The 50,591-nt window shown below is 49.6% G+C and overlaps 3 protein-coding genes and 2 pseudogenes across 4 annotated transcripts in view; 3 read left to right on the top strand and 2 right to left on the bottom strand.

Annotated features, from left to right (window-relative positions):
• Window positions 1–240: 240 nt before the first annotated feature.
• On the top strand, window positions 241–1,683 carry LOC118357226 (DLA class I histocompatibility antigen, A9/A9 alpha chain-like). Its single transcript, XM_035728711.1, has 5 exons — window positions 241–601; window positions 721–831; window positions 1,266–1,298; window positions 1,435–1,482; window positions 1,614–1,683. Exons 1-5 carry the CDS (start codon window positions 256–258, stop codon window positions 1,616–1,618), a joined length of 543 nt encoding a protein of 180 aa, XP_035584604.1. The 5' UTR covers window positions 241–255; the 3' UTR covers window positions 1,619–1,683.
• An 8,441-nt stretch (window positions 1,684–10,124) lies between these two features.
• Window positions 10,125–20,721, bottom strand: LOC113936874 (annotated as a pseudogene).
• A 9,388-nt stretch (window positions 20,722–30,109) lies between these two features.
• LOC113915714 (patr class I histocompatibility antigen, B-2 alpha chain-like) lies at window positions 30,110–33,600 on the top strand. Its single transcript, XM_035728708.1, has 8 exons — window positions 30,110–30,246; window positions 30,538–30,807; window positions 31,011–31,286; window positions 31,890–32,165; window positions 32,285–32,395; window positions 32,829–32,861; window positions 32,999–33,046; window positions 33,178–33,600. Exons 1-8 carry the CDS (start codon window positions 30,174–30,176, stop codon window positions 33,180–33,182), a joined length of 1,092 nt encoding a protein of 363 aa, XP_035584601.1. The 5' UTR covers window positions 30,110–30,173; the 3' UTR covers window positions 33,183–33,600.
• Window positions 33,601–42,322: 8,722 nt separating this feature from the next.
• LOC113927745 lies at window positions 42,323–43,654 on the top strand (annotated as a pseudogene).
• A 290-nt stretch (window positions 43,655–43,944) lies between these two features.
• Window positions 43,945–50,591, bottom strand: part of LOC113927762 (putative HLA class I histocompatibility antigen, alpha chain H) — an 8,894-nt gene continuing 2,247 nt past the window's right edge. The window contains exons 3-7 of one of the 2 annotated variants that reach the window (XR_004820233.1): window positions 48,818–48,942; window positions 47,860–48,023; window positions 47,435–47,517; window positions 46,134–46,260; window positions 43,945–44,625 (exon numbers count right to left, since the gene is read on the bottom strand). The gene's annotated coding sequence lies outside the window, so the exon portion shown is untranslated. Of the gene's footprint in view, window positions 44,626–46,133; window positions 46,261–47,434; window positions 47,518–47,859; window positions 48,024–48,817; window positions 48,943–50,026 lie in introns of those variants that run through there. The other variant, XM_027603913.2, reaches the window with a different exon arrangement.

Raw genomic sequence — 50,591 nt, 5'->3', positions numbered from 1 at the left:
ACCATGACTTTCCCTCTCAAGGCCTTGTTCTCCAATGACAACATCTTCGTAGGTCTGACCCCGGGTTTTCTGACTGATTCACCCTCCACCACAGTCAGGACCCTTAGTGTGCTCACTCACTTAGACCTGCCGCCCCCTACCCTGGACTCTCACCCTGAATCTAGAACTTTCCAGGGTTAGGAGATCCCAAAGGCTAGGTTGGTAACTGGGCGTTGTGATTCTTCCATCCAAACCAATTGCTGGGCCCACTTCAGGATGGTCGTGGACGTTTCAGTGGCCCATAAAGGTAAACCCAAGTGTGGATTTCCTCATTCTTTTTCCTCAGAACCCCCCAAAACAGATGTGACGCACCACCCCATCTCTGACCAAAGAGTCACCCTGAGGTGTTGGGCCCTGGGCTTCTACCCTGCGGAGATCACTCTGACCTGGCAGCGGGATGGGGAGGACCTGACCCAGGACACAGAGCTTGTGGAGACCAGGCCTGCAGGAGATGGGACCTTCCAGAAGTGGGCAGCAGTGGTGGTGCCTTCTGGACGGGAGCAGAGATACACGTGCCATGTGCAGCATGAAGGGCTGTCCGAGCCCCTCACCTTGAGATGGCGTAAGGAGGGTTTGGGGTACAGCCTCTAGTCAGGGAAAGCAGAAGGCCTTCTGGAGAATTTCATTAGGGTCAGGACTCCTGCAGTGTTTTGGGCCCCTCACCTTCCCTTCCCTTTCCAGAACCGCCGCCTCAGCCCACCATCCCCATCACCTGGATCATTGCTGGTGTGGTTCTCCTTGCGGTCACTGTGGCCCTGATTGGAGCTGGGATCTGGAAGATGAAGCGCTCAGGTAGGGAATGGAGTGGGGGGATCTGAGTTTTCTTGTCCCTCTGGGGGGTTTCCTACACAGGAGACTATCCTGCCTTGTTACTGGGAAGTACCATCCACACACATGGACTTGCCCACGCTGGAGCTGACCACTAACGCTCACTCTGTAGCAAACACTTGTGAAAATGAAGGACAGATTGTCATCTGGGTAACTCTGGTGATGGGGACCTGATTCCCAGCAGTCACAGGACAGAGAAAGGGCCCTGCTGAGGTCAGACCTCCAGCCAGTCAGGTGGTCCAGTGACCCCACCCCTCTATCTTCATGTTTCTTGATCGTGTCCTGGGTCTTCAGTCACAACTCTGCAAACTTCATTTAGGACCAGGACTAGGAGCTTCCTCTAGGATCTCATGGCCCAGCCCTGTTCTGGCCTCTGACATGATGTTTTCTTCCCACAGGAGGGAAAGGACCAGGCTACTCTCATGCTGCAGGTAAGTGTGGAGGGAGTGATCCCTGAGACCCTGAGATAGTGTAGACAGAGCCCGACGGGGAGCCCGCCCACCCCGTAGCTCCTCCTTTAGTCTCCTCTCCGGTGGGCTCTGACCGCGGCCTGTTTGTTCTCCCCAGGTGATGACAGTGCCCAGGGCTCTGATGTGTCTCTCACGGCTCCTCAAGGTGAGACCCTGGAGACCCCGAGTGCGGGAGGGTTAGGGCACTAGGGACAGTGTGAGCACGGTGGGGGGTGCTGTCCAGAATGTCCGCACTTATGTGACTGACCTGAATGGGTGCATGATTTTTTTTCACAGTGTGAGACCAGCTGCCTTGCGGGGACTGAGTGATGCAAGATGTGTTCACACCCCCACTTGGTGACATCAACAACCCCTGACTTCTCTTTCCGCAAAAAGTGTCAGATGTGTCTGTGTTCCTATGAGCATAATGTGAGGACATGAGATTTGCCCACCTACCCACCACGACCCCTCCCTATGCTGATTTGCATTCTCTTCTCTGATGTGCTTTCCTGTTCCAGCAGAGGCGGGGCTGGACCATCTCCATCCCTGTCTTTATTTCACGTTGGGCTGAGTACTAATGACATTTCCCTACGAAAATTAGAATCCAGATATATGTTTTCTTTCCTAATTCTTGGCATGTGGGCTGATGAGGTAATAAAAGAGGAAATTTGTAAAGTTGAGACAGCAAATAAATGAAGCCCTGAGAACCTTCCAGAACCCCTGTGTTACTGTGCTGAGTGTGTTCCAGGTGGGGGCAGGAGAAGGCTGTGAGGAGCCGAGTGGGGACAGGGCCTGTGCCCAGTTGGTGCTCAGTGCATCACGGCTGTGCCGTGCTCACCCCTCAGCTGGGTCATCTCTCTGCTCCATGTCCTTGCCTCTTCTGTGGAACCGCGTCTCCCCAGGACCTGTGATCACAGGGACTTGCACGTCACCTGTCACCAGGACCTTGTGCAGCAAGAGCTTACTGTGACTGGGTCAGGCTAAGCACAGGCCTGGATCATGCCATAGCCCCCATTTTGGGGTATTTTTTTTTCAATGTTTCTCTGGAGCATCAGGCCTGTTCTTGCTCTTATGCACGAGTTCTTATCCATTCTCCCCTGGGTGACCCCACGAGTCACACATGAGTTCTGTGGTATGGAGGGATGAACTTTCTGATTCATTCATCTTCCCCTCCCTCTAGAGCTGTTTCCTAGATAATTCTGGAGGTAGAGAGAGGAGGAATCTAAGAGTTTCTCATCCTTATTAAATTTCAGTTAGTTTCTGTCTTCCCTGCTGCTGGTCTTCAGATCCCACACCGAGTAGCAAGCACAAGAAGCAGGATCCCCACATGGCCGTGCATCAGCCTCTCCTGTAGGGCTTATTAAGTAAGTGATTCCTGGGCCCACGCCCAACATTCTAAGATTTTAAGTCCGAGGAGAGGCCTGAGTATTTTGTAACAAGGCCACAGGCAATCCTGGGGCTCCTCTGGACAGGGAAGCATGAGTCATTAATGAGAGCACTCATTGTGGGAAGGGGGCTTACAGCCACACTTATTCGGTTTTTTTGTAGGAAAAAATGCAAGGCATGCCGGGAGAAATGTATTTTCTCTCCTATGGGCACAGGCAGGTGGCAGATGGAGGAGCTCAACATAAAGAAAAACTGATTGCTAAAAGAGTAAACCTTGAATGTTTCACACACACACACACACACACACACAGGTGACTGTGACACGATGCAGGTGTTAGCTAACTCTATGGTGATGATCATTTTGCCATTTATCAGATCAAACGGTTTTGCTCATCAAACATTTAACTCATCAAATATTATGTGTCAATTGTATCTTAATAAAACTGGAAAAAATTTGTAAATCTGTGCTCTCTAAATGTATTCCCTCCTGGATTTCTCACTCCTTGTTTCAACAACAGAGTCCAAGTTGCTTTAATTGAAACTCTATATATTTATAGGGAAATATATATACCTAGGAAGATATGCATACATATAAATTTCAAATAGAATATGTAATATAACATACACTTATATTTAATAAATATTAATAAATATTTAAAATATTTTAGATAAAATGATATGAAATATAAAATATAAATTATATTTCTACATTACAAATATATTTGTAGGGAACTATATGTAGTATGTGTATATATAGTTAGACTATTGGGCGTCATTTTATTTCCCGGAAAGCCACACAAGATGCCCGAGGCTGCAGAGCCAGGAACAGAATCCACCACCCCACCCTAGGTCAAGGCCCAAATAGCAATCACTGCCCCCGTGCTGGGCACAGATCCCGCTGTAAACATCACTGCACCCTGAGGCCAGGACTGCTGTCGCTGCCGCTCCTGGCAGCTGGATGACACGACAGCCACTCACGCCACCTGTGCCAAATGCATGCAGCACTGTCCCAGTTTCCCTGTCACCACGTCCTGGGTCAGAGTCTGGCTTGTGCTCACCTGACTGGTGGAGCCTCAGGCCCTGTCCACCTGCAACAAAGTGTGACATCCCGACTCTGATCTGGATTCCTGGGGAGTGACCAACACCCTTGGACTTGACCTCTTCATTCAGTCTGGTCTCTGCATTTCTAGCCACAGGCCTGCGAAAGGCCACGCATTCAGGTGGTTCCCAAAGTCACCCCTGTTGTAGGCAGACTCCAAGATGGCTCCAGTGTTCCCATCCTCCAGTATTCATGCCCTTGTGTAATACCCACTTTGGGAACGGAAGCTGGACATAGTGACTTGCTGGTGACACATAGAATAGGGTGAAGTCATGCAGTGACTTCACCAGGGGACAAGGTATGAGGGACCTGGAGTCAACTGTCTCAAGGTGCGCCGTCCAAGGCAGCCTCGGACGTACAGAAATCTAAGAGCGGATTTCTGCCGGAACCCCACGACAAGTGACCCTGCGTTCCTTCTCCATCTGAGGGGATTCTTCCAGGATCTCGACCTCCACAGCCACCACCCTCAGCCAGGAGGAGGAGGAGGAAAGGTCACCAGCAGGGACTCATCCTGGCTGCAGTGAACAGAGGAATTCTGGGAAAAGGACGGGAAGGGAAGGGAAGAAACACAGGTCCCCAAATATAACAGCTGGTGAGCTCCCCCATGCCTCCAGGCACCCCCGTGGCTACAAAGATGAGAGAACAGTCTCCTCCAGTCTCTCTGGGTTGCCCCTGGGGCCCAGCTCTCCCTTCCTCCAACACAGAGAGTGTCCAGGGAGCCCACGGTGCTGCCCCCTGGTGTCTATCTCTGCTCATCTCCAGAACAGACCACCATGGCCACCCCGTCCTGGAAGTCCTCTCCTCTCCATAGGCATTAGTTCAGGGTGTGCAGCAGAAACCCAGCTAACAGTGGTGTAAGCGGGACAGCAGCTTGTGTGTGCGTGTCCCATGTGTGAGGCGAGCCGTTGGGGGCTGTAGGGCCGCTCTGCACCACAGGGCTGGTGCCGATGCCCGGGGAAGTTCCCTTATTAGCATGACCCAGGGCACCTAAGACTATGTCCGTGGTCCGTGAGCAGGGCAGGGAGAGCAGAAAAAGAGGAAGCTTCCCACCTCTAAGGGCAACACCTACTACCTCATTCTGCATCACCATAACGGCTGGAATGTAGTCACACAGAGAAGGAAACCTCAGGGGAGGCTGGTGAATGAATCTATTTTTAATCTGAGTGACCATGTGCCCACATGAAATCGTGAAGACAGAAATCCTGCTTTCTCTTTACAACATGAATGTCAAGTTCCTACCATCCTACTTCCCTTCCTCTCACTCCAGCTGCGAGGCCGAGGAGGGAGCTATAGGCAGGGTGGGAGGAGTGCCCTGAGCAGGGGTGAGGCTAGACTTCGCCTCCCCTCTCACCTTGGAGAGCAGGCGTCACCAGGAAGTCAGTCGGAAGAAGGCAAATCAGGGACAGCAGGGTTGGAAGGACATGAGTGGTCACCCCAGTGTCTCTCAGGCCCACACAGGATGTGCTTGCAAACTGTGAATAGAACAGTGAGGAATGAACCCTGCCCACCGCTGCTGGTCTCCCCCTTTCCGCATTCTGCACAGCCCACCTCACAGCCCAGATGCAGACACCACTGATTCCCTACAGCCCAGATGTGACCTCCTTCCTGCCACCTCCAGCAAACACACTCCTGCAGCCAATGTACAAGCAGCTCTGCTGTCACTTCAAACCCCATGGACTCACCTAGAGGGACAGTGAGGAATGGCTACTCCTGACCAGACTCACTGCTGGAGGAGAAGCTGCCAGAGCCACAGAAAGAGGTGACCCTTAATGAGGCGGGTGAACAGTATACAGGAGTCAAAAGAAATGGTGGGCACTTGGGCGCAGCACCTGATTGTTTTATTAGAATCATGGCTCAGCCAGTTGAGTCCCTTAACCTCTGAGTGACCTTGGTTTCCTTGACTATAAGCCGGGGGTGATAGTTTTCCCCATCTCATACGGCTATTATGAAACTTTAAATGATTCATGTACATCCCTCAAACAGTGTTCTGACACTTTTATCAGGCAGAACCCTGGGGAGGAAGAGAGTCCCACCAATGTAGCTCCTGTTTTCTTCTTCCTACTCTGAAGATGCCAGTTGTCCCCATCACTCATCACCCCGAGCCCCTCTCACCTGCTGCTGACGGAGAGCTGCTCTGTCCCTTATAACCGCTGGGGTGGGGGTGGGGCAAGCTTGAACTGGCCAGGCTGGAGGCAAGGATGAGGAATCCTCAGAGCAGCCCGTGCGCGTACACAGAGACACACACACACACACACACACGTGTGTGCGCGCGCGCGAGCGCGCATCTATACAAACACCCAGACATGCTTGAACATGCTCACTCACACATGTATATACAAGCCTCCACACACAGATACCCATACACACTTCTACAGGATGTTGAGCCCCCCCAGACAGACACACACATGAACATAACACAATCCCTTCACATTTGCAAATTCAACTGGGGTCTGAGCTACTCCCATTTCATCTTTTAAAAAATTTAGGATCATGAGGGAGAAGGACCTGAGAATTTGTGTCCCACCAGATAAGGGACCCACTCTCCAGAAAGTCTGGTACTTTCTGGATCCCATGCATGCCTGCTCCGGGAGCCCTCCTACAAGAGCAGAAGCCCAAGGCAGGAAATGCAGGGACCGGACCCCGCTGAGGGGAAATGCTGCAGAGAGCGCCGTCCTGAGGGAAAGCAGGGGATTCAGAGGCGGCTCCAGGATTTACTGAGTGATGCACATGTGGGGAATGCACGGGTATGTCTGTGTGCGTGCACACGTGCGTGTGTGACAGGAGAGACAGGGCACGCAACGTAACACGATGGGAAGACAATTATACAACTACGCGCCCTGCCCCTGCCCCCGGTGGAAGTCATATTCCAATCCCACCACCCATGGTGCACCCATCGAATGCAGAGATTGTGTATGATTGACTGCAAAGGAAACACTATTTGGCATTTCTACAATGTAAAAAAATCCCTTCTACCTTGTCCCAACTCACTGGTGTCGTGCTCTCGCTAGCCGCGTGAACATGACATGCAGTCACGCCGCCAAGCTGTGTGAGAGCTCAGCGTGCTGAGCACATGGTGTCAGCGCTCAGAACGCACCGGAAATCGTTAGCCACATCAAAAAGAAGAGTTGAAGAACATTATAAGTGAGCTTCACACGGGAACGTCTTGGGAACGGTAGAACTTTCTATACTAATACTGACGGGGTGATAGGAGCAGCAAACATGCAAACGGTGTCATCAGAAGGTCACACTGTCCTCTGAGCGGTGAAGCCGAGCGTCATCCGCGGTGACCGAGGCTGTGACCAGACTGGGAGCCATGCCTGTCCCCACGGGCTCTGTCCCTGCTTCTGCAGGCGGCCGCCCTGTGTCTACCAGAGTAAGACACATGTGGGAAAAGTTATCTGTCTGGTGGGGTGCCTGGGTGCCTCAGTCGTTATGCGTCTGCCTTCGGCTCAGGTCATGATCCCAGGGTCCTGGGATCGAGCCCCGCGTCAGGCTTCCTGCTCAGCGGGAAGCCTGCTTCTCCCTCTCCACTCCACCTGCTTGTGTTCCCTCTCTCACTGTCTCTCTCTGTCAAATAAATAAATAAAATCTTTAAAAAGAAAGTTATCAGTCTGGCAATGAATCCATATCCATGTGCTTTCAAGATTGTGTTCTAGTCACTTACTTAAATGCTCGATTGAAGACTTGTAAGAATGAGGGTTTTGTTGATGCGAGGAATTCACTGCATCGGGTGTTGTCATCGGGGCTCAAACAAGCTGGGAAACCGTTACAAGGTGGGACAGACCGTGTCCGTGTTGCCACAAAGTTCCGGTCTCAGACAAAGTTCTAGAGGAATCTCTGGATGTTCTCATTTGGTCCTGCAGGAGTCACTGTGGTCAGTGATTTCAGGATGATACAGCAAAATGTTAACTCAAATAAATCACTTTAAATATTTACTTCAGTACATTTTGTATTCACAGGGTTATCTGTTCACAGGTATTACGCATCCAGTAAATGATCATCTGAGCCGGTTGTCAGAGGGACGGGGATGGGGCTGGGAACATGGGGAAGGGGCAGTGGGGACACAGGCTTCCAGTTCCGGGATGAGTAAGTGACGGGAATACCACCAGTCACAGCACGAGGAACACAGTGGATGATACTGTAAGGGGGCTGCACTGGGCAGCTGGGAGCTACACCTGTGATGAATAGAGCATGATGTGCGACCTTGTCACATCATTACCTTGTACACCTGAAACTAAGGGAACATTGTGTCAACTCTACTCGAAATTCAAATATTTTTTAAAATAATCCTATCACAACTTGAGTTGCATTTTACTTTAAGTGAATTTACATAGCAAATTCTAATCTTGGGAATGAGAATTGATAAATAAAATGTATAATGATGGCATTTACCTTACATGAGTCTGTGGTAAAAAAAATTAAAAATAGAAATAAATAAACATCCGAGAAGATTCAATGCTGTATCTGAATATTTGAATGGAAAGCATGACACTGGGCAGGTCTGGCCTTCCCACAGCGCTAAGGTGGCAAAAGCAGCTGAACGTGATGTCACTCACACCCGTCGGAGTCACTTTATAAGTAATCGTGCAATCAGAGTAGAAAAATGTTTGGGAAATAAATGTTTTTTCAGAGAGTTGGCTTTAATGACTTGTCTATGAACGGAGATGCCAATACTGTCTTTAGCTTTAACAGAGTGGTATATTACTCACTACAGAATCAGGATTAAATTGAGAAAAGAAGAATTAATTAGCATACATAGGAACAAAGGAATCAAAGAGGAAAAGGCAGATGATACTTTTTCAAAAATTAATATGACATAGCATTTTATTTTATTCTATTCTATTTTAAAGATTTCTTTATTTCAGAGAGACAGCACTCCTGGGTGTGCACAAGCCAGGGAGGGGCAGAGAGGGAGAGGGAGAGAGAATGCTAAAGCAGACTCCCGCTGAGCCTGGAGCATGATATGCGGCTCCATCCCAGAACCCTGAGATCATGACCTGAGCCAAAATCAAGAGTGGCAGCTTAACCGACTGAGCCACCCACTTGCCCCATGACATAGCATTTTATAGAAAAATGCCTATATCAAGAGAGAAAAACAATTAGATTATTTAATAAATTATGTGATTGGATTACAACTTGCATAAAATAAACACATAAAGAAGTTTTCAGTTTTAATTTAATTAACCCTGATCATTTACAAAACTATATGGATTTAATAATAAAATCAATCACATGGATCAAATACATTATAATAAATGATTTATTGGACTGAGTGAACTACAGAGACATTATACATAAGAATTTCAGACAATATTACAGGGAGAATATTCTTTTTTTTTTAAGATTTTTTTTATTTGTGAGAGAGAGAATGAGAGGCAGAGAGCACGAGAGGGAAGAGGGTCAGAGGGAGAAGCAGACTCCCCGCCGAGCAGGGAGCCCGATGTGGGACTCGATCCCGGGACTCCAGGATCATGACCTGAGCTGAAGGCAGTCGCCCAACCAACTGAGCCAGCCAGGCGCCCCAGGGGGAATATTCTAAATGCAGTTGTTAAAGTGAGAGGAGATCTAGGATCATGAACAATTTAGTTCACATACATAAAAGACAATTTAATGATGAACCCACCGAAAACTTTTTATGGGGCCCCCTTGTTCACACTGGCCTATCACTGTACTAATGACAACTATACAAAAAGAATCACAAAATAGTTTTGAATCTTAACAACTAGCTGAGACATTTGTATAACGCCTTAAGTAAAAGTAAAATGTGCTACAACTTACATCATTTGGAAGCAGTTTTCTAACACACGGTTTAGTTAGAACACAGAAAGGCTGCCAAGGGACACCTGGGTGGCTCAGTCGGTTAAGCGACTGCCTTCGGCTCAGGTCATGATCCTGGACTCCCGGGATCGAGTCCCGCATCGGGCTCCCCACTCGGGGAGGGGCCTGCTTCTCCCTCTAACCCTCCCCCCTCTCATGTACTCTCTCTCTCTCTCTCTCTCATTCTCACACTCTCAAAATAAATAAATGAATCTTTAAAAAAAAAAAAGAACACAGAAAGGCTATAACTTTTATATACATATATATAACCTTTATTTACACATTGTATTATATATGTGTATATATATAAGGTATATATATGTTATACATATATAACCTTATTTACACACTGTATTATTGTCCTGACGGTCAAATGTTAACACTATCCTCATCTGCACGCGGTTTGCCTGCAGGAGTCGCTGACTGACGGAATGGCTGACGTGACAGAAACCTGCAGAGGACCAGGGGGACACCGGGACGCGTCAGAGGCAAGCGGTCAGGGAGCCTCAGAGCTTGCAGTGCGGACGGACGCTGTGGTCGGCGGAGACGTCTAGAACCAGGAAGAACACCCCGCGGCGGGAGGAACACAGTTTATTTAAATAAAATAAACACATAAGCCCCTGCTGGGGCTTCTCCTGCTCCCGTCCCCGCGCGTGGGAGGCGCGGACGGGCAGCCGCATCTCCGTCTGACCCCAGGAGCGCAGCAGAGCTGGGCTTCTCTCGGTCTGTGCGCTCAGGAAGCCCGGGCCTTGTCCCTCGGGGGCCAGCGCTCGCTGGGCTGCAGATCTGCGCCCCTGTGGGCAGAGGTCAGGAACGTCTCAGTCCCCAGCAGCTCCCAGTGGAGGGAAGGGCCGGTGGCGGGTTTCTCCCCTCTCTCCCAGGCTAAGCGCTCCTGCTGCGGCAGGGGGAGGGTCACAGGCAAAACCCAGGCTTGTCCTCCGCCCCTCCCCCTCCCTTCCATCCTCACCCTGTGCCTGCTGAGGATGAATTCTCCTGGTATGGATGTTTGCAGGGAGAAGCGCAGGCAGCACTGGCTGGAACTCATCGCATAGCCACACATAGCAGCAGGGCAGAGGGGAGGCGACAATTAATCTTGCTCCGTGGGCTTGAGAAAGGAGAAGAAACATGTGCATTCATCGTCTCTCACCCCAGTACACCCGCACTTCGGGTTCCCCTGCAGCCCTCCGGAGCACCAGCAGCTTTAATGTTCTAGCACATGGAGCTGGAGTGGGGCAGGGGGGGGGGCCACCGGGCCTCCGTGCGCTCTTCTCTCGATGGTTCCAGTTAGAGCCAGAGCCATCCTTCCATCCCGGCTCACACCGCACTGCAGCCGAGAAAATGCTACTCTTCTGTTGTTACAGGATTTTTGTTCGCTTAGTGTCTGTGGTTCCTGGTCATGCCTCTGCGAAGAATGAAGAGGAAGAGCAGAGGAAGAGTGGTGGGGAGCAAAGCAAAGTTCATTGAGTGATAGCATAAAGCTCCCGGAGTGGGAGGGGACCCAGAGCGTTGCCGTTTTGGCGTTTAAATCTAGGGTTTTTATAAGCTCTTTCGAGGAACTATCTTCAACATCCTGAGCGCCAGCCCCTGTGGATTGGCTGCTAGGGTGTGCCAGTCAGGGCTTTGATCACGCACCTGTCTACCTATGGGGTTATTGTTCACGGGTTGCTGTTCTTTTGGGCTGACGTCTGGAGACTAACTGCCCCAACTTGTGATAGTGACCAATAGTTTATTTTTTTCCAAGATTTTATTTATTTATTTGACAGAGAGAGACACAGCATGAGAGCGAACACAAGCAGTGGGAGTGGGAGAGGGAGAGGCAGGCTTCCCGCGGAGCAGGGAGCCCGACGCGGGGCTCCATCCCAGGACCCTGGGATCATGAGCTGAGCCGAAGGCAGACGCTTAACGACTGAGCCAGCCAGGCGCCCCAGTGACCAATATTTTATGATTAATTGTTTCGTGTCAGGATGTTTTGCAGAGATCCCCTGTAGAGGCTGCTAGACAGGATGCTATCGTGGTCCCGTCGAAGGTGTAAAACAGGATGCTAGGGCGGGTTTGTCGTAGCTGTCGTGCTCCCCGTTTTCTTGTTGGGGACCCTGGCCCTGACTACCTAAGTGTCCAATTAACCTAGAACACCATTAGGTAGAGGGATTGCAGGGGAGGGTTTGGTTTTTTCCATTTTAAAATTCTTCCCTGTGCTGCTACACAATATGGTACAATCAGAAATGGGAAATGGGCGGGGCACCTAGGTGGCTCAGTCCGTTGAGCACCTGACTTTTGTTTTCTGCTTCTGTCCTAGGATCTAGCCCTGCCTCGGGCTCTGAGTCCGCTTGAGATTCTCTCTCACCTTCTGCCCGTCCCCAGCTTGCACGTGCTCTCTCTTTCTTTGTCTCTCAAAATAACTAAAATCTTAAAAAAAAATAAATGGGAAATGGGAGAAGGAAAGAATTGACGTAGGTTCTCATAAGGCAAAGAGACATGAAAAGAAAATAAGAAACAAACAAGAATTCCCATGTGAGACGGAGTTTAAGCCACGTTTGACTCTGTGACGTCAGCCCGCTCTTCCTCTCACAGCATAACTGTCCCGTGTGAGGAAGGCGACCAGAAGTGCCTGATGACACAGCTAGTGGAGCCCAAGCCTGTGACCCCCCGCCCCAGCGCCCCATCTCCTGCAGCAACTCCAGGGAGGAGCGGGGGTCAGAGGGCGTGCGGTGGGTCCCTCATGACACCACAGTTCCCTGGGCAGCATCAACCCCATGGAGTGGAATCTCTCAGTGATGGAGGACTCACCACCTGAGAAGGAGGGTCACTCCTGTGAGAAGTCTAATTTGAAAATGAAAAGAAAAAAAACTAAACCCCAAACACACGAACCTTCTGATGATGCCCCATTCTGTCTCCCTGAAGCTTCTAGGGAAATGACCCGTTTCTGATCCCTTAGAGTCAAACAATAAGTACAAGTCTTCACACAGCACCCTTCAAACATCTGAACTCTTGTCGTGAGCGAGGTGATTGCATCAGGCTAAAAGCAAACACAAGATGGTGTTTTCAGTACAATGTTGATGTGATTAATCCGGCCCAGCATCACCCGAAGCGTGAGGTTCTCCGGGAGGCCTTTCTGATGAGGCCGAGTAATTTACTGACTCTGATGATCTGCATTTGGGACCTGCTATCCGCCAGGCAGTGGGGATGCAGCCGCAAGCGGGTAAAACAGGCTTGGTGTGTTAATCTATGCAACGTTCGGCCTGAGGAGACAGGCATCTGGAATCTAGAGCAAGGACCCCATCCTGGGAGCAGCTCAGGACATCCTCCCTGAGCAGGGGCCACGTGACCCGAGCCCCCAGGATGGACAGGTAGCTGACAGAGCAGGGATGGTGGGTGGAGGCCAGCAGCTGGGGAGAAGTCCTGGCTCCGGGACAGTGGGGCCGGTTCTCAGGATGGACCGGGTGCAGGGAAGTGGCCGGCAGCGGCGGCAGCGGCAGCATGGAGCTGAAGCGGGCAGGCCTGGGCCCGGACCAACCGGATTCCAGAATGTTCTCCATCACCCCCTGAGCTGCGGGACCAAACACACTCCTTATCCATGGACGCCTCAGCCTCCTCCCCTGACCTGTGGCCGATGCTGCAGGGATGAGCTGACCCCTGTGACGTGCTCAGCACGGTGCCGGGCACGGGGCTGCGGCTGGACCACTGCTTCCTCTCGTGGCTGGAAGGAAACAGGTGGGAGGGAGGGGAGCAGGTGGCCTGGCGTGGGCGTCCACGTGGAGGAGGCCGCTGGGGCGCCGTGTGGACAGGAGACGGGACCGGAGGAGAGTCCGTGCAGGGACGGGTCAGGAGGCCCCGGCAGGGGTGCTGCACTCGTGGCCTCTGTCCGCCCTCTCCCTCCTGAACGACCCCTCTGCCATCTCCAGTGCTTTTCACACTCCTCACCACATCGTCCTCCCGTCACAGGTCAACCTGAGATGACAAGAAATACTGAGCTCACTTAGGACTCTTCATGAGGACAGGTGTGTTGGGGAGAGTTACCCGGAGAAGGAAAGAAGCCGCAGTTCTTTTTGCTGCCACGGTAGAATCACAGGACAGGAAAGGAGAGCAGAGCAGAGCAGGGTTTTATTAAAGTCGCTCCAGGGGAAGCAAGGGCGTCAACAGACACTAAGGCCCCGGTAACTCCAAGGTTTCGGCTCATACCAATGTCTTCTTTTGGGTGCAACCTGGGGTCGCAGCATTGGAGTGACAGGCCTGGATTGTATAATAATTAGCCAACAACCATGTCCTTTCCCAAGATGCATCGACATGCCTGCAGGGGTCGCAAACCACAACATTGCTTCCGTTCTAGGGACAGAGGTCGACAAGGACAAGGCCCTGCATTCTGCAGGCACAACAAACTTGACTTTCTCTGCTGGGGGATGCTGTAACCACAAACTGACGGCCAGATAGCTGGAAGGGGGTGCTCCTCGGTGGGGGCTCTCTGTCAAGACATCAGACATCTGAGGTCCATCCTCCCGTCGCTCATGCCCAGCGAGCTTCCCGCCCACACATCGAACGTGCACATTGAACAAATGTGTGTAACGTGCCTCCGGAGTTCACTTTGCGGTGGAGATAACCTCAGAAGGAGGCAAAATGTAGCCCCTGATCTCCCAAGATGCTCTTCGGACAAGGAGAAGGGGCTCTGAGCTCCGAGAGCAGGTATAAACGAGATGGGGTCTTGGGCTCCTTGTCCCCATGAGGAATGCAGGACCTGGCTTGTCCATAGGCTGGAACCTATCAATGGACCTGGAGCCCAGGCTTCTGCAGGGACAGCCGGTGTATGTGTGAGTGGGGTCTGCAAAGAAACAATAGCTCACCGGGGAGAAGCAGTTCTCTGAAAAGCCAGCTTTACATTGCCTGCTAGTTCCAACCTCAGGAATGCTCTGGAGCGTGGTTTCAGTGAGCTTCTGTGCGCAGCACAAGGAAAGGGCCTTTTGCTATTGCCGGGAGGACCGCATTCCTGTGTGTGGTTTGCAGCATCTCATAGAGCAAAAGGCCACTCGGTGCCGCACAGAAGGAGGAAGAGGCCAGGTCTTAGGAGGCAGGGAATCGTATGCCGTCTTGTCTAAATTTGGGACAGAGCCTTCGTGGCTTATGCTATTACTGACTTTAGACTTATAAAGGAGAAGAGACTCCTTATACATTCCACAGATATGCTTTGGCTGAAAGTGGCAGAAATGCAACTCAGGCTGTCAGAATGGGGGGGGGGTTGTTGTCTTAGTGAACAAACAAAACTAGCAAGGATGCCACTGTCCTCGTGTGACTGGAACCAGGGTGTGGAATGCAGCTAAAACCTCCCCATCTCTTATTTCCTCTTTTCTCTGTACTGGATCATTTTTCAGACCAATCACCCGTACAAGCTCTAGTTTTAGCCCTTTCTAGGTTCGTCCCTCTCAGCTTGCCAACAAAGAAACACAGAGGTCTTCCTTCTCTGCACCAAGGGAGGGAAGAGGCAGCAGGCCAGGGTCCTGGGCTCTCCAGGCAGGGGAGGGGAACCACCCTCCAGGTTCCAAAAGGTGGGGTCTGACCCCTGCACAGGAGCTTCCCCCCTTGGTCATCTTCGGCATGGTGTTCAGACGCTCGGGTTCTGCAGGCCTGGGGATAGGGGAGGGGACATATGCGGGTCCAGGAGGAAATGTGAGGCAGAAGCCTGGGCCCTGAGTCCTGTGTGATGTCATTGTACCACTGCGGTGTCCAGCCTCCAAGCTCCAGGATGGCATCTCCATGGCTCCAGCTGCTGGGACCGCCCCTGTTGGAGGCCCTGGGGCTGCTATTCGCGGAGCAGGGGTTCCACTGACTTCACAGGTAGAGATGGTTTCTAGGTGGCAGAGGCTGTGAAACAGGGGTGGACGGCAAGTGGCTGAGAAACCGTAGCCCAGGGAGTGGGAATCTGAAAACTCCAGAATCAGAAAGCAGGGCTGGCCCTTCAGGGTACACGGGACTTGCTCCCCTTCCTCTCAGTTCCTTGATGCCCCTGCCTCCCCAGCATGAGGGGGTCTTGCTCTGGAGGAGGGGAAGCCCCTTAACCACCTCCCCCTCTCTGTTTTTCCCTTCTTTCCGGAATGTTTGAACTATTCATAGTGTCAGTGTGGAAAATGCCTGAACTTAAGTACAGTTTCCTGACCGATGACAGAGCTCAGCCCTGTGTGATGACCATCAGGTGACAACCAGGACCTCCACCAGGGCCCCAGCCAGAAGTCCCTGCGCCTCTTCCAGTCAGTACCCATCTCCCCCACAACGGTCCCTAAGATGACCCCTTCCCCTGACTCTCGTCCCGGCTTCCTCCACCTGCACTCTTGTTGGCCCCCACCCCCTAATGTCACTACTTCCTCCCTCTGCTCACTCCTCCAGGAGCAGCCCCAGGTTCCAGGCCATCCCCCAGCGGAGCCCCTCCCCCCCTCCCCCCCTCCTCCCCTCCTTCTACCTGACCTTAGGAACTGAGAATCCAGAGCTGGTTCCCTGGAGGAGGACCCGTTCGCCCTGAAGCAGCAGCAGGAACAAGTGACAGCGACTCCAGGGTCAAGGTCTCATTAGGAGACTGAGGGCACCCAGAATGTGTGTGGGGTCCACGGCGGACCTGGGAACCAGCCGTGATGGCCTGAAGTCTGTTCCTCCCCGAGGCCAGACTCCATGGTCCTTCAACGGGGAGAAACCACCTATGTCAGCATGTAGTTTTGGAGACAATTCAGACTGAGGACTTGACACCGGATGGGGGCTTCCCCTGTGTGCACAGCCCTGTGCCCCTCCTGGGAACCCAGGGAGACCCTGGGGAGGTCCCTGCGGAGAAGCCCAAAGGGCGCTCAGGTCACCTGTCCTCAGCCCTGTGGCCACACGGGAGCGCTGCGGCGCTCCGGTCCCGCACCGCCAGGGGGAGCACTGGGCTGAGCTGAGTCAGGCCCAGAGGGCTGACCTGCAGTCTGGGCATGGGCTGGGCGGGGCGGGGCAGAGGAAGGGGCCTTCTGAGCAGCCCTGGGGGCAGGTGCAGGGGTGGGGAGGGGATCTGAGGAGAGGAGCGCTCTGGAGCCCTGTCCCGTGTTTGAGTTTCCATCTGTCCTCCCCACAAGCCCAGGAAAATTGAAGAGTAGATCCTTGTTCCTCCTGGACTGATTCCCTCCCTGAGGGCTATTTTACAAAAGACACTCCTTTATCTTAGAACCGTTGGAGATTCACAGAGAAGTGACAGAGGTAGTGCAGAGTCCCTGGGTACCCCACACTCAGTTGTCCTGTCGTTAACACCAATCTCACCGTCATGCATTTGTCACAGTTAACGACCCCACATTCACACGTTACTACGGATCTCCACACGGGATTTGCTGTCATGGTTTTGTTTTCTCTCCCAAGACCCCATCCAAGTTACCACATTGAGTCCCCATCATGTCTCCTTCAGGCTCCCCTAGCTGTGACCGTGTCTCAGAATGTCCTCATTTTTCATGGCCCTGAAGTGTTTGAGGAGATGGTTCGGGTACCTTGTAGACTGTCTCTCACCGTGAATCAGGCTGACTGAGGCTGTGGGGTTTGGGAAGACCACACCTGGCTGGGCCGTTCTCCACACGCCACAGCAAGAACATACAGCGATCCCTTGCTCGTCACGGATGAAGTTCACCCTCACCCCCTGGCTAAGGTCGTCTTACCCAGATGCTCCCTGTGAAGTTCCTTCTCTTGCTTTTTCCCTTTCCATAAAGCAGTCTTTGGAAGGCAGTCAGGACGTGCAGCCCACAGGTGAGGGCTGTCCCGCGGTGACAATTTGCGTGCAGGTTGTTGTGCAAACGGGAGTTCTCAAATGAGTTGGGTAAATACCTTACAGGGGCATCAGCAGCTTGTGTGCTTAGTCCATGTTTGACTCTATAAGAAACTGCTGACCATCTCCCACAGCGGCTGTGCTATTTTGTATTCCTGCCCTTAGGGACTGAGGCTTTCTGTGGCTCCCTGTCCTGGGCAGCAGGTGACGCTATCAGCGCTTGGAATCCCACCATCTAACAGGTGTGTGATGGCAGATCACTGTTGCTGTCTTTTGCATTTCCGTGGTGACACTTTTTGTTGAACATCTTTTCATATGCTTGTTACCCATGAGTGTATCTTCTTCAGCTCTCCAAATTTTTGCACATTTTTAATAATCATTCTTAATATTTTTATTGTGAAACCCATCAGTCTTTCAAACGAATTAAAAACCTTTTTCAATATTTTAATGAAAAATTCTCACATTGTCATATATCAACATTTACTCTTCATCTTTCATATGTCATGAAAAACACCATTATTATATGCTTGGAAAATCCTCAAACCCATTCTCTAGTGAGTATGCATCATAATTTAAAGAGTATTTTCTCCACTCAAATAAAAAAAATCTTTTGTTACAAGGCTACAATCATTATATGGCAAAGCAATTCCCACTTACATGTTTTACATAGTCCCATGAAGAAAGAACTCATTGTTCCTAAACCCTGATGCAAGGCATTTCAAAGCCCCCAAATAAAACGTCGGTGCAAACAGCAGTGCAGTACGTGAGTGAGATAACATGAGCTGAATAGTTTTTACACGGTTTGACCTAGACTAAGGGAAACATAAAATCCATCATAGCCACAGCTATAAAGTATGTTAAGATTCACAAGAATTTGTTTCTCTCATTATATAGAGAAGAACAGGGTGTATGATCCCTTAGGAAAAAAGAAAACCTCAAAAAAGAAAGAAAAAAAGAAAACCTCATAAATATTTTCATATTGAAAAGCGGCATGCTCCCTGCGTTTGAATGAAATCAGCATATTCAGAAGTGACCAGCAGGAATAGCAAATGGCATATCTGGACACCCAGCTTAACTATCCCCCAGGCCTAGAGGTCTGGACCCTTTGTAGCACCATGGAAAAGGCATTAGAAAATCACAAAGGTACGTGACTGCAAACTCACCCTGACACAAGGCTCACTTAGTCCGCAGTAACGGACAGCAATGATGCAGAGAAGGTTTTGTCAATTATTGATTAGATATACCTGGCAAGAAAAAATCTGTTATGTTAATCCATCTCGTGTATATCAAGCACCAGTTGCAGGAAGATTATCAAACACCTCCAGCATATTGTTGCTCAGCCCTAGAGTTCATTTCTCACCACTTTGCCCCTTATACCCCGAAAGCCAAGGAAGATAAAAATAGAATGGTGAGAGCTAGTGTAAGAAAAATTCAATTCCTTCCCTATCAAATGTCTATCTCTCAAGTAAAACACAGAGGAAGCAACAAACTTAAGAAGGTCTACTGCGTTCTCTGGAGCTTTCCATCCCAGAACAATTTGTGCCTCTACTAGAGGATTAATGCCTGGGGTGAGGAGGCCAAAGCCAGGCCTTGGTGCCCCATCAGAGAAGGCCAGGCTAGCCTTACTGCTGGAAGGCCACACTTTACATTTCCGCTGCACCTCTCACAAATCTCCCCATTGGTGAGGCAAAGAGGTGTGAGTGTGAAAACGACTCAGGGAGCCCATCAAACCCCACTAACAACACCAAAATAGACTGCACTGTGGATTAACTTCATATATGAAAACAAACACATTGGCCCCTTTTCCAGTGGTAATTATGATTAGCATGCCCTTCTTAGGCATAAAAGGAATAATGGTGTATCTGGGTTTATGCGCAGTTCATAATCAAGTATAAATATTCAGACCGTTTCATTTTAAAATTACAGATGAAAAGTGACTCCCAAAAGAAGATCAATTTCTTCATAAAGGAAATATAGTTTATAAAAAGCTGGAATGATGGTTAATTCAAATACAAAAATTCATACACAAAAAGTCCTCCTTTTCCCTTCCCAACTTGCTTAGGTTCATCCAGTTGATTCTACCACACAAATGTACTATCGTTTTATCACAGAGTAAAATACTACAAAATGCCTCAGTTAACAAACTGAGGGCCACTTCTTGACAACTGCATTAAAACTGCAGCATTTAGGTAGAGCTGAGAATCACCACTCTTAAGCGTGGTTTCCTTCTTCCTGTTTTGTGTCCCACAATGATCATTAAAGGAAGGAATCTGGTCTGTAAAGGACTGGGTCATCCACTGCCCATTTGGAATGTCCCGGAAAGTTCATTCTCCGCTGTGAGTTAGCCCCGTGGAAGGGAAACTGCAAGGGTCGCCGTTGCATGGATTTTCTGCATAAGCACTGCCATACGCTGCTTCATAACCTGGGTCATATTTCTCTTCCTTAAGAGCCATCTTCTTTGCATCCTCTTGGGCTAGCTGTGGATCAAACGTACATTCACTTCTTGAACGTCTGTGTTTGGTTCAACGCCTTTCAACTGATCTCTCAAGTCTCTCAGCTTAATGTGCTTTGTGCTGGACTCCAGGAAACTGAGCACATCTCGCACTGGATGAGGGCATAGCAGGGCAGGGAGTTTCTGTGCCTGCGATCTTATGGGGCCGAAGTCCAAGTTCGAAGTTTTTAACCTTAACTCCAAAAACTTCTTTACTAAAAATTTCATAAAGACCTTTTCCATTAAACACTGCTATCCGTGGCTGATATTGCTGTGATTTCTGCACGGGAAGACGTTCTCCTTCACAACATTCTTTACTGGAAAGAGCTTTGCTGCCTGGTGTCCTTCCCACCACATTGGTAAATCCAATACCATACTTTCCCGGTAGAGCGTGATCATCCACTGGGTTCAGCTGCACCTCACTATGGCCTGACATAAACAGACACTTCCAGAAATGGTTTCCAGGTCCAGGGTAATGATGCCCTTTGTAAGCTGCCATTAGTCCTGGGTTTATGCCAAGAATCACAATGTTCAGATTGAAGGCCAAAATGTCCGGGAGGGTCTTAGAGGTTCAGCTTCGGAAACACCGTTAAGACGGTCTACCTTTCTTTTCACTTTAAATGTGTCTGTAATTTTCTTTTCTTGCTTTTCTTTTGATTTTGTGGACTTGTCAGATTTTTTGGCCTCAGCAGGCTTTTGGGGTTCTACTGGATGTTTTGGTTCTGTTGGCCTGGGTTTTCTTTTTCCTTCCTTTTGGGGGTCTCGTGTGCAGGTTCGCGAGCAGGAACGGGGTCTGGAACTTGTGCCGCATTTGCTCTTCCCTCACCACTGCCCCATCAGGAGCCCCAGCCATCATTCATGGGCATGGGGAAGCTCGAGCTCGCTGAAGGGAAGGGCTGCCCCCATTCTCCGCTTCCATCCCCCAGTGCGGCTCCAGGGCAAGCGAGTGCTGGTCTCCGGGTTCGCCTGGGAACCGCCCCCCACCCCGTACCACAATAACGAGAGCCCAGAGCCCCGACAGGAATGTTGGCTGAACCCGGCTAGGGGCTGGCGCTCAAGCTCCTCCCCCGAGTGTCTAGTCCCATCCCCCACACCCCCCAGCCCCGACCCCCATTTTTGCTCATTTTTTTAATGAGTTCTTTTATATGTAACTAATGAATCGTTGAACACTACATCAAAAACTAATGATGTACTATACAGTGGCTACCTGAACATAATAAAAAAAGAAAAAATGAGTTCTTTTCTTATTGGTCCTTTTTTAAGGGTTTTATGAGTATTCTACAGCAAGTCCTTTATCAGATATGTGATTTGCAAGTATTTTCTCCCAGTCTGTGTCCTGAGTGTGTTTCTTGATGCAATAATAGACATTAGGGCACAGATGTATTTTTCTCATAAGACACATGGCTGTGCTGGATTTGGGGTAGAGAACTTGGGTGACTGGGGGAATGAGGGGTTACCATGTGACTTCTTTATTTTTGTATATTTGTGAGTATCTATTGAATTCTCTTGTATGTGCATGAATAAAGTTTTCAAAAAATACACTATAAAATCCCTAACCCCTGACAGATCATCCTCAGACCATGAATGAAGACTCAGGTTCTGAACTTCTACTTTAGGGCCAATTATCTTTTCACTGAACTATTTGGCCTTTGAATTTCTATTTGTGAAACAGGTGGGCCGAGGGCAAATTCTCCCACTGAAATAGCTTGAAATGTAGAAAAACCATCAGCTTGAGAGCATTAAACCTGACATGATAGTACTAAATGAAACAATGAGCACCCCCCCAAAACAAAGGGAAAGACCCTGCCTTGCCCCGCAGAAAGCAGGGTCCTGAGACACAGAGCAAAGGCTCTGTGAGTCCCCTGCTCAGAGTGCAGCCGGGCGGCCCAGCCCTTCCAGCCCTGAGCTGCTGACTTCCCCACCATCTCCTTCTTTTTTAAAGTATAAATAAAGCATTTACCTTCTGATTCTGATGTGTACGTGAGATGAACAATATATATGATGTCATGTCTATTCACTGAAGAAAAATTATAAAATGGGAAAAGTGATACATGACAAAGTAAAAAGGATGTAATCCTCACCCTTGAGCTGTTTTGTTGCATTTGCTTCTAGTCTCTTCTATACCCTCCTGCTGCTGGAAGTCTCTCTCTCTAAGGTGATGAGCAAAGACCCAGGGGCTCCAGCCCTGCTCTCTCCAGATGCCATTTCCCCAGTCAGCTCCCTGTCCCCCTCCTGAGAGGCCTGCCTCTCACTTCCCCCTCCCTGCTCAGCCTCCTGCACTCCTTCCCTGCTCCCCTCTCTGAGGTGATGAGCTCATGTGTTCCTCACTCAGAAAAGAAGGACTCAGGGGAGAACTGTGCACCCCCCATGCCCCACCCCAGGTCTGCACCTGTGTCCTCAGCTTCTAAGCGGTGTTGGGGGAGAGCCCTCCTGTCTCAGGCTGCCCCTCCACTGGGCACACATGGCCCCTCACTCACCTGCAGCCTGCACTTCCCCCTGTCCCCTGGCTCAGCCATCCCTCCTACAAACATGCTGCCATGACTCCCGTTCAACAACATGAAGCAAAACTAAATAAACCCAAACAAAATCATCCTATAAAAACCCAGTGCTTGCTCCCAGGACTCCTGCAACTCCTGCCCCATCTCTGTGGCCTCCGTGCAGAACTCTTCCTGACCCATGTCACCCACCATGTCGTCCTTGCAGCCAATGGATAGAGGCACAGAGTTGCACAAGTCAAATCCTTCCACAGTACTTGATATCAAGACAGATGTCCCCAAGCTTCCATTCCTTCATTTCCTAAATCTCTGAGACCACCTGCATTCGTTCTTCTAGCTGATTCCCTGATTATTGCTTCTGTGTTTCTAAGTAGCCTGCTTCTCACACCCGTTCTCTGGTCTTCAGGTTTACGCATCAACTTGAATGAACTGGCTCTTCTTTCACACACTCCCATCTTCCCCTTATAATTATTTGATAATTTTGACAAGCTCAGTGTGCAGCGTTTGCATTATTATGACCGTGAAATGCTAGTCACAACTGAGCATTCAGCAGACTATGATTATGTGCCCCCCCTGAATCTACTTTTTATTTTCCCCGGAGTAAATAACTATTTTTCCCTTCATTTCTTAGTTTCTGTTGAGCTCAGTTTAATCCTTGCCCGCTCCCCCTGGGTAAGTCTTCATGAGCACATTCAAGCCCATCCCCTCTTCTCCCTTCTTCTTGCCCGTGCAGCCGCCTGACCTGCAGCCCTCCGTCTTGGCCCATAGGGATGGGATGCCTGCACCCCTGGGGCAGAGCTGACGCTCGACCCCCTTCAGCTCCTCCTGGGGGCCCTTGGCCTCTCTCCTGCTGGCTCCCTGTGGCTGGGATCCCATGAGCTCCCCCTGGTCGGTTTTCTCCATCATTTTCCCACTTTGTCTACTCGTGTCCTGGGGAAGGAAACATGGAAAGTAGAACAGAAACTCTCACATCTGAGGAGCCCTCAGGCTGCCCTCGCCCTGAGTCACACGGTGACGAGACAGAGACTCCGTGCTGGACAGAGTTGTCCTCGGGATTTGGGGGCCTCGCCTCATGTCTTCCGGTCCCCAGTCCTGTGTTGTTGCCTCTTGGAGTTTTCAGGGTGTCTGCCCTTCTGCTCTCCTTCGGACATTTCATTGTGATGTGTCCTGGTGTGGGTCTCCTCTCATCTGCTCTAGGTCAGAATTTGGGTGGGTCTTTCAATATGTGTGTTTGTCCCTGTGAACTCAGAGAAATATTCTTGAAATTGTTTTCATCATTTCCTACTCGACATTCTTTTTAAAACAATCATTATTAACTTGTTGGAATCACTTGACTGAGAAACAAATAGGTCTTCTCTCCTGTTGCCATCACCCTCCCGATTGTACCACTTCAGGGAGGGACAACTTTAATCATCCAGTGTGTCCACTCAATTATTCATTTCTATGGTCATATTGTTCATTTCCCAGAGCTCTTTCCTGTCTGTGATTGCACAGCACTGTGTGTAGTTGTGTTTTTGTTTCATATCCATATGGGTGTTGCATCCTGTAGGTATGACTGATCCTAGCGGTAGGGGACCTGCTGTCTCTCCTGGTTTCTGCTTTCGTGATATCATGACCTTTTTCCACGCAGCACTCATCTCAGGAGCGACTTACGTTTCCCTCTGTCATTTCTGCTCCATGCCCATCTCTCATATGACACTACCAATGTCTCATTACCAGGGTGTCACCCTTGCTCCGTGTTGTAGCTCCGGAGTCCAGCTGATCCTGGAGGCCTCCAGATGGCCACTGGATGATGGACTTTAGTGTGATTTGAGCAGGTGAGTCACATTGCCCCTTAATGTCCTCCTAGGCTCTGAGCCTCACAGCCTCCCATTGCAGAACATTCTGGAACATTGCAACAATTCACTTGCATGGAGTGCACATCATACCCACCCCCTAATGGACAGGGAACAATGAACGACAAGTCAACCAGGCCGCTGAGAACAAACCTTCTGGGTTGAACCCTGGCTCCACCACCCCCTTCTCCTCTCCGAGTCTCCCTTTCCCTGTCTGTACAAAGGGATCCCCTATGGGGTGCCTCCTGGGTTTGCTTTCATGATTAACTGTGACTCTCTGTGTAAATCACATGGTGATAATCCCTGACACATGTTAAGTGTTCCACTATTTATAGTTACCATCGTCATATTGATTATAGTCCTCACGGAATTTCTGTTCTTCGTTTTTATTTTTTATTTTTTTTAAGATTTTATTTATTTTTAAGAGAGAGAGAGATCACAAATAGGCAGACAGGCAGGCAGGCAGACAGAGGGAGAGGGAAAAGCAGGCTCCCTGCTGAGCACAGAGCCCATGTTGGCTCGATCCCAGGACCCTGGGATCATGACCTGAGCCGAAGGAAGGCGCTTAACCAACTGAGCCACCCAGGCGCCCCTGTTCTTTGTTTTTATAAAGCACAATTCAAGAAACATCCTTGAGAACATGTGTGATTATCTACTGAGGATAAACTCTTCAAAGAAAATGTCTGTGTCACAATATAAGCACAATTCATTTGTGGAGACATTTTTCTTTTTCTTTTTCTTTTTTTTAAAATATTTTATTTATTTATTTGACACAGATAGAGACAGCTAGAGAGGGACCACAAGCAGAGGGAGTGGGAGAGGGAGAAGCAGGCTCTCCGCTGAGCAGGGAACCCGATGCGGGGCTCGATCCTAGGACCCTGGGATCATGACCTGAGCCGAAGGCAGAAGCTTAACGACTGAGACACTCAGGTGCCCCGTGGAGACATTTTTCTAAAGCACCCATTAAAAATTGTATCCCAGTGTTCACTCCCATCAACCTTTATGACAGTGTTTTCACGACCCTCTGATGGACACTCTCTTGCCTTACTTTCATCTTTGCCAAGTTCATCAATTCTAAGTTTTATTCCTGTTACTTATTCCACATTCTCATATTTATTTACTTATTACAAATACATTTTTTTTATTTTTTTACGAAATTGTTTGACATTTTACTTCCTCCTTCCAAAATTGTTTTTTAAGATTTCCAATTCTTGTTTCTTTCTTTTTCTTTTTTTAATATTTGCGTGCATTTGACATACAATGTTCCATTCCTTTCAGGTCTACAACGTAATGATTAGCCATACAAACCAACAGTTCCACTCTTGGGTATTTACCCGAAGAAGATGGAAACACCAATTCTCTGATTGTATTTTGAATGGGTTGCGGCTATCTTAATATGTGGACTTTAACAAGGAAGAAACATCAGTCCCGATATTGGGAGCTGGTCTGACACTGACAGCTGGGCTCAGTGTGGTCAGAAGCTGGCTAATGTCCAGCCCTTGGCCATATTCTTCTCCTGTGGGACATAAGCCAGTCACCTCACAGAACATCAGCATCCGACAAGGACACTCTGAAACCATGACATCACTCTGTGTCATTACAGACAAAAACAAGGCACTGCACAACCCACAGAATAACACACATCTCCCTGTGTCAGCCAGTGTGAGCAATCGGGGCTCCTTTACCATGACTGCTCTATCCTCGCTCTGGTCTGGCCTGCCTAGAGAGGGGATTCACTGAGATGCTCAACCATGGAATCGCCCACACGTCCTGACAACACGCCGTCGGGAGTGGGCCCCAGCTTCCACAGATCCTCTCCAAAACACTCATCCAAAGGCCATGTCCTTATAGGTTCCAACACCTTCATATTAGGATGCCCCATGGCCCCCAAAGGGGTGTCTTCTCTCTCACTGCAACAAGTAATAGATCCAACTTGAATGCCCACAGGTGCTCCTCATGGTCTTGGCTGAAGAACATTGAAGCATCTCACCCTTCTGTGTGAAAAAAATTTTTTTGTGTCTTTTAGTTTGATCACGGATATGTGTTTCTATCTTTGTGAGTGTGGCTGACATGCAGATATTTCATGTTTTTCTTTATGGCTTTTCATCATTAGGCCATGCTTAGAGAATTCTTCATCCGACAATTGTAAACATTTCACGTATATTTTCCCCGGAGTAGAAATGAAGAGCAGAGGGTTTCAAGGGTGACACGAAACACAGAGAATTGTCTGAATTTGGGCAAATGTATGGAGAGGACGAAGAGGTAAAAGATAATAAGGTGGTGGAATCAATATGTACATTCTGATTTATGACGTTTACAAGTATGTACAGAGCCTACAAGGTACATGCTGTATTCAATATATCTTCTCACCTGGGCTCGGTGAAGACTTATGAGGCTGCTTCTGTTAACCAGGTGAATGCAAACAAGACCAAGACATCCAAAGTAATAGAGATAACAATGAGCTCCAGGGATGGGCAGTTTTGAACACTTATGACCTAGATGTGATACATCATATTTTGGCCAATGTCGGTACACTTCAGCTGTTACAATGCATGATAATTAAACTTTCATGCTGTTTTTTAAGGATATGTCTCAGACCGACATAGACAAATCCATGACTTCCATCTGAAGGTAAATTTAATATACATATACCTACGAGTCATACAGTATCTTCTTTGAGGAGGATCTAGAAAACCAACAACATTGTAGATATATACTGTCTGAATAATAGCTACGAGTCACCTATGGGTGCTTAAGTTCATATCCATTTAAAACAATTCAGGGACACCTGGGTGGCTCAGTCGTTAAGCGTCAGGCTTCGGCTCAGTTCATGATCCCAGGGTCCTGGGATCTAGCCCCGCATTGAGCTCCCTGCTCCGTGGGAAGCTTGCTTCTCCCTCTCCCACTCCCCCTGCTTGTGTTCCCTCTCTCGCTGTCTCTCTCTCTCTGTCAAATAAATAAATAAAATCTTAAAAAAAATAAATAAAACAATTCAAAATGCAACGGCTCAGCACACCAGCCTCATTTCAAGTGCCACCTGAATCTCTAGGACCACATGCATCTCGTGGCCACCATACCGGACAGCACAGATATATAGAACAATTCCTTCCGCACAGAATGTCGTATTCCGCGGTACTGCTCTGCGTGCTTTGCGAGCCGCGAGTGAGATGCATCAGACACACGGAAAGTGAAAAGACCAACATGATTTCTCTTACAGACGACATCAGATTCCATCTGGGATGTGAAGACCTACGAAGCTGGTGGGTCACAAAATCAAAGTCGCATATGCGTGGGTCTGGTGCCTTCAGGTGCAAACTGTTCTCAATTACAAAAGGGAAAACCCTGTCCCCCCAACTCCCTTCCCAGACGGGGGACCCTCTCCGCCATCACATTTCCAGGAGGTGGGTTCTCTTCTAGCTGCACTCGGGGGCTAAAGTCAGAGCTGAGTTTTCAGAGGCAGGAAGTGCAGCTCAGGGAAAGGGATTCTGCTGAGTGAGGAGAGGCCAGGGCAGGACCAGCCGGGAGACTCTCCCAGGGTTATCAGAAGAGCCGTTCTCAAAGTGTGGTCTGGGGAACACCTGACGTCACTGAGGCCCTTTCACAGAGTCCATGAGGTTAAATCTCTTTTCCTAACATTACTTAGACATTATTTGCCTTTTCGCCATGTTGACGTTCACACTGAGGTAAAACTTAGCAAGAACGGAGGTGATGGGTGCAAACTGCAATAGTTGTCATTCTTCACCACTACTTACTCCCATAAAAAACCAGAAACACTCTTTCTGCCATCTTTCCATGCCACCATATGGTCACATGAATATCTTGGCGGATGCTCTCAAGAGCAGTAACAATGCCTGGGAGAGAAGCGAAAGGCAGGTCCTATTAGCCATGCTCCAAAGTCATCGTCCGGTTCTAACTGTGAGGACGAAGCTCGGTTACATTGTTGAATTTGAAATCACTGCTGATCACAGAGCTGGGAGCATTGTTGGGAACCCCAGGGCAGGTTAAACATGTGTGAAGTGAGCAGCCCCAGGTTTGATATACAACTGAAAGATCTAGAAAAATGGTGGAAGAATCTGCTCCCATCCCTCTAGTTTGGTTTCATTGTCCTGACAATCTCAGCTGGCCTCGTGGACCATGGAGAAGCAACATGAAAACACACAGGAGGGAAAATCCTGAGAGTCTTTTTCTTTTTCTTTTTTTTTTTTTCTGGGAGTCTTTTTCTAAGCATGTAATATATGCATGCAAATAAAATGCCTCAACAGAAAACAAAAATAAAAATAAGCTAATATTACATTAAAACATCCCGATCGAAGCATTAAAATTATCTTTATTAATTATTCTCAAATCCACATTTAAACATATCATATATGATGACATGGGTTGTCCCACACTTGCACTACTTGCAGAAGCCCCAAGGAAAATAATTTGTGTGGCATTAACTGGCCTCTTTTTTCTTTTTTTTACAGAATCCATTTTTTTAAAGATTTTATATTTTAATTGACAGAGAGATAGAGAACACAGGTAGGCAAGTGGCAGGCAGAGGGAGAGGGAGAAGCCGGCTCCCGGCTCAGACGGGAGCCCAATGTGGGGCTCGATCCCAGAACCCTGGGATCATGACCTGAGCCGAAGGCAGCCACTTAACCAACTGAGTCACCCAGGCGCCCCACAGAATCCCTTTTTCCTGAAGACATGAATGACACAGAAACTTGGAATATTTAGACTAAGTGATTTGGCAGACAGTTTCTGGAAAAGGAACAGGAACCTACCCTTTCATGAACATCAACTCACATATGACAGCTGAGAGTACGTGTTGCCTTGACCACATGTAAACTCTCAAGAGAAAATCAGAATTTTGGAAAACTTGTGATCCACCGAGAAACTTGACAGCTTCTCATTCCTGACAAACTTTTCTGTTGCGATCTGTGGTAATATTAAAACAAATAAGAATTTTTGATAATTAAATTCCAGGGATTATATAGGGAACCCCTAAAGAATGTAGTGAAACAACACATTACTTAAATATAAAAGTCCTGCATTAGTACAAGATCCATTCAGTGTGCAAGCTGGGCCTGTGGATTTTAATGTAACAGAGAAGGACAGAGTCAATGTTACTGTTTCAGGTTCCCCTTTGCCAATAACCTCAGAGAAAGTACAACTTGTGTAGTTTTCAAATAGTACCTAAGATAAATATCTATAATTCTTTGTGAAGGTTATGAAACGTACTATTCTCCAGTATTTGTGCAAGGTTGTAAATTTTTTCATACACATCAACGAGAACAGCACAATAAATGCAGAAGCAAATCTGAACATCCAGGGTTCTTCTAAGCGGGCAGACAAGAAAGATACTTGCAAAAATGTGAAATGCAACGACATCACTCTTCTCACTATGCTGTTTATTTAGGAAATAGTTATTTTTCATAAAAACAATATTTGTGTTTTCATGCCATGGGCTATTAATATGATTCTAAATGAATTAATGAATTTTTAAACGTGTTTTATTCCTACTCTGGTAAATACCGAGAGATATAAACCTACAGACCCAAAATATCCTTGGGATCCTCAGTAATCTGTGAGACTGTATAGACATCCTGAGAACACGATGTTTGAGAATCACTGACTCACACAGCTCCTGGGCCACGACTCGGGGAGACTGTGACAAAGAGCGCGTCGTGCAGTAGGTGAGGGGTCGGGGCAAAGTCCCAGGTCCCTGGGCCTGCCTCTCAGGGTCTCAGGCCCCAGGGCGGTGTCTGGGGTGGGGAAGGCCAGGGCCGGGGAGTCCCCATCTCCCCGGTTTCACTTCCCCGTCTCACAACCTGTGTCAGGTCCTCCTGCCTGGGGACTCCTGACAAGGCGCCGGTTCGCATTCCCATTGGGTGTCGGGTTTCTGGAAAAGCCAATCAGCGGCACCGCGGTTCCGGCTTATAAAGTCTCCGCACCCCGAGCCCAGCTGCGACTCACAGTCGGCCCAGACCGCGAACATGCAGGTCGTGATGCCCCGAACCCTCGTCCTGCTGCTGTCGGGGGCCCTGGCCGTGACCGAGACCTGGGCGGGTGAGTGCGGCGGCGGGAGGAAAGGGCCTCTGCGGGGCGGGAGCGAGGGGACCGCGGGGCGGGGACGCGGGACCCCCGGGGAAGGCGCCTCTCCGCCGCCGCCGCCCCAGCCCCCCAGCCGCCCCCGGCCCCGCCACGGCCTGTGCTCCCCCGCCCCTCCCCGCCTCCGCCCTGCTCCCCCGCCCTCGGTGCCCCTCCCCTGCCCTCCGCCCCTCCCGGCCGCCTCCCCCTGGGCGCCGGCCCCGCGCCGCGAGGAGGGTCGCGCGGGGTCTCACCCCTCCGCGCCCGCAGGCTCCCACTCCATGAGGTATTTCTCCACCGCCGTGTCCCGGCCCGGCCGCGGGGAGCCCCGGTACGTGGAAGTCGGCTACGTGGACGACACGCAGTTCGTGCGGTTCGACAGCGACTCTGTCAGTCTGAGGTACGAGCCGCGGGCGCCGTGGATCGAGCGGGAGGGGCCGGAGTACTGGGACCAGGAGACGCGGAGAGCCAAGGACAGCGCACAGAGTTTCCGAGGGAGCCTGAACAACCTGCGCGGCTACTACAACCAGAGCGAGGCCGGTGAGCGACGCGGGCCCGGGTCCCGCTCACGACCCCCATCCCCACGGACGGGCCGGGGTCGCCCCGAGTGTCCGGGGCCGAGCGCCACCCCGAGTCTGAGGGAACCCCCGGCCCTGACCCCTGACCCCGACGAACCCGCGGGAACTTTCAGGCGGTTTTACTTTCTGTTTGGACTTAATCCCCTGCCTGTCGGGCGGGGCCAGGCTCTCACACCATCCAGTGGATGTACGGCTGTGACGTGGGCCCCGACGGGAAGCTCCTCCGCGGGTACGAGCAGTTCTCCTACGACGGCGCGGATTACATCGCCCTGAACGAGGACCTGCGCTCCTGGACCGCGGCGGACACGGCGGCGCAGATCAGCCGCCGCAAGTGGGAGGCGGCCGGTGCGGCGGAGCAGCACAGGAACTACCTGGAGGGCACCTGCGTGGAGTGGCTCGGCAGGTACCTGGAGCACGGGAAGGAGACGCTGCAGCGCGCAGGTACCAGGGGCCGCGGGGCCTCCCCGATCTCCCCTCCACTGGGGCTGGCTTCCCACCAGGAAGGGAGAATGGACTCAGTGTCAGAACAGCGGCCCTCCCACGGGTGGGGAGACGGAGATCCGCCCGCGTGTTCATGTCCCTACTAGAGAGGGCCTCACCCAGAGGGCCGCTTCTCGCTAAAGGGCAGTGGAGGAACCCAGTCTCTCCCAGGGGGCAGGTGGAGACCGTCCCTGAAATAACCCATCAGCGGTTCCCTTTAACCCTGGCAGCCACCTTGGGAACCATGACTTTCCCTCTCAAGGCCTTGTTCTCCAATGACAACATCTTCGTAGGTCTGACCCCGGGTTTTCTGACTGATTCACCCTCCACCACAGTCAGGACCGTTAGTGTGCTCACTCACTTAGACCTGCCGCCTCCTACCCTGGACTCTCACCCTGAATCTAGAACTTTCCAGGGTTAGGAGATCCCAAAGGCTAGGTTGGTACCTGGGCGTTGTGCTTCTTCCATCCAAACCAATTGCTGGGCCCACCTCAGGATGGTCGTGGACGTTTCAGGGGCCCATAAAGGTAAACCCGTGTGGATTTCCTGATTCTTTTTCCTCAGAACCCCCCAAAACAGATGTGACGCACCACCCCATCTCTGACCAAAGAGTCACCCTGAGGTGTTGGGCCCTGGGCTTCTACCCTGCGGAGATCACTCTGACCTGGCAGCGGGATGGGGAGGACCTGACCCAGGACACAGAGCTTGTGGAGACCCGGCCTGCAGGAGATGGGACCTTCCAGAAGTGGGCGGCCGTGGTGGTGCCTTCTGGACGGGAGCAGAGATACACGTGCCATGTGCAGCATGAGGGGCTGTCCGAGCCCCTCACCTTGAGATGGCGTAAGGAGGGTTTGGGGTACAGCCTCTACTCAGGGAAAGCAGAAGGCCTTCTGGAGAATTTCAGCAGGGTCAGGACTCCTGCAGTGTTTTGGGCCCCTCACCTTCCCTTCCCTTTCCAGAGCCGCCGCCTCAGCCCACCATCCCCATCACCTGGATCATTGCTGGTGTGGTTCTCCTTGCGGTCACTGTGGCCCTGATTGGAGCTGTGATCTGGAAGAAGAAGCGCTCAGGTAGGGAATGGAGTGGGGGGATCTGAGTTTTCTTGTCCCTCTGGGGGTTTTCCTAGGTCGGAGACTGTCCTGCCTTGTTACTGGGAAGTCCCATCCACACACATGGACTTGCCCACGCTGGAGCTGACCACTAATGCTCACTCTGTAGCAACACTTGTGAAAATGAAGGACAGATTGTCATCTGGGTAACTCTGGTGATGGGGACCTGATTCCGAGCAGTCACAGGACAGAGAAAGGGCCCTGCTGAGGTCAGACCTCCAGCCAGTCAGGTGGTCCAGTGACCCCACCCCTCTATCTTCATGTTCCTTGATCGTGTCCTGGGTCTTCAGTCACAACTCTGCAAACTTCATTTAGGACCAGGACTAGGAGCTTCCTCTAGGATCTCATGGCCCAGCCCTGTTCTGGCCTCTGACATGATGTTTTCTTCCCACAGGAGGGAAAGGACCAGGCTACTCTCATGCTGCAGGTAAGTGTGGAGGGAGTGATCCCTGAGACCCTGAGATAGTGTACACAGAGCCCGACGGGGAGCCCGCCCACCCCGTAGCTCCTCCTTTAGTCTCCTCTCCGGTGGGCTCTGACCGCGGCCTGTTTGTTCTCCCCCAGGTGATGACAGTGCCCAGGGCTCTGATGTGTCTCTCACGGCTCCTCAAGGTGAGACCCTGGAGACCCCGAGTGCGGGAGGGTTAGGGCACTAGGGACAGTGTGAGCATGGTGGGGGGTGCTGTCCAGAATGTCCGCACTTACGTGACTGACCTGAATGGGTGCATGATTTTTTTTCACAGTGTGAGACCAGCTGCCTTGCGGGGACTGAGTGATGCAAGATGTGTTCACACCCCCACTTGGTGACATCAACAACCCCTGACTTCTCTTTCCGCAAAAGGTGTCAGATGTGTCTGTGTTCCTATGAGCATAATGTGAGGACATGAGAATTGCCCACCTACCCACCACGACCCCTGCCTATGCTGATTTGCATTCTCTTCTCTGATGTGCTTTCCTGTTCCAGCAGAGGCGGGGCTGGACCATCTCCATCCCTGTCTTTATTTCACGTTGGGCTGAGTACTAATGACTTATTTCCCTACGAAAATTAGAATCCAGATATAAGTTTTCTTTCCTAATTCTTGGCATGTGGGGCTGATGAGGTAATAAAAGAGAAAATTTGTAAAGTTGAGACAGCAAATAAATGAAGCACTGAGAACCTTCCAGAACCCCTGTGTTACTGTGCTGAGTGTATTACAGGTGGGGGCAGGAGAAGGCTGTGAGGAGCCGAGTGGGGACAGGGCCTGTGCCCAGTTGGTGCTCAGCGCATCACGGCTGTGCCGTGCTCACCCCTCAGCTGGGTCATCTCTCTGCTCGGTGTCCTTGCCTCTTCTGTGGAACCGTGTCTCCCCAGGACCTGTGATCACAGGGATGTGGATGTCACCTGTCACCAGGACCTTGTGCAGCAAGAGCTTACTGTGACTGGGTCAGGCTAAGCACAGGCCTGGATCATGCCATAGCCCCCATTTTGGGGTGTTTTTTTTTTCAATGTTTCTCTGGAGCATCAGGCCTGTTCTTGCTCTTGTGCACGAGTTCTTATCCATTCTCCCCTGGGTGACCCCACGAGTCACACATGAGTTCTGTGGTATAGAGGGATGAACTTTCTGATTCATTCATCTTCCCCTCCCTCTAGAGCTGTTTCCTAGATAATTCTTTAGATTCTGGAGGTAGAGAGAGGACGAATCGGAGTTTCTCATCCTTATTAATTTCAGTTACCTTCCCTACTGCTCTGTCCTCTCTCCCCACCCTTAGTTCATTGATCCTAGTGCCGGCTCCGATCCCAAGTTCTTGGATTTATAAAGCAGAGTCTAACTAGTTTTCTGTGTGGTTGGAGAAAAGGCCCCAAAAAGCCTAAGTACAGTGTTTCTGAAGAGAGGACTCTGTGTGCTGTGTGTGCAGGAGACATGGTGTGGGGGAGGAGGGGCTGAGCAGAGAGAGGGAGGGGAGGGCAGCCCTGTGAGAAGCTAGAGGCAGCCCGGATGGCGAGGTGGGCGCACGGGGGGCGGGAGCTGCGAGGGATCAGCTGAGCCTGAGGCGCATCTAGAAGAGGGAGGTCCTCTAGCTGCTTATTCATTCACCTGACAATTGTCGCGTGTCACATACAGGACACGCTATGTTTACATCTGGGACAGCTCAGTGAGACTAAGAAGAGGGAAAACTTGCTGCTCTTGCGGAGACTAGTTCTAGTGTAAGGGGCACACGGCACTTGACCCTCGGGCAATGCGGGGATTGGGGCAGTGACCCCCTCGTGCAGTCAGAAATCCAAGTACAGCTTTTGACTCCTCAAAACATAAGAACTCATAGCCTTCTGGTGACTGGAAGCCTTACTGATAACATGAACTGTCGCTTCACACATTTGCATGTTACATGTACTATATACTATGTTCATACAATGAATGAAGGTAGAGAAAATAGTAGAAATCATAAGGAAGAGAAAGTGCGTGGCCAGTACTTACTGTAGAAAAGTCCGCATGCAGGTGCACACGCCCCGTGCAAACCAGTGTCATTCAGAGGTGAACTGTGTATTGTGTAAGCGCAGTAAGAAGGGAAGTGTTTACATGGATGTGGGCAGGAGCTTGGAGGAAGGTGACCCAGAGCACCGAGCTGGCATGGGGACGATGGCTACTTCACTACAGCGATCAGAGGGAGCCTCACCAAGGTGCCTTTGAGAGGTTTGAAGGTCATGAAGGAATTGCATAAGACGAGGTCTGGGGGGGGCTCTTTCCGGGCAGGGAACCCCCAGTGCACACGCACTAGGGCAGGAGCGCATCCTGTGTTCATGGAAGGGCGAGGAGGCCACTGGGCCTGGAGCAGAGAGCAGGTGACTTGAGGTCGGATGTCAGCCTCGTCACGGAGGCCTGAGGTTATTAGAAGGGTTTGAGTTTTCTCTGAGTGAGGCGTGGACTTACAGGAATGAACAGATCGATGGGAATGATTTTCTTGAGCAGCATCTATTTGCTGCTCTGCAGAATCGGGAGGTGCAGGGCGAGCGACCAGTAGGAAACCTGTAGAAAACCAGTGCTGTGTCCCAGGAGGGGGATGTGGGCTGTACGTATGGGGTGTGAGGAGGGAAGATACTGAGAAGTGATTGAATGCCGGAGATATTCACAGATGGACTTTGCAGCATTTTCTAATGGATTCATTCTGGGTGGTGAGAAGGAGGAATCAAGGAGGGCATCCGGCGTTTCAGATTGCAGGTAGGAATGTGGGATGCTTTCTTGGAAACGGGAAAGACTCTGGAAGTAGGATAATTTGGGGAAGCAGCATCACATGCATCCAGTTTAGGAATGTGGAATCTGGGATGTCTATTAGAAACCCAAGTGAAGTTGGCAGTTGGATCCAGAGTGCAGGGTAGGAGAAATACCTACGTCAGAGAGATAGATTTGTGGGGTGATGCCACCAAATGATGTTTAAAGCTTCAGCAGAGATGAGGTCACCAAGGAGGTGAGGGCCATAGAAGAGAAAGGAACAGGACCAAACCCTGCACTCCTCAGGGCTAAGCAGGCTGATCAGAGTGCACACCCAGAGTGGACTGCACAGTCTGGTTCTGCGTCTAGAAGGCACATACACCAGGGAGGCCCACCCTTGAGTGTGCACAGGAACTGACAGTCTGGAGTAGAGCATGAGATTCTGGGTTGATAACAAGGTTGGTGCTGCTGCTGCTGGTCTTCAGATCCCACACTGAGTAGCAAGCACATGAAGCAGGATCCCCACATGGCCGTGCATCAGCCTCTCCTGTAGGGCTTATTAAATAAGTGATTCCTGCGCCCACGCCCAACATTCTAAAATGTTAGGTCTGGGGAGAGGCCTGAGTATTTTGTAACGAATCCACCAGCAATCCTGGGGCTCCCCCAGATATAGAAGCACTGAAGTCATTGATGAGAGCCCTCATCATGGAAAGGGGTTTTACATACACATTTAAATGGTTTTGGGGGGGCACCAGAGTGACATCTGACACTTGGTTTCAGCTCAGGTCAGGAGAACTCGCCCACGTCAGGCTCTGCACCCAGTGCACAGTCTGCTTGAAATGTTCTCCCTCTTCCTCTACCCCTCTCCTCTTTGTCATGCACACACTTTCTCCTTCTCTCTCAAATAAATAAATAAATAAAATCTTTAAATTTTTTTTGTAGGAAAAAAATGTAAGACATACTCAGAGAAACATATTTTCTCTCTTGTGGGGCACAGCCAGGTGGCAGATTGAGTAAGTAGTTTTAAGGTCAATATAAAATCTCAGAGTTACTGAGAGTGTGGATCTGAAATGTCTGCACCACACAAAAGGAAATGGTAACTATGTGACATGATGCACATGTTAGCCATGCTATGGTTGTAATCGTTATCAGTACAGGAAAGTGTCAGTCAGCTGGTTGTACCCCTAAACTCACGCAATGGTGAATGTCAGTCATATCTCCACAAAGCTGGTAAAAAATGTCTGAAATCTTGCTCTTGGAATCTCTTCCCTCCGTGGGTTTCTGACTCCTTGGGATACGTACGTACAGTTACAGAGAGACTTAGGGACGCGAGAGAATGTCTGAGGCCTTGTTTTATTTCAAAGAAAGCCACTGAGCAGCCTGAGGCTACCCAGCCGGGAGCAGAATCCACACTGGACCCTCGGTGGAGGTCCACATACAGCCAGCCCCCTGCTACTGGGCGTCGATGGCACTGTCCACACCACTGACTCCCCTGAGGGAGGACACTGGGCCCTGAGGCTGGGACTGCTCTCGCTGCTGCCCTGACCGCTGCATGACCCCGTGGTGACACTGCTCGGACCCCCTGTGCCCAGTGCGTGGACGCTGTCCCAGCGTGTCTGTCACGTGCCCTGAGTCGCAGTCTGGCAGGGGGTCACGTGACTGTTGACGCTTCATGTCACGTCCAACTGCAAGACTGGCAAAGTGCGTTCTCCTCTCTATGGATGGAGGTGGTCTCTGTCCCCAACAAGATTCTTTAAGTGTGGAATTCCTTTATGTGGGCAGAGAGGTATGAGTTCTGGGAACGGACGTTGGGGACCAGGAATGGAAAAGAATGACAGATTTCAGCATTTGGAGCCGTGATTTGAGACTAGAACTTGATCTGGACACTGTAGGCTCTCAAGTCTCCTCGGATGGAGTGACTCATAAAGGGCATCTTTCAACTTATTCCCTTGATGGTTGTTGTGGGCCCAGCGTTTACTCCAGTTCCTACTCACACATCAGTGGAGTAGCATTGTTGGGTGATGCAGTGATTGCTCAACTTGTCTTCTCCCGGCCTTGGTCTCTTCCTGGGATTAAAACCCAGATCTGTATCACTTCAGATGATCCACACATACACACTGACATTTCATGTTTCTTCCTACATGCACATATTTCTGGGGAGAGTGTGCATAATTTTATTTGGTTTTATGTGGCTTCCACAAAAGTATGAAAACCCATTCCAGTTTAGACACTATTCTACTTCATCTCTGGTCCACAAACAGCTAATTATCACAGTGTTTTAGCAGATCCAATGACGTGATATACATGCTCAGGTTTGCTTGGCAATGTCCAGTCTCAGGCAGGAGAAGGTAGAGCTTTCTTGCTTACACTCTTTCAATTTCTTTATGTATCTTTTTAAGGGCTGATTAACAGTTCAAAGACCAGTGCTGGCTCACGGAAGACACAAATCATCGTTGGTTTAAGTGACTTATACTCTAGCACCTACTCTGGTGCCTAAGAAATAGCAGAAATGAAAATAATTAATGAGGATTCCATTTCCAGGAACACCGTAGACTAAGGTTTAAGGCTGCCTCCTGTGCACGTGAGGTGATGAGCACTGGGTGTTATATGCAACTGATGAATTATTGAAGTCTACATATGAAACTAATGATGTACTATATGTTGGCTAAATGAATTTAAAGAAAAAATTGTTTAAATAAGGCTGCCTCTTCTCCTAAAACAATTAAAAATGATAGAAAAAAACCATAAAATCATCCAAAAGTGCAGTAGAACAATCAAGAGAATAATCAATTAGCCCAAAATTTAAATATGGGCTATACCAGAGAGAACAGTTCTGATACTTTGGTCATTTTTCAAATCTAGAAAATCTTAGCTTGGCTTCTCAGGCTCATGAGTCCTCGAGAGGAAATCATGCCCAGAGTTTCTTCATGTAAGGAGCAGGAGAAACATCCCTCCCTCAAAATCTGGGTAACAAAGATTCATATCCTCAGAACAAGGTGACACAAATCAAATCTGTTCTATCTTCAAGTAACGAACATTCTAGGGAAATTTGCCTTGGAGTCAGGAAAAAGTGAGCAAACAACTATTTCAAAAATTTGCAGACACGGCCTAAGCCATCTGTGATTTGTCATCCATATTTGCTTTACCATTGGGCCAAAATAATTTCATGTCATTAGTATAGTTTACAATTGTCCTGGATTGGTGATGACCCAAAAATTTAAGAAAGAAACTAATTTCTCTAGAGAAATCTCTATTTAACCTACATGTAAAAAAATTTACACCCACAGATAATTGTACAGAGAAAAAAAAAGCAACTCATAGCAAGAAATATAAAGTCCAAATGGAAGAAAGACTGTGATTAAGTAACTTTAGAAAGAGTGAGTAGTAAAAAGCTCATGAAATTTCAATATTGGAATCATAAGATACAATATAACATGACCAGAATATGATATAAATATATAAACATGTTATTAGAATATATATTATGGATATGATATAAAGAAAAAAATTACAAAATTAAAAATGTAGAAAATATGGCAAAAGCAAAAGCACCTCTTAAGAAAATAACTACAAAGTAGAGTGATTAATGATTAATGAAAATATTACAGTTTATTCACCAAATACGAAGGTATCAGTAAAGGAAGAATGAGTTGAGGGGCACCTGGGTGGCTCAGCTGGTTAAGCACCTGCCTTAGGCTCAGGTCATGATCCCAGGGTCCTGGATTGGTCTCAGCATCTGGCTCCCTGTTCAGCAGGGAGCCTGCTTCTCTTTCCTCCTTTCCCTCTGCTGCTCCCCTACTTCTGCGCTCTCTCTCTCCCTCTCTCTTAAATAAATGAAACCTTTTAAAAAAGAGAAAGAGAGGGGTGCCTCGGTGGTCCAGTCATTAGGCGTCTGCCTTTGCCTCGGATCATGGTCTCAGGGTCCTGGGATCGAGCCCCGCATCGGGCTCCCTGCTCAGCAGGAGGCCTGCTTCTCCCTCTCCCACTCCCCCTGCTTGCGTGCCCTCTCTCACTGTGTCTCTCTCTGTCAAATAAACAAATAAAATCTTCAAAAACATAAAAGTAAAAAAGAGAAAGAGAGAAATGAGTGAGGCATGGAAAACAAAAGGCAAAAGGTAAAATGGCACCATAAATCCAATAGTGTCAATATTAACATTACAAGTAAGTGGCTTAAATAAGGCAAACAAAGTGCAGGTTGTTAGAATGAACACAAAACAAGATCCACCTATGCTGTCTACAGTAGACACACTTAATCTCAGTTACAAATAGATTAAAATCAAAGGGATGGAAAAAGGCATCTCAAGCAAACAACCATAAGAAAGCTGGAGTGGATACACTCATCAGCCAAAAGGGACTTTAAAGATGCTAGTAAGATAAACAGGATGACTTTCTACTGATAAAATGGCGAAGTCATCAGAAAGATGAAACAATTCTAAATATATATTCACCTAATAACTCAACATCCAAATACATGTAAGCAAACTGACAGAAACTGAGAGAGAAATAGACAATATGACAATAATAGTTAAACTTCAATATATCACTTTCAATAATGGATAGAAAATTCTGCAGAGATCAATAAAGATAAAGAACACTTGAACCATACTATAAAACAACAGTGTAATTCTGACATTTATAGAACAGTCCAGCCATGAACAGAATATACATTCATTTCAAATGCACATAGAGCTTTCTTGAGGATAAGCCATATGCTAGGCCATAAAAAAAAAAACCAACTCAGTGAATTTAAACGGGTAAAAATAATACAAATACGTTCTCTTATCACAGTGGCATGACACCAGAAATCAATAACTGGGATAGATTTGGGAAACTCACAGCTATGCAGAATTAAACAACACACTTCTACATAATCAAAGGGTCAAAGATATAAAAATAGAAATCAGAAAATACTTTCAGATTAATAGAAATGACGAAAGAGCTCACCGAAACCTAGAGGGTCCTACTAAAGCAGTGCTGAGAGGGAAATATATAGGTATAAGTGTCTATATGAAAAAGAAACATCTCCAATCAATTACCTAAACTTCCATATTAAGTCAAAGAAGAAAGAGGAGCAAACTAAACCAAAACCAGGCAAAAGGAAGGAAAAAATAAAGATTAGAGTAGAAATTAATGAAATAGAGAAAAGTGAATAAAATAACAATATAGGAAACTAAATCAAATGTGATCCTTTGAAAGATCAACCAAACTGACAAATCTTCAACTAGACTAACTAAAAAGAGAGAAGAGAGAGAGAGAGAGAAATGACCCAAATTACTGGAATCAGCAATGAAAGAGGAGATATAACTGACCACACAGAAATAAAGAGAATTTTGAGATGATGAAAAATTCTATGCCAAAAAATTAACTTACTTGGATAAAATAGACAAAAACATAGAAAGACACAAACAACTAAAGTTGACTGAATAAGAAATAGACCATCTGAATATACCTATATCAAGGTAGAAGATAGAGTCAATTGTCAAAAACTATGCCACAGAAAAGCCCAGTTCCAAACGGCTTCACTTGTGATTTACACCAAATGCTGAGAGAATTAATAACAAATCTTTACAAACCCTTCCAAAAAGGAGAGGCAGGAACCCAACTCATTCTACGAAGCTAGGATTATTCAGATACCAGAAGCAGACAAAGATATCCTAAGACAAGAAAACTACAGACCGATATCTCTTATGAATGTAGACACACACACACACACACACACACACACACACACACACACACACACACACATATTTCAGCAAAACGTAGCAAATCAAATCTAGCAACATATAGTTAAATACAAGCCTAATGAAATTTACTCCGAGAATGCAAGATAGGTTAAATGTCCATATCAATCAATGTAAAACACCATATTAATATACTAGAAAACAAAGCCACATGCTTACCTTAACAGACGGACAAGGAGCATTTGACAAAATCGGACACCCTCTCATGATAAAACCTCAGCTACTAACAGAGGGAATTTCCTCAATCTGATTAAAGGCACTCATGAAAACCCTTAAGCTAACATCTTACCTAATGGTGAAAGACTGGTTGTTTTCCTCCGGAGATCAGCACCTCGAAAAGGATGTCCACTCTCACCACTTCTATTACACATTGTGCTGGAGGGGACGCCTGGGTGGCTCAGTCAGTTAAGCGTCTGCCTTCAGCTCAGTCATGATCCCAGGATCGTGATCCCAGGGCCCTGGGGTGGAGCCTGCATCCAGCTCCCTGCCCCGCGAGGAGTCGGCTTCTCCCTCTCCCTCCGCCTGCCGCTCCCCTGGCTTGTGCTCTCTCTCTCAAATAAATGAATAAATAAAATATTTTCTAAAAAAAGGAAATGCCAGGTGAGGTTGTCAGGTTGGCAGTTGTGGTACCCAAAACTGGGCTCGCCTCTGGGTGGGTTCAAGACCAAAGACTCCATCAAGCCGAAGAATAGGGAAAGGAAGGGTTTTACTGACAAGTAAAGAACACCAGGGATATTTCCCAAAGCAGTGTCTCCTGGAACAACAAACTGGGGAAGTTTTCAGCTGAGGGTGCAGATGTCACTGACCCCTCTGATGCAGGACACCTGACCCTTGGTCGGATCTGCTGTCTCTGCTGCTCCTGGCATCCGGATGACACTCAGGCCACTCCTGCCAAAATGTCTCTGCGCAGACTTAGCGCCGGAGCCGGGAGCCTGCGGCCACCGCCACATCACATCGGAACCACCTCGAAGCAAGTGAAGATGTTAGAGGCACCTTTGCAAGAGCGAGAAATGGAAAATACCGACTTCTAAAAATATCTATTGAAAATGAGACAATCATGATTGGATCATGTAGTCAGCCTTCAGAATCCTGGGGGAAGGACTATGATTCCTTTGTTTCACCCCTCCTGGAGGACAAACAACCGTGCTATATAGTATTCAGGTTAGACTCTCAGAATGCCAGGGATATGAATGGATACTCATTGTCTGGTCTCCAGAACATTCTCGTGATCGTCAAGAAAACGTTGTGTGCGGCGACGAGAGCTACTCTGAAAAAGGAGTCTAGAGGTGGTCATGTTAAAGACGAAGTGTTTGGAACAGTAAAGGAAGATGCGTCATTACATGGATATAAGACAACACGTGCAGGCACAATCTTCTCCTGCCCCACTGACTGCAGCTGAGGAAGAATTAGGGCAGATTAATATTAATGAGGTACAAACTGACGTGGCTGTGGACACGAAGATCAACACTACAAGGAGTAGCATTTCCTATTTCTCGAGAAGCTTTTCAGGCTTCAGAAAAATGAAGTAACAGCTCAACTATGTACAACTGGAAATAGATATAAAAAATGAAATTATTTTAGCCAACACAACAAATACAGAACTGAAAGATTTGCCAAAGAGAATTCCCAAGGATTCAGCACGCTACCACTTCTTCCTGTATAAACATTCCCATGAAGGAGACTATTTGGATACATAGTTTTTATTGATTCAAAGCCTGGATAGTGGATGCTGTATTCTAGCTGCAAGAGCCCTCTGCTAAAAATTGTAAAAAGGCGACTACAAATATATGTCATTAGAAAGATCGAGATAGGGGAGTCTGTGTGGCTCAATCGGTTAAGCCTCTGCCTTCAGCTCAGGTCATGATCTCAGGGTCCTGGGATCCAGCCCCACAACTGGCTCCCTGCTTGGCAGAGAGCCTGCTTCTCCCTCTCTCCCTGCCCCTCCCCTCCACTTGTGCATGCTCTCTCGCTCTCTCTCTCCCTTTCTCTCTCTCAAATAAATAACATCTTAAAAAAAAAAGAAGGAAAGATCGAGAGACAATGGGGATGAGTTGACAGCAGGCTTCCTTCATGAAGAAGTACACGCAAAGCAGCATGCAAACCTAAAGGTCCTGCAGGAAAAAGAGGAATTTGAAAACGTATTAGGGGTCCAGTTGAAAGTGAAGCCACTGCTGATTAAAATCATTATATTAAGCATTACAATACTAGTTTTTTAAAAGTCCAGCTTTTAGTACAGAGGAACTGTTATATCGCTGCACGCGGGTCAACTCACCGAGCTTTTCACTTCTGTGTTTTTTAAAAATCAGGTTACAGAAGATTATATACGATGTGCTATTATTTTGTCATACTTTTTTTTTAAGCTTTTATTTATTTATTTGACAGAGCTCTCTCTCACAGCGAGAGAGGGAACACAAGCAGGGGGAGCTGGAGAGGGAGAAGTAGTCTTCCCGCTGGGCAGGGAGCCCGATGCGGGGCTCGATCCCAGGACCCTGGGATCATGACCTGAGCCGAAGGCAGCCGCTTAGCGACTGAGCCACCCAGGCACCCCTTAATGGAATTTTTCTGGGCACGTCCTCTCCTTTAGAGTGTTTTTCCAACATTATCCAAGATTACATGGCTGTCAGTCTCAGGATTATTTTTTACTTCAGTCATAGGGTAGTTTTAATGTTTATGTTGATTCACAGTAGGGAAAAAAATGGAACAATGAGAAAAACTCCTGTGTTTGGAATTTACCAACTCATGGGCAGTGGCCAACAGCCAGGCCACATGGTCAGGCAGCAGGACAACGGAAACAAGGTCTATTAAAGGGATAACCACATGGGGGCTGGACCCTCGAACACTACAGGAATTTGAGGGGTGCATTAAAGGAGGACATGTTGATGCTCATCACAAGAACCACCTTCTGAGTTTGGAAGTCGATTGAAATGGATGAGTGGGTATCCTGGTGTCGTCCTCTCTCGAGGTAACCACGTAGGTCAGTGAAATAAGGGGACAGTGGGGGCTGTGGCAATGCAGAGAAGGCCTGGAACTCTAGAGTCCACTTGCATCCTCTGTGGCCCAAAATACCAAAAAGAACTGTTCTGGCTGCCAACCAAACTCTACAGAGAGCTAGGAGGCCGGTCCCCTGTAGGAAAGCCTTGACCGTAGCTGGCAAGTCAGAGTGGAACCGGTAACCCCGAGGGGCTACAAATGGGCCTTGACAGGAACTCGTATTCTGGATTGGGTTTTGCTCACCCAGTGGTAGATGCAATTGGTCAGAGTGCTATTAAAAAAAAAAAAGAAAGAAAGAAAAGAAAAAATGAAAAAGAAAACACAACACAGCTAGACTTCACTTAAAAATTAAAAAAAATAAAACACGCAGAGAGGACTGTTCTGTGTGGACAGCTCAGTGAAATTTTACATGTGCACACCTCCATGTACCACCCCCCAGAGCAAGATGCTGAGCACGCTGAGCTTCGCAGAGATTCCCAGTCAATACGTCACCACAAAAGGTAACCACTCTCTGACTTCTGACATTATAAATTAGTCCTGATCTTCAACTTCACATACAAAGAGTCATACTCTTGCGTGTGTGGCTTCTTTCACTCGATGCCCTGTCCGTGAGATTCACCCACGCTGTAGGGCGTAGCCACAGGCCAGCCTTTTTCGGGGCTGCATGGTATGCCGTTGTATGGACGTGCTACAATTTATGTATCTGTTTTCCTGTCATATGCATTTAAGTCGTTTCCCATTTGGGGCAATCATACATAGTGCTCCTGAGAACATTCTCATACATGCCTGTTGGTGCACATGTGAAAAAAAAAAGATACTGCACGAGTTTGGAATGCTCGGTGACATTTCCTCACACCAAAAAAAAAGTGACAAACCATAATGTCCCACAAAGGGCATAGAGACAGGTTGACAGAGTAACAGCTTCATGGACAATGGGAACAGGCAACGGACACCCTGTGAAAACAGGGTGTTGGGGCCATGCAGGCATGAAGTGCTGGTTTCCACACCTTCACAAGCGTGTGCTCCCACCCAGCGTGAGAGGGGCTACAGGACGGTCCCCACTACACAGTTTTTCCTGGGGGATCTGAGGAGGAGGGGTAGGGGACGGGTGCCAGTGTGACTCTACAGTCCTTCCCAAGGGAGAGGACATCAATCTGTACGACCGTGCTTCACCTCCACACTCGCTCATCCTACCCGATGCTGAGTCTCAGGGCAGGGATGCAAGCGCGCGTGCCAGAAACGGACGCGTTCCGAAGCAAGACACTGGAACTACTTCGTTAAACCCTGACGTGGAAATCCGAAGGGCCTGAGAGGGGAGGGCTGTGCCTTCACTCCATCCAGCAAAGTTGGGGCTGACGGTGAGCACTGCTACGCCACCTGGTGGCCCCTTACCCGCCAGTTCTGTCCCGGTGTGACCCTCCCCACTGTGACCGAGAGTGGACTGGGCTGGGGGGGGGGGGGTGCTTCCCAGACTAGTGTTGCTGCCCGCAGTGTAGAGCAGCACAGCAGCCACACATAATGTCTCTTCAAAGGCAGAGAGTTGGGCATAAATGCAGAGAAGTAGAAATAGTAGCTGAGGGGAAAAGAATGGATAAATTCTCTATGTAATGAGGGAAATCCAATATTACATTAACCCCTCCGAAGAAGTGTGAGCAGGAGATGACACTGTCTCTTAGCTCAATTCTCCCAGATGCTTGAGAGAGAAAGCCGTACGCTGTGAGAAAATTCCTGCTTCTGGAACATGACAACACTGAATGGACCCAGCCGACAAGAGTGAACCTGGGAGACCCTGTCCTCCAGCAGGATGGTGCGTAAATTGTCAGTGGGACGCGGCTACCGTGGCAGCATCTCTGCAGTTCCGGTCCTATCGCTACAAAGGATCTGTGGTCAAAGACCATGGCGTGGCCTGTGGGATAATAAAAATATTTGGTCTTTGTTGTTGAATCAGAGAGCTGTACTTCTGAAACAAGTGATGCAACATATGTTAGGAAAAAAGAAAAAGAAGAAGATAGCAGGAGGGGAAGAATGAAGGGGAGTAAGTCGGAGGGGGAGACGAACCATGAGAGACGATGGACTCTGAAAAACAAACTGAGGGTTCTAGAGGGGAGGAGGGTGGGGTATGGATTAGCCTGGTGATGGGTATTAAAGAGGGCACATTCTGCGTGGAGCACTGGGTGTTATGCACAAACAATGAATCATGGAACACTACATCAAGAACTAATGATGTAATGTATGGTGATTAACATAACAATAAAAATTAAAAAAATAAAAGTCAAAAAAAACTATTTGGTCTTTGTGCCCGGTTCCTGGCACCGAGCTCCCCAAGCCCTTGGGATCTCCTGAGTGATAGGAGCTTCTCTAGTATGCTAATGAGATGACTTGGCTGAGGGTCCTAGATAGCTTCAGGTTGGGGACTGGTGACCAGGAGGACCAAGCCATGTTAGAGAGCGAGAGCCATCAGCCTCGATCCCCGACCTCCGGGGAGAGGTGCTGGTGGCTGACCTCCATCCCTGACAGCCAGTGACTGAAGCAAGCATGCCTATGTCATGAAGCTTCTATGACGTCTTCTCAACAATGGGGTTCACAGAGCTTCTGAAATGGCAAACACGTCCACGTGCTCTGAGGGTGGTACATTCCAAGTCCACAGTGACAGAGGCTCCTGCACAGGGACCTGCACGCTCCCACACTCCTGCGCCTCTTCATCCGGCTGCTCGTGTGGATCCTTATAATAAACCATCACGGTCAGCATGGAATTCTCCTGAGGTCTAGGAGTCGTGCTAGCAAATGACTGAACGTCCAGGGTACTCCCAACACTGTAGCCAACGTGAACAACAGTGCAGGGGACATGGGAACCTGAGAGTGGAGACTTGCCCGGGAGCTGAGGGCAACCTTGCAGGATGAGTCCTTCCACCTGTGCGTCGCATGCTCACTCCAGGTGGACAGCGTCAGACGCGAAATGAATGAATTGGAGGACACCCAGGTGGTGACAGGGAATCAGACAGCTGGTCAGGTGGGGGAAGAAACCCTCCCCGCTCCACAAAGAGAAATTCAGAGTAAAAGCAAGCAAGTTAACCCTGTACCTCATCTCGTCCAGGAGTAAAGGATAAGCAGAGCGGAAGCATGGCTATCACGTCTGTCTGTCTGCGACCAGCTGTTCACGGTCCTGTTACAAAAGGAGACAGCAGGCCCAGAATGGAGTCACTGATGCTACGCACCACGGAGAACGTCACACTTAACCTACTGCAGCTTCAGCTTCTCTCAGAAATGCGACCTGCAATCGGCCACCGGCATGTCCTGCTCAGCGCTGAAGGGACACCCCCGGGAGACCGCCTCCCTTCCCCTTAAGCAGGGCCCCCTGGCTCACAACAAGGCCTGGTTTACTCATCGTCTCCTGTTTTCCCCTCCCCTCTGCCTTGACAATCCTTTCCTTTCTGCTACTGGAAGAGGCTCCTTGCTATGTGCTAGCTGGGGGCTGCCCTAGCCAGGAACTGCAGAGGAAACCCACCTTCCATGTTCCCGGTTGGCCTGTTGTGCGTGAACAGTCCCGACTTTGTGGGACACTCCAGCTACTAGGCCGGTGCTCTGGGCTCCTTCACTGTTGGTTTTTCATGCGTGCCACGGTCACGTAAAAGCTGACAGATGCTAGAGACTCTCTCCCCAGAGGAGCCCCTGCACAGCGAGACAGAAAGATTCACCCACACGTGGGCGCGCACACAGACCCGCTCACGACTTACAGACCCGGGCGTTCTCGTCCTTGCCAGAGCGACGGCTGGGCACACACGCCCTGAGTCATTGGGCCACCAGCCCACCTGGCCAAACTGCAGTGGACAACAGCTGGGTCTCACCAGGTGGCATCCGGGGAACGAGAGGAGAATTCCCATTTATTACCCCGGTGGTCCTTGGGCCGAGCCTGAGCGCCTACAAAGCGCCAGATCGAGCGGCAGCCTCACATCTGTGCTCCAGGACCGGCGATGAGTCGCTCTTTCTCCCTCCCCCCCCCAGCACCGAGCGGCCTTCCCACAGGAGAACTGCCCGGTCAGGGCCTTCGGAGGAGCCCGCCTCCCTCCTCCCTCCGCAGAAGAGGAGGACCTGTTTTCCCCACAGCCTTCCAATGCGACCCGGCCCGAGGCTCCGCCAGACAGGGGGCCACACGCGGGACCGACTCACGACCCGCTGACAGAGGCTGCCACTGCACACGAGGCGTGTGACAGGTGACGTGAGTGGCAGTGCAACCCCAGGCCCACGGACGGCTGCGGCGGCCAGTGTCCCGCCTCGGCGGACTGCCGCGCGCGCGGGGACATCTGTGCCCGCGGCAGGGCCGGGCTTGCGGTGGCAGACGCAGCCTGTCGCCCGACGGCGGCTCCGGCTCCGGGCCGCGCGGCTAACCTGTTTCGTGCTGGTCCCCCAGCTACACGGCACCTACGCAGAAGATGCCCGCGCGGACGCGTGTGTGTGCGCGCTACCTGTCGTCTCAGGTCGAGCGGCGCGGGACCGCAGCCTCAGCTCAGAGGAAGGGCTGCAGGGAGCAAGCGTCCTGACTTGTGCGCCGTCCCAACTGCGCCCCGCTCCCTGACGCTCCCCGACACACCTGCGATGAAACAAGGACGTGCATCTCCCACATCACACCGCACACGACAGCAAACGCCCTCCCTCCTCTTTACGGGGCGGGGAAGAGACGTAAATGAGGTTTAAATGTCCCTCCCGCCCTGGCCTGCTCTCCCCACGACCTCAGCCGCTCCCCATCCGACTGAGCACCAGGCCCACTCGGGGGGCCTCTCCCCAGACCCACAGGCTCCGAGGATTAGGCACAAGGTCAAGGAATCCCCTATTTAACAAGCCCCACAAGCAAGGCTGAGGCACAGCCACGGGGGAACCCTAATCTTCGTTCCTGCTGCTCAAAGTGTGCTGGGAAGACCAGCAGAAACTTCAAGGTCTTCCCGAGACGCGAAGCGCACATGTCCCGTCTGTGGCGCACGACCTGCGGGAGTGGGAGTCACGGAGCGACCAGTGTGGAGCACCTCCCCAGTCCAGAGGCACTACCTTTACTCTGCGGCCGCCCCTCCTCCCTCCGCAGCGCCCCGCCTTCCCTCCCTCCCTCCCTGCTCTCACAGCACCTCCCCTGCACACCAAGTGCATTCCCATTGTCAACAAACAGCCATCCTCCTCACAGGTGCTCTTTCCCAACCTAAGAGAAGAGAAATCGAAGGAGACTCTGCTGCGTCAGCAACTCCTTGACTTGGGGCTGGAGCCCGCACAGGGTCAGTAGGGCAGAGCCCGGGCTGGGACATAACAGCAACTAATTGAAAATGCGAGGTCCAGCATGCCCCCTGTCTGCTAATCCAGAATCTGTTTGTCTGAGAAGACTGGGCAAAACATGGAAAGAACAGCCGAGCCACAGAAGGAAGGCAAGTCCTGAATGAGTGTGAAAATAACCTCTGGATGCTACAGATTCCCCGCACGGGGGCTGCACTGGGCCTTGGGGAGACAGCGCTGGGCCAACCACCTCCTGCCGCTGTCAGACAGGAGACACCCGAAGCTCAATGAGACCAGACTCCTACACGAACATGAAAATAGGCCTAATCCTCTACAGAAACAAAGGAACAACAAAGAAACACCCAAAGATGGGCCGAGGGCCCAACCCAGGCCTGAGCCGAGGCTAACCCGGCCACGCAACGTTGCTGCCCACGGTCAGTCCTGCAGGCAGGACAAGGTCTGGGCGATGTCCGAGTGTCTGTCATCCCAGGTCCCGGAAGGACAGGTCCTCCTGGAGGGACAAGGACAAAGGAGCAGAGAGACTCCGCACCTGAGCAGGGACCTTGTCACACCCACGTTGAACTGAGCACCAACTGCGCACGAGGCTCCTCCACACGAGGCTCCTCGCAGCCTTTGCCTGTCCCCACCCAGGGCAGACCCAGCACCCCAAACGTGCAGATTCTGGAAGCTGCTCAGTGCTTCCATTTATTTCTTCTCTCAAACGTTAGGAAGCCTCTCCTTTCACTAACTGATCCACTCCTCGTGACAAGAAATGGAAAAAACCCAATTCGCCTCCAGAGTCCTATCTTCAACAAGGAAGTAAGAAGCTGTAGCTCAGTGTAACAGGAAGTAAAGACAGGGAAGGAGATGGCCCACTCGCCCTCGGCTGGAACACGAAAGCGGATGAGGAAAGAGAACACAGGTCGGTCGTGGCAGGCAGAGGGGCGCAGTCGTGTGCGGAGGGGAGCAGTCTCCCCACCTCCT

This window comes from Zalophus californianus, chromosome 7 (genome assembly GCF_009762305.2).
Source record: "Zalophus californianus isolate mZalCal1 chromosome 7, mZalCal1.pri.v2, whole genome shotgun sequence".
Taxonomy (NCBI): Eukaryota; Metazoa; Chordata; class Mammalia; order Carnivora; family Otariidae; genus Zalophus; species Zalophus californianus.
The sequence above is the reverse complement of the archived record's forward strand: the minus strand, read 5'-3'. Positions and strand labels throughout refer to the sequence as shown.

Bases quoted from the DNA above. Each gene is read 5' to 3' on its own strand.
- LOC118357226 (XM_035728711.1), top strand. From the start codon at position 256: ATGGTCGTGGACGTTTCAGTGGCCCATAAAGGTAAACCCAAGTGTGGA. The intron at 602-720 runs GTAAGGAGGGTT...TTCCCTTTCCAG, and splicing joins GCCCCTCACCTTGAGATGGC to AACCGCCGCCTCAGCCCACC. The intron at 832-1,265 runs GTAGGGAATGGA...TTCTTCCCACAG, and splicing joins CTGGAAGATGAAGCGCTCAG to GAGGGAAAGGACCAGGCTAC.
- LOC113915714 (XM_035728708.1), top strand. From the start codon at position 30,174: ATGCAGGTCGTGATGCCCCGAACCCTCGTCCTGCTGCTGTCGGGGGCC. The intron at 31,287-31,889 runs GTACCAGGGGCC...CTTTTTCCTCAG, and splicing joins GGAGACGCTGCAGCGCGCAG to AACCCCCCAAAACAGATGTG. The intron at 32,396-32,828 runs GTAGGGAATGGA...TTCTTCCCACAG, and splicing joins CTGGAAGAAGAAGCGCTCAG to GAGGGAAAGGACCAGGCTAC.